This window comes from Vanellus vanellus, assembly GCF_965231255.1.
Source record: "Vanellus vanellus genome assembly, chromosome: 5".
NCBI lineage: Eukaryota > Metazoa > Chordata > Aves > Charadriiformes > Charadriidae > Vanellus > Vanellus vanellus.
The window spans coordinates 65,850,794-65,922,882 of record NC_138910.1 but is presented as its reverse complement, the minus strand read 5'-3'; the positions used below and the strand labels follow the sequence as shown (position 1 = coordinate 65,922,882).

Below are 72,089 nucleotides of genomic sequence, written 5' to 3'. Positions count from 1 at the left end.
CCTCAGAAAGCAAACTGAGCATCAGGGATCCAAGGTGATGCAACACAAAACGGATGCTGACTCCTCAGCAAAGGAACTACAGCCAAAACTTTTGAACAAGAGCGGCTCGGGGTGAGAGACAAGATGCCAACTAAACCACAGGCTAGCACTGTTTCACTCCTCCTCCCTAAACTTGTCTACAATGTTATGCTTTTGCACAGGCCCTGTTTTTTATTGCACCCTTGTCTGAGTCAGTTCAGCTCACTAATTCTATTTATTTTATTTTTTTGTTGGGCTAGTGTTCCAACAGCTTAGCAAGTGCACTGGCTCACAGAGGGTTCCACATATACTAAAGGCAGTACAAGACAATCCGGGGGAGGAGAGAGGGAAAAGAAAGAATGGGGAGAGGAATGGGACTTCCCAATTTTAGCGTCAATGAGGTGTTAGATCACTCATCCCTTTCATGGAGCTACACCTTCACGTTTCTGTCTCTGCAGCTTTATTTCTGGTTAAAGATGGTAGCATATATTCACCTCACTTAACTGTCTCCACGCTTGATACAATCACCATAGGCATCCAAATTTTCCTTTCCATTCTGGGAGGTGGGGACCAGGTAAGCTTTCATTGGATTTCCCCCAAAGACCTTTCAGAAGGATAAAATATTAAATAGCTACAATGCCTGCAGCAACTCAGGTTCATTTCCAAAATCTTTTGGACTGTTACCAGTTCAAGGGACTACTTTCATGAGGTAAGGAGCAGCACAGACAATGCTGTTTAATTCAACTGTGTTGAAGGATATCAGTGATGCAGATACTTCATGAAAATTGTTGATCTTAGTAGCTATAGCAACTCATGCTATGAAACAGTTGTTGTTCCTCCCACCCTGTCCTGTGCTACCCATACACACCATCGTCAGTGAATATGTGTAATATTTTGCATGTCTGCGTCAGTCTCCATCTGAAAAAGCTTCATAAAAACTTGTTCAACATCTCATGCTCGTGAAATATCACTATAGGCGGGGCTAAACGTCACTGAATCTCATGCATTGAACTGCTCTCCTTCATTCGGACAGCTGCTGAGATAGTTGGGCAAACATCATTACCAAACACTAAGGTGCTCAAAAGTGTGTGAAATTGTTGAAATGTGCTTGTGAAGGAAGAAGAGAAAACAGTAGCATCAGGGAAATCAAGAGAAGCTCCCACAGCTTGTGAAAAGCAGCAAAATAGCATTTCAGGGGAAAGCAGTGAATGAAGAGTGTTAGTGTGGTGTCCGCAGAAACAGTCTCTGGTTTATCTGACCTCTTCCCAGTCATGAAAACAAGACTTTTTTTATTCTCGGCAAATAAACATGTCTGTGGTGTTGTTCAGCACCCCAAAATAACACACAGAACCCCGAACTCTGAAGGGTTATCAGATAAAAAGCAGGAGTGGTGTTATAATTTTAAACACGTGGGGACTGAGGCACCAAAGTGTTAAGTGTGTTTTCAGGGAAGTCTATTCCACAACCAAGGGCTGTAATTTATTTTCTTAGCTCCAATTTCAGATCATTAGGACATTAAATTTTGATAGAAATACGCCCCTGACACTCTCACATGATTTTACCATTCATTTTGCACTCCTGTGGAGCAGCATGGGCCTTGGAGCTCCCAAGAGTGACGCTGCAAGTACAAATCTTCTCCTTCCATGAGAACATTTACTGCAGCATCATTTATTGACTGTAAAAAGAATTATACGCATGTCAGAAGAGAAAAATTAAAGCTTTCATGCAGTGCCACTATCAACCATACAGTGAAATATTTTGGAAAATAAAATTTCTAGAATCATATTTTACCACAGTACAGTCCTTTCGGTCTGAGGCCCACAAAATAACACTAAGCATCAGAAAAGCAACATAGCGTAATGATTTCAATCCTGCCTCTCTTTAGCTGGTCTGTGACGAGCCTGCAGAGCAATTAAACTACAGTTATCCACGGTGAACACAGCTGATACTCTGGTTTTTAAGCATCCTCAGCTGCAACTAGTTTCAAACAATGCCTCTCCCAAGAGAGGTTCTTCATGTCACGCCACTGGAGTACAGTCTGAGCTAGGGTGAGTTTACTGCTTAAAGACACTTAAATCGAAATCCTTTCTTTTTCATTTTAGGAGGCGCTCAGCAAAGGCATAAGGAAACAATTGTGTATGTGATTCTGTATCACGCCTCTGTCTGGCAAGCACTGATGCACGAATGCCTATGTACAACTTAAATTTCACGTGCAGAAGTACCATCACCCATTAGGAAAAAAAAAAGTAAATATCAAGACATTGACTGATTACCAGCTGAAAGGAAACTCTTTTGCAAACATGCAATATTCAACTTCATGTCTTAAAAAATAAAATCAAATACTTACTGTTTAAAATAAATTTTAAGGGCAACAATATGAAAGCAAGCAGCCCCTCTCAGCTCTGCCAAGACATGCTGTCTCTGCAGATAGCTGGCATGCCTCCTGCACACTGCACCTGCAACAGAAAGGCAAAGACAAAACCAAAAAAGAAGAAAATATTTTAAAATCTAAATGTTTAAAGATAACAAGGAAATCTTGGTACTGTGAGTTGTTTTCTCCTTAGTTCTTAATCTGAAACCTGCACAAAGAAACATCTCATTCACTCGCACGCACAGTTCAAACATGACAAATACAGCTAGCATAATAGCCCTCTGTCCAGAACTGGAAAGACGATGATGAGTAACTTGCTCTTACTGGTCTCGAGGGTAATAGTTTAAGAAAAGTTTTCTGCTATTTGAACAAATAAAGTGAGCTGCTTTAAAAACAGATTGAGGCCAACAAACGGATCTTTAAAAACATCCTTAAGTGAAATAATTTTTGTAAAATTGTTGTCAGGGTTGCAGTCCAGCAAACACCAGAACGTCCTACTCCATAAGCTTAGGTTATTTCTTTGAGTGTCTGTAGAAACAACATCTAACATTCTATGCTGCGGGCATGGTAACAACTGTGTTACACACCTTGTCAATCACTGTCTAGGCTGTGACATGTGCTACTAGGACACTTAGATTATTATCATATCAGGTCCCTTTTAAATGAAAACTGGTATTCTACATTGTACACCTGGATTTACAAGAAGTTAAAGAGGGTTCTTTTGAAATGAAGCCAAAGAAATCTTTTTAAAGAGGTGGGGTGGTGCATAAAAGGAACCCACAGTAAAAAAAAAAAAAAAAAACAACAACAACAAAAAAACCCCGACCTTTTTTCAAATAAATAATACCGGGAAGCATCGTGGAAAACGTTTGTTGTTCTATTGAAATCAGTTCAACTACTGAAAATTGCAAAAGAAAAAATGCAAGCCATGGTGAAGATTTGTTTTAGGTTCAATCATAAATTATACTGTCATTTTTGTCTCCACATCCACATAGATGACAGTCACCTTTCCCTGGTGACTAAAGTACACTTGCTGGATTTTGAGAGGCAATTACAAAATGAGGTTGGGGATCCCACAGCTAGATTAAAGCAATCATGATTTTAATTTCAGACATCCAATACTTTGTGTGTGTGTGAAATTGCCAATAGAAGGAATGTGTGTGTGTTTCGTAAGAAAAAAGCGCCTATGTTTCCCTTTTATACTATCTGTAGGAAAGGGAAAAATGTCTCTTTATTGCTAAAATTAGGTGCCTGTATGTAACATAATTACCTGATTTAATGCAAAGTTTTAGAGCAGAGGATTTAAGACATTACTACCTGCCGTTGCCTTCTTCACCTCTTGCTGGAGGTGACTGCCTCTAGGATATCAACTAGAGCAGCTAAGAAGGGAACATCTATTCCTTCCTGACAGCACCATTAGGAGAGTTGTCTCCTGGAAAGGAAAAAACCACGGCCCAGACAGCAAGAGATGGACAGTGTTGGTGTGGGGAGAGCCTGCTTGGGAGAATTCCTGCAGAAACGCTGGGAGCAGAGGGGCTCGCAAGCAGCATTGTTGCTCGTGCTTTCTATTACTCGAGCAGGGCTCGGTGCCAGCTCCAAACGAGAATTTAATCATGGAAAGCACCAGCGTGAAATAATACACAGATCCAGTGTCACGGGATGCAAGCGCGTGGAGGCTTTGGGTCAGTGCTTCACCCAGTGGCTTATCACAGAGGGGAAAGGCGAGCCCTTCGCTTTCAGGGGGTAAGGCTGCAGGGCCATGGTGCAACCCTGGGGACACCTCAGCACTGGACCGAGTCCTGAAAGCCGCGAGGTTTTCCTGTGGGCTTCGAGACATCGTAGATCTTGAGGAGCTGCACACACAGACCTAAGGACGGTGAGAAATACAGCAATCTGCGTCCTGTGATTCTGCAGAAAGAGGCAGAATTGGTCCGGTTTCAAATACCTCTATACCTTTCAAAATGTTAATAAAAAGTAAAAAGCTTTTAAAAGCAAGGTGACACAAAACCACTCATATAGAGAAAAAAAAAAATGCATTTTTTTAACATCGTTTTCTTCCAGTCTTATGGTCTCTCTGACATGCACCTCCAAGCTTACTGCTGAAAGAGGCTGTGAGCTCCACTGCAGCCTCTGTCAGCTGGGGACCACAGCACTGTGGGGCAGAGGGAGGATGAGCCACTCTTCCTGACTGGCTTCCTAGTTTGGGTCTCGGGTTTGTTGGGGACCAATATTAGATCATTCATCTCTTCCTCTTTTCCTGAATAATGCCTAAATATTCTGCATGACCAGAATATATATTTGAAATTGCTTCTCTGGAGTCAAAAGATGGGGGTAGCCTGCCAGGGCCTTTGAAGGGAGAGACTGGTGCAGTGATTCCTGTTGAGAAGGGGCTCTGAGCAAGGAAGAAAGTCAAATGTCTAAACGCAGTCAAACCCACTAATAATTTCGAAATTTAACCGCTTATTTTCTGCAGACAATTATGCATACCTGTGCTATTTAAAATCCTCCGTGCAGGGTAATAAACCAGTAGGAAGATGACAGCACTACACTTTATTTCAGTGGAACAATAGTGGCATCCAGTGGTCAGTCAGCAAAATTCAAAGTGCTCCTTCCCCAGGTTTTCACTGGGATACTATGGTCTGCTCGGGCACCTCATATTGTGTCCTTGATTGCTTTTTTTTTTGGGGGGGGGGTGGTGAGAAATAATACTTCTCCATGAAAATTGTGTCTATTTGCACCTCAGTGGAAAGAGTAAAATACATTTTCTAAAGTCCAATAGTTAAAAAGTTAATTCTCTGAGGCCCTATTGCAGTTGGCAAGTAACTAGGGAGGGCAGAGTTGGCCTTGGTGCAAACACATTTGATATAAAGGCCCTGTTCTTGTGATGAACGAGGTCAAACAAACTGTAATACATCATTGCAACTATGTTCTATTTGGTTCCTTTGATTGTCTAGCAGAAGATCTGTGTGTAGCTTTATAAATCACCGAAGTAATACTTCGGTTGCTATAAATTCTTGGAAACTTATTTTTGCCATGTCACTGAAGTGAGTTGCATCATGTCTCTGTTACTAGCCATCATTTATATTATGAAAATATCACTGCATTTTGTAGCTTTATACTATTTCTTCCTAGACTGAAAGCCTAGAGGAGAATGTGATTTGTCATATTTGGTTTTAGAGTCCCACCTTTAAATCGTGGATGGAGAGCTTCCATTCACACCAGGCTGATCATCTTAATGCCCATCGCCTCTCTTCCTGCACTGAAAAGAAAGGGGGTGTTTACTCCACCAGACCTTTGAGTCGCTCATTTACATCCATCTGCTATTCCATTTAGATTTCAGCTAAAGCAATGAACCTAACCCTGACTTGGTAATGACAAAAGTGTCTGCTGCAGTCTCATTTTTGCAGGAAAGAAAATGCTGTAAATGAGTGTGTTGGTTTCAGCTGGGATACAGTTAGGGTTTTTTTCTAGTAGCTGCTGCGTTTTGGATTTAGTATGAGATTAATGTTGATAACACATATTGTTTTAGTTGTTGCTAAGTAATGTTTACGTTAGTCAAGGACTTTTTCAGCTTCCCATTGAAGCTGAGAGGGAGCATAGGCACGACAAGCTGGCCAAAGGAATATTCCATACCATAGATGTCATGCTCTGTATATAAATGGGAGTTGGACGGGGGGCAGGAATATGTGATTACTGCTCAGGAACGGCTGGGCAACCGATCATCGGGTGGTGAGAGTGACTTGTGTTGTATCACTTTATATTGTATATTCTTTACTATTATTATTATCCTCTTCCATTTCTGTTCTATTAAATTGTCTTTATCTCAACCAACCAGTTTTTTTCCCCTTCCTTCTCTCCCTCTTCTCCCTGCCCTACCTGGGGGGGTAGCAGGGAGCGAGTGAGCAACTGCATGGTCCTAGCTGCCAGCTGGGGTTAAACTCCAACGATGAGATGCTCCAATACCTCAGGAAAAAAAAATACAATGAAATTACACTAAGATCTTCTAAAAAGCATGGTACTTTTCCCCCTCATATATACTCCTCACAACTTAATAATTTAAAGATTCATTCAGGACACTTGATTATGAGTTGTACATCTTCACAGTCATTATGTATTTGCACATCAACCAAGGAGAAAGCAAAATACTTGTAATCTGGATTCAGATCTCTGCAGTGTAGATATTGATACACCATCCATGATTCTCACAAGTAATTGTGAATGCTCCAAATAGTTTATCTTTCAATTTACACCTTAAAAACTAAATAAAGTTTTTACTTTCAATCAAAGTAACATCATTAAATATATATCAAAGCTTTCCATTTGCCTGTTTTGATAGCATTCATAAATGGCCTAAATATAAGTTAAATATAAGTTCTATAGGGTTTAGCCTGTTCCAGGTTTATACATTGTCTTAATGACAGCATTTGTGCTACTTGTCAAATACAGAAATACAATGAATTAAAATTATGTGTTGTGACATCTGACAAAGAGAAACTGAGTAAACTTCATTGAGAAGTTCAAGAAAGTTTACTACCGTTTAATTTAATTATATGGCTGTCACATGACAGAAGGGGCATTGTACGGAGGGGAGGGGGGGAATCTTGTTCTGTTGTGGTTAGTAGATGCTTTCTGCCTAACAAAAGTTGTCTGCTATCTCAAATGTTTTGTGCATTTTATGTAGACTTATGAAATTCCCAATTCTGATTTTGTACAGGTTTGTTGCCCATTCTTTTTCCCTCTCTTCAAATATGTAAGATCCCAACTCAGTCCCTGTTGAGGTAAATGTAAAGACTCCCACTGACTGCAGTGGGAATTGGATTAAATCTCTAAAACAACAATTACATGCCTAATTGCTTTTTACTGCTCACTTAAAAATGCATTCTTTGAAACACCACCAATATTTGCAGAGGCTGAGAGTTTAATGTGCCAAACTATTTAGGTTATTTGGAGACCTATTTTCCACCAGTGCCTGGGGATGTAAATAAATGCTATAGAAGAGTGTTATTTACATTCTACATTTGTAAGAGAAGTGTTTATATTACATTCTTATTCTTCATAGTGATTTTCTTCTAAATGCCAAAACTTTGCTGCTTTGAAGTCAGTGGGAGATCTGCCATTGGCTTCATTTGAACTGAAACTGGGAGTTAAGTGAGGAAAAGGGAATGCAGGGTTCAGATCATTCTGAGAGAGAGACAAGTCTTGTGAAAGACTCTTCCTACGGCTCTGTACTGACTGTCTCTTCTGAAGGTCACCATTACTCTGTCCACTCCGGTCCTCAATGTCTCCTGAGCATCAGAAGACTGAGTGTTAGTTTGGCAGTGCTTGCAAATAGTACCTAAAGTGACTATGCCGATTTGACACTGGCTTGGAGAACTTTAACCCTATTCTGCAAGTGGCAGTCTGCTCCAGCTCAGCTCTCTAAATTGCAATCATGACTCTAAAATGCAAGACCCATACAAAAGTGGGTGTGAGAAGATTCTGCAAAATTAGTTAACCATCAGAGATACTTTACTTGGCCTTCAAGATTAAAAAAAAAATAGTCACTGAAGGAAAACAGTGCAATCCTCTTCCTATAAAATCTACTTGAAAGGAACAATATAATTAAAATAACCCTGAGTCTCACAAGCATGGCCTGGGGGAAGACTATAAGATCTGAATTTGGCTGCATGCCTAATGACTTTTACTACAGAAGCGCTTCATTACCAGCATCCCCTCTGAACGTGCAAACCCAGTCTCTGCCACAGAGCTCCTTCTAACTATAACGTCCAAAGATTAAGCATTTTTTTTAACAAATATAGCAGGTACTCTCTACATAGGCTTAGAAATAATTCTAAGTAACGCTGTTAGGCACCAAAAGGAGGTAAGTCAGATTTTGGGAAATGGATTTAAATGTTTACAGGATTTTCTCTTTAACTTGATAGAGGACTGACAAAGGACATGTTGAAAGCAAATAGCCTCAAAACCCATTTATCTACCCACAAAGCAGTTGATGAGTAAATAAAAATAAGCACACCACAAGTATATAAATTAAGGTGGAGAGTACCTACATCCTGTTCATTTCAGCATTGTTTCAGTGTGAGATGTTTACAGATCCTTTAAGGGCCAGATTTTCCCAGGAACTAAAAGCATACATCTCATTTTGCTATAAAGTATTGATATACTCACTGCTCAGATTTAAAAGCATTTCAAGATCATATCTTAATATGCTGCAGTAATAAAAAAACCACAATAGTTTCCGGTGTACAATACTGTTTCTCAAGAGCTGATATTAGAGTAAAAAATTACTCTTCTGCTAGTTTGATGAAGCTAAATAATTTAAGAGCAACCTATTAAAATATCCCAAAGTCAAGATTAGCATACAAGAACTTTGTTTTCGCAGGACTCTTGGTAAGTGTAGAAGGTTTTTCCACAAAACCGTAGGCTGAGACGGTGGCTTCTAACTCTTATTTTCTTTGTTTGCAGCCCTGCATTTCACCCCGTGATGACAGGCACAGTTTTTCCCCCAAAGCTTTAATTTTTTTACAGTTTAAATTCTCATGGTCAACTTTACCTGCATAGCCTAGTTTTCATTGCCAGTATTGCTTGATTAGTAAGATGTTACTATGATGCTAGAGGCAAACATCTTCAGTGCAACTAAGAACCCTGTGAAACTAGGGCAGAGCTGGAGATTGCTGAACACAGCAAAATGAAAAGATGTTAATGTAGGATTAATTATATTTAACTTTATCATGTATTGTAATGGCAATGGATCAAGTAAACATTTCTGGACTAATGGAAAGTGGTTGTGCAACAGGACAGCCATGATGAAAGAAATGGTCCGTCGTGTCTGTATGCCTGGTTAGTTAAAGCAAACAATCCTCCTTCTGAAATCCATTTTCTTGGTGATGTTCTCCCTGTTGCTGGGACTGGGCAGTATCTAACCCCTGCAACGCTTTGGTCAGTAAGTGCAATACAAATGGGAGGGTTATATTCCACCAGATAATTCAAACACAAACAAGGACATAATGCGGCTATAAAATAAAACCCTCAAATACTACATTCCACAAGCTGAGACGTTATTATTCTCATTACTATTACTACCTAATGTCACCCCAGCATTTTTTCAATATAAGCAGTGATGATTTTAGAGCCCATTACCCAGCTTTCAGTGAGCTCAGGTCCATTTCCATAGCAACAGGAGATGCAGCCGTCCACAAAGTTGTCAGAAGGCTGTGAGCACGGCTGATGGCAATCCAACAGCGGCAATCCACACATTTTTAGGAACTAGTCTCCACTGCAGTGCTTTTAGCTAAATGAAACAGAGAAATAAATATCCTGTTAATGGGCTGTGGGGCTTTTTTGTTGTATAATTTCTCTTTTTAAAGATCTCATAAAACAAGTCTTTTTAAGGAATGTTTATTGACTAGGAAGTTCCAATGCCTGCATTTTAATTATAGCACAACCCTTTGCAGTCAGAGACTTCACCTGATTTTTTTTTTTTTTGATGAAGTGCTTTCTCCCTTTCTCCTTAGCTCTGACTTGCTCCTGGTCTTTGGCAGGGGGCAACAGCCCACGTAACACTGTGTGTACACAGTGCAAGGTGCAGTTTTTTGGCCACGTTTATGCACTGGGATGCGGTTTGACTGATGGTGGTTTGAATAGGCTGAGGATGTGATGGGTCAGATGGTCTAAGGAGGAATTTGTTCAATTTAATAAAATAAAAATACTCAAACCTCTGGAAGATTCGTAGTTATTCGACTAACGGAAGAGCCAGTACAGCCCTCTGACAGTACACACTGCACACACTGGTTACAGGCTGGACAGCAGCTGGATGTAGCTGCAGCCCTTGGAGTTGTGGCTGCTCCAGGGGCATGTCCTGTCCCTTCCCCAACAGCCGAACAGCTGCTGTAGCTCACAGTCCTGCATATTAACTCAAGTGGAAACCCTTCAAGGTCTAGGTTAACATGCCAGGCTGTAAAATGTGGTGGCCAGGGTGGAACCATACATCCCCTCCAGCCACATCTCCCACAGAGACCCTTGCCCATGGTGTGGGCAAGGTGGTCACCTGGGAGCTGTGGTTTCATCACCGCAGTAAAAACCCTCCTCTCAAGTGCAGCCACGAGCCCTAGCAGCACTGCTCTTTGCCAAAACACTTCTGGCACACCCGCACCTTCCCCAGCTGCCGTGGCACGGCAGTGATTGATGGCACCGAGCATGCAACAAGCAATCAGTGAGTTAGGCAGCTTTGTGCTCCTAACAGGATTTTCTGCTTGCACAAGTGCCAGAAACGCAGCACAGCCTGCCCCTACTTTGAGCATATTGAATTATAAGGAACTAACTAGAAAAGTACATGGGGAGGGTGGCATAATACTGTGCAGCATATGGATGTTCTGGTTTTCCATGCCCAAATTCTGTCTGGCATAAATAGGCTCATTTCCCACTGACATCAAGAGATGCTCTTATATTATTCCATACTGAAATCTAAAAGTGGATCATAATCATCTCACACATTATCAGACAAAAACTAGTTGTCCAAAGCCAGACAACATTCCCATAACAGCTCTAGCATATGCCATCAATCTTTCCCTGAAAAGCGATTTTCCTCTCATTGCACTGACTGTCTTCTGATTCAGCAGAAGGTTATTAGCAGGACAATGCAGAGAACGTGCCTCTTCCAAATTCATGCAGCAAGAAATAACTCAATCCTGGCTTGCAGCTTGGTCTGAACAATGCCAGAGCTGTCCCGTACCCTGACCAACTCCCCTCCAGGTGAGAGAGAAGAAAACTGATGTTTAAGGGAGGCTGAAACTTGCCTTTAAAAGAAGTCACTCCCAGGCACCTTGATCTCCAAGAGCAGCCTTGGTAAGATTTGGCTCATGGTAGACATCCACCACCTCCAGCAGTGTGTGATGCCACTGACCCACAAGCACGTTTTGAGGAAGGGGGATGTGTGTGCATGCTGGTCACCTTTGTGCAATCAGCAAGTGCCTCTGTTCCTCCAGTTATTCATGTTCTGTGTCCACATAAGGCACTGTGCTTGCTCCTCTGGCATGGATGGTTGCAGGGTTGAGCTCAAGGCGGCAGGGAGACATGAGAGCGTTTGGGCCTCAGGATGCTCTGCCGCACAGCCCGGCTGTAGCACAGAGCCTCACAGCTCTGCTTTACAGAGTTACTGCCCACCATCAGACCACGGCACCACATGAGCACCCATGTTTTTTCATGACAGAAGGAAGTTTCTCCAGGAAATGCCCCACTCTTAGGCATTCACGATTTTCTCATGCAGCTTTTCCTGTGGAGTAGGAGAGAAGCCACATTAGCTGTCAGTGAAACACCCTTTGGACTGATGTTTTTCAAGTGGCCTGCTGCATCAAATCCCTAGTTGCACTAATGGACCTAACGAACCAAGCCTCTCGGGGGAAGCAGGGAAAGCCACAGTAAGAGAGTTATTTAAAATTAAACCGAACAAAGTGCTTGGGAATATACTGCCGGGAACAGCTCTGCCTTGAAGGCGGCAGCGGTCGATAGGTCCTATTCACCCTCTGCCCATTTTAATCTCCAGAGAGCACTAATGTTCCCCTTGGTGAGCGAACCCAAACCCACCTCACCCTGGGCTGTGGAGAGTAGCAAAGAGACAGCTCCACACCACCAGAACCACAGTGCCCACGCTCTCCTGGGGTGCGGGAGGGTTTCCTGCACTAGCACTCCCTGCTTCCAGCATGTTTCTTGTGGTTTCATCCCATCCCAACCCACCTGTGAGGCCCTGGTGAAAGAGCAGGGCACTCCGGGCCTCACCACTCCCAGTCTTGGTTCTGAGGAGACAACCCTTGATAACTCCGGCTTTGCCTTTTCTGCAGGATTTGCTACTGGCAGTTGTGAATGTCTGCAGATTTCCCAGCACAGCCTTGTGCTAGCAGCACTGTCAGCCCCGAAGAGGACAGGCTTGTCATCTGTGTCGCTTCTTCGTGCCAAAAATCTGCAAATAGATAGGCAAACCTCTTTTTTTCATAATGTACCCAAGCCTAATGGTTATTAACCAGATGTCTGCTATTTTTAATATCTATTTTAAGCTGTTTTCTATAATGAGTTCTCTGCCTGAAATGGGAGTGCACAGCTTGCTTCATGGTCCTGAGGTGATTTTTAATTGATGAGTGGCCTAGCACTCGTCGGATGCTCAGAACCATCTTTTAGTAATAAAACAGATTATTTCTGTATCTCCCCTGCTGTAACTGCCTGGTGTTGATCTCCGTATCATTTTTTAATATTTTTATTTTTTTAATTGGGCAAGGAAAGAAGCAGGCCCCAGCTCCCGGAGACTTGTGCTTCGGCTAAAACACCAGCAGCCATCAAGACTCAGTGACCAACCTGTGTTTCAGTGCTGGTCAAAGTAACTGAGTAGAAGGGGAGGTGGGGTTTGTTGTGCTGTGGTTGCCGTAGAACTATTTAAAAGGCATTTCATCTCTCTAAAGCAGAGTTTAAAAGACAACAGAAAATCATGGGTCTTTCACATTTTTCTCCACTTACTGTTGCTCCTGTTTATGACTGCAAATATTTACATGTGAGCCAGGACAGTTTATTCCTGATGCCTTCTTTAGCCCCACTCACAGAGACCTCAGCCTGCTTCAGGAAAGACAGTTTAGCCATTAACCTTTTCAAGAAGGCCAGGAATTGTAAGTTTATTACCCGCAGATAACGCTGCTCAGGACTGGCAGCAGAACCAGAAGTGGAGTTTAGGAAGAGTGGTTGTGAGGGCTTGTGCTGTGGCTGCCCGCCTGTCTTCCTCTCACCTCATCCTGCAAAACAAGAAGGGTGAAAGCTTTACAGCCCCAACCGGGTATCTGCAACAACGCAGGAAAGCCCCAGAACATAGAGCACTGGAAGAAACCTAAGATTATTCTGTCTAAAGCGACATACCTAACCTTAGCTGGAGGCTCTCACATACACACTTTTCTCCTCTCTTTTTAAAACACTCAGTAATGGTGTTTATCCTCCCTAACGAGACAGGTCTAGCATTCAACTCTATTCCTTCAGCCTCTGCTCGGAGGTAATATTTACTACAACTGCCAGGTGTGTTGCTGTCATCTGGACACCTCCCAGTTTGTCCAGAAAGTTCAACCCAGCATCGCACTGTCAAGAAAAGTAAGATACCTGCCTCCCGTGCTGCTGGTGCGGTAGTCCCATTAACCAACCTCAGAACAAGACTTGCATTTCTCCTCTTTCCTTAAAACAGCCCAACACTAATGTTTTATATCCAGTTTGTGACCCAATATTTTTCACTGGTTTGGTTTTGTGATAGCCCTTTTTATTTTTACAATTGATTCTTCTTCCAAATGCAAGGCTTTCCTCATCTTTTCATTGTTCTTATGTAGCCCACATGTCCATGGTGGCTGAGCACAGGCAGGAATCTGAGGCAAGCGAGGAGAGGTGTGTGTTGGGGAGGGAAATGGCTACATGAAAATATGATGAAAAGAAAAAGTAAAGAGTCTGATGGAAATAAATCAGAAAGGGAAGAAGAAAACCTATAGAAAAGATGAAAAACATGTCATAGGAAAGAAAAGAAGAAAGAAAGAAATGCATAAAAGAGGTACAGAGAATGACACAGAAAATAACGTAGAAAAATTATGCAGGTCTTTATTATTATATGGGTCTTTGAGAGGCCAATACAGGCAAGAAGGGAAACATGAAGTCTTACAGAACAAGAACTTTGTCCAGTTTTAAGCTGTTAGCACTCAGCTCCTAACTGAATGAATGTTTATATCTCATAAACAACTGCTAGCTAGGTATGACCTACCCTGGGTAGTAGAATGAGTCCTAACAGTAAGATCTATTGAATGCTTTTCAAACCTGCATAACAGAGCTGTGAATCATAGCTCAGTATGCAATACTTTAATTCTTGCAAAGAGAGGATAGAAAATGGCCTGAAAATGTGCTTTACCATCAGCTTTGAAAAAAATAAACTTAGCCCCTCTTAGATCTCCACAAGCCACCAGAGAACACTGTTCTCCCAGATGAAAGCTCAGCTGGCCCTTGTTTCTCTTTATTAAAAGAACAAAATTTGGGGGGCTATTATCTCTAGAAAATGTAGCAAAATTACGGAGAGCAAAGGCTCAAAGATAAGACCTCTCTATATACAGTAAAATGTAAAGATATCTCTGGATTAGCAGGCACCTGTAGCCTTCAGGAGCAGGGATTTCCCAGGCAATGCAATATTTGGTAGCTAAGAAGAGTGCTGAAAGCTAACAAGGCAGACGGGGTGCTAAAAGGCTGGACGGATGCTACTCAGCATAAACATTGGAGAGGACAAGAATTTCTCAAAATTCTTTTTGTGGGGTTTTTTGGCTTTACTTTCACTGTAAACTGAAAGGCAACAGCACTCAATGTTCTCTATGGAAATCTGAAGAGGTCTGCAACAGCAGCAGTGCTTGGGAGCTGTGGCCATAATCTCATATAACAGGAGGAACCCCCAGGGGAGATAGGCTTGAGGTTTGAGGCTCGTGTGCATCACAGAGCACCTTAAATAAGCTTTCTTATGAGTTTTGTCTAATGTCAAATGCACTTTGATAGCCTGTGTACAGATGCTGTCCCCTCCCGTGCAGATTCACATGGTGGGGTGACCCCAAAGGAGCAGCTCTGTGAGGCTCTGCGTGCAGAGCAAAGGTGAACACTGTACCTTGTCCCCAGTAAACACCTTGTGGCTTTACCATTTTTTTTTTTTTTCCATGTTGAAGCTGTTCTTTAGCTCTGGACAGCCCCTCCATGCACTGCTTGGGCTTCCCCACTAAAGGATGATCTGGAGTCTCTCTTCATAGAAGGCGATTTGCCTGTCTGGGTAGTTTATGCAGCCTTTGAGGGGGCTAAGCGCTGGGTAGACTTGCTCTGGTGCTGTTGGTTGGTGTGCCTCTCGCTTCTCCTCCCAGGTGCAGACAAAGAAAGTGACAGATAAACACCAGCCTTTCCCAGGTCTGCTTTAATGCACTCCTTCCACCCTTGATTTGCAACTGCTGCTCCTTTAGGCAGCATTTTCTCCCCCACGCTTAGCAAACCTCTGCCTTGCCCACCATCCTGGACTTCACCTCTGCCCCAACATTACCAGTACTGAAGGTCTACGCAACATCACTTGTTGCTGTAAGGGACGGCTGGGGAAACACCTCTGCAAGCTTTGCAGCAAACGTGCATTAGAAGCAGCCGCACAGCCAGTGAGGGGTTCACAAAGGGTTGCTCAGCGAAATGAGAAAACTTTAGAAAACAAAAGAAAAGGATGAATTTTCCTAGGCCATCAATGCTGCGATTCTGAGAGGAGCCAGTAGATATTTAGACTCCAATGGGGAAGGGACTGAAAGACCTTCAGCAGTCAGAGGAAAGGAGCATTTAGCAAACACTGGTGGTTTCATTCCCTCCTGTTTTAGCTTCAGCCCATTGCTTATAGGATTCAGGTTTTGAGGTGCCACATCAATGGTACCAAAGCATTGCCCCTGTGGATTGAGGGCAATACACACACACACACCCTTAGCTCAAAACATACAGCAGCAGTCCCAAAGTCAACATTTGCACACTTACTAGCAGTATCCTTGGGATTTCCTATTCAGGCTGAGCCCTCTGCAGTAATTCGCACCACCTACTGTTTGTTTTTCAAGGACACGGTCACTTGTAGGCACACATGGTACCTCACAAGCACTAAAGGAGAGTGTAAAATTAGATAAGACAGTCCTGATAAGAGATATTTCTATATAAGCTACAATTTTCTAATTGGAAACCAGCCCTTTTATTTTTCCTCGCCCCTTCACTAACATAATAAAAAACTCCCTACTCCCGGCCGTTAGCTATTTTATTTTGGTTAAACTTATCTATTATTTTCAAACGCAAAACTAAAGTCGATTTAGACAGGTGGATTAGCCCATAAACCCCTCTAAAGCTCTGCCCCACGGCCTGGGCAGTGACGCAAGGCAGCAGCACAGCAGAGACGCGGGCTGGGCATGCCCCTTTTGAGCCAACGTTTGGTGTTTGCCCTTCCTGCCCATCTCCCTGAGGCAGGCACACGCGGTGGCTGGGACTTACCCCCACATCGCAGCTTTACAACCCTTCCGCTAATTCGGGTGGAGAGATGAGCAGCAGGACTTGGCATTCATGTTGCGCACCGATGTCCTCCGAAACGGGCCGGCGGGACGGGGCACAGCGAGGCCCCGGGGCGGACCCACTCTGGGGTGAAGGGTGCTGCTGGAGGAGGAGAGGTACCCGCTCACCAGACGTCAGCGCCGCGTTAACCATTGCCGGGGGGACGAAGGCAGCCCAAACCTGCAGCTGCCTGCCCTCGCCGAGAGAGCTTAATCATTTTTAAATTGGGAGAATGAATGCCATGACCTGCAATTATTCATCTTTTGTGTTGTTAGCTACAGCTCCCCGCCCGCGCTGTGCCAAATCACACGGTTTCAGACCGGTTTGGTGGTTGAAGCCTTATCAAAAGCCCCATCTTCCCGCCCCTCTGCCTGCCCTCCCCCTAAATCACCCCGTCACCCCCCTGACCAGCCCCTGGCGAGGGGCTTCGAGGGGCCAGGCCGGATCAGCGCTGCCTGGGAAAGCCCCCAGGGTGGTGAGGGAGGCCTCGGGGTGGCACGCAGCCAGCAGGCAACGAACAATGATGCCGCCAAGGCGCTGTCCCATCCCGGCGGGTCCCGGGCGCACCGTGTACCGTGCAGGGAACGTGCTGTGCCACCCCCCGGAGCGCTACTGGGGGGGTGGGGGGAACCCAAACCAAAAAAAACCCAAACAAATCACACTAAGAACATGCCTTACCTGACAACAGATTGCAGTTCTTGCCACCAGGAAGAGCCCAGGCCCAGTGCAACCCCCTCCCACCTCTGGTTTTAGCCCTAAAACATGCATTTCTCCAATGCTTTATTTACACGCCCTCAGCCTCGAGCAGGGATGTGCCCATGCAATGCCAGGAGAGACACCGGTGCTGCTGCCATGTCTTCCAGCTCTCATGGGACTGGGAGCTGCCGTGGAGCACCACTCGCCTCTGTGCCTCCTCATGGGGCAAGTCCAACCCCAAGAGCAGCTGGTGACCATCACAGCATCACCCCTGTCCCTGATGGGCTGTGCACTCCTCAGTAATTTTCCAAGCAGGTTGAAGGACCAGCAAGTGCTCAGCCCATGGGGACAGAGATGTAAGAGCAGACAGGACCAGGGAGGGGGTGCCCAAGCCTCCTGCAGACACGCAGCTTGTTTGTGTGCAGCACCATGGAGCCACAACATTGCAGAACCTCCTTGGTCGTTTCCTTGTGCTGGGCCGAGGCTGCAAGGCTCCCCAGGGAAATACAGTCCATTAAGCAATGCTTATTAATGGGACACTTGACTTCAAGAAGTCTTCAGAACTACTCAATTAATATAAACAATGCTCCATTTAATTTGTTGTCCCAATTATCACGCATATTTAAGTATACTATTCACTATGGAATTGCAATTTTCACTTCTAAGTGATGCACAGGACTTGGTTCAGGGCATTTTCTGCTTCATGTACTATGCTTATGACTTGACTTTTGATTTGTCATGAAGTCATTGGGGTTACAGAGAAGATGGGAGATGGTTTTGGCCCAAGTAATACTTTTTTTATCCTGTGTAAAGCAGCTTGGTCATAGGTGCTGTCTGCCATGGTCGGGGAACAACCACGCAGAATGCTGAGGCCAGATTTACATAGAGGGTTATATGTTTGTACATAGGTTATAAACAATAACACAAGTGGTTTTTTTTAAACTAGGAATAAGCAAATAATTGTACTTAAAATTATAGATGTGTACAACCTCCCTCCTATGCATGAGTAAAATTCCAGAGGTGCTATAAATAGTAACATTCCTGAAATCACATCCAAAGAAAGTTTTATTGTAACAAAACTTGGCTTATCTTTAACGGTATCAAGTTTTACTACTTTTTGAAGACGACTAAATAAGACCTTTGACAGCTGCTACTGTCAGACAGTGGTATTTTTGCTGCTGGAACCATGGCATTTAACAGATGGAAAAGCAGATAATGTAATAATATAGCATTCACAAGTAACATTTCAGAAGTGGTAGTCATGGTCTTTAAATAAAACTGGGTAAAGCAGAGCTGAGTCAACTTTGCTCCTGGATCAAAGAAAGCTCCAGTTGCTTCAACTTTAACAATGTCAAAAGTGTTCCTTAAAAACTAAATGGAAAAGAATTTAAAACCCATAATTGGAAAGATGCATTAGTGCCTGCGGGCTCTGCAGGGAGAGGGGTGGTGCAGAACCTGTGAAGACCCCACATGCAGGTGGACTCCAGCCACTGCCGGCTGACTGACCAGGACCACCAGGACTCCATCAGCAAGGCCACCCACCGGCTCTCCTCATCACTTCCAAAACGTGGCAGGAATTGTAAGGAGCTCCTAGCTGCGTTTGGTGGGCAGGCACTAAGTCCCAGTCACTGCAGTGCGTCAGGAAGCCCGAGGTCCTCATCCTCACAGCGACGGCTCCCACTTTAACCTATGCAGACGAGAGGTGCACAGAAACCAAGTCAGCAGGACACAGCAGTGCAACCTCCGCACAGAGAATGTTTTTAGTTTACTGTTCATAAAGATAACACATCGCAAGAGCATTGCTTGTCTCTCAGCCAAACATGGAGACCAAATAAAGCATTAGCGAAACACCACTTTTCTGGGCTGGGTGAGGCACCGGTTGTGTCATCTTTGGCGTGTTGATACAAATACATGCTGGATCCAGCTTGCCTGTTGAAATAATAGCTCACTCAATCTTCATTGGGGACTAAATGAATCAACAACCCTTCAGGGCAGCTCCTGATGGAGCCTGTTGCTACCATTTGTATCAGATCGGTGGATATCAGCCCACAGGAAATTACTGTAGCAAGTCAAAATATTCAGTGTGACGGCTGCAGGGGAGGACGAACTGCTCATACCAAATCCAAGTGTTATCTCATCCCTGGCTCCTCTTCTAATCAACGTTTGGCTTTACTGGCTGAAAGCTCTTTGCACTTCAACCCTGAAGCTCGCGCTGCTGCTGCCGAGGGCGGGAAGGGACAGAGGGCAAGAGAAGAGGGGACAGAGAGAAGTGAATTGTCATCCATCAGAGGGTCCTGTCAGGCAAGCCTCAGCAAGTCATTTAGGCTTAAATCCACTGAGATATTGAGGTGCCGCTGCCTCTTACTATTCCTTTAAGGTTCCTACCCTCATGTCTGGGCGCTGAATGCCGGTACCTGGTCCTGCTGCCCCTGAACGCAGCAGCTGAGGCTGTGAGCACCCACAGCACCACTGGGGTGGCCCATTGCCATTCAGACAAAGAGGGCTTGCAACCATAGCTGTTAGTTGAACAGCCCAATAAGGAGTCAATAACATCAGGTTTAGTTAATAAGAGGAGTAGCCCTCTGCGCTGGGAATCTCCCTTGACCACCTGCATCCCCTGAGGCTCCCTCAGGTCAATCAATCTGTGATCTCTGGCTCATTCGAAGTACTCCCACCAGACAAAAAAGTCTCAGGATTCACACACAGAAACAAATCCTCAAGCCATTTTGCAAAACCTCTGAAACTCAGCTATCACGAAGTGGACAGACAACGCACAAGCTGAGTGAGTACAGGAGCCTGATTTTCCTTCGTTTGTAAATGTGTGTTTACAGATGGACTCGCAGCTCTTTGCAAGTCATCCTGCTACCTTTTGGAGAACCACAAGCCATATTGATACTCCTGCAGAGAGAGGGGGTCAAAGCTACTTCTACTCAAGAATTCCTTAACAATTTTGCTGGCTACAAAATGGGATAAAGATGGCAGATTCTGGGATTTTCCTGGCACTGACTGGGTGAGAAGATGAGTAGAGGCACAGTAGTGGTGGGATATCAGGTTGCTGGGGGGTTGCTGTGAAGCAGCTTTGGGGATTGCCTTCATCCTCCCCCAGGGAGTCTTCACTTATGCAGAGGCAAGCATAAAATTGCATCCATGATATATAGTTTGAACCAGAAAACAGTTTTATCCTGGTTTCTGAGTGGAATGAGGCATAGGCAGCTGTATTGCTTTTCGCCTGACTAGTCCCTCATAATTTCCGAAATCATCAGTCACTTTCAATAAAACTTGGCTGAGAGGAAGAGATCTAAAGGTATCGCCTCACCAAGAGGTTTTGGGAAAATAGGCAGCTGCGTAGAGGAGAGTCTGCTCCTGCCTCCACAGAGGAAAGGATTGTGGTGCAACCTCAGCTGCTGCAGGGGAAAGGGTGCACAAGCACTTGCCAGAATGTCTCCAGCCAGAGCTCGAGCCGTGTTCAGCAGAAGTTCCTCCATCCTCAGGCTTGGTTTCATTCCTGTGAGTCAGCAAAGCTCCTGGTGCCCATGGGAACGGAAACGGAGGCTGGAGCATTGCTGGGGGAAGGCGCTCAGATCGCCCTCCTGCCTGGATCCCCTCGTGCCGGGAAGGAGCTGAATGCATGTGGCACCTTCGCTCCAGTTCAAAGAAGTCATCAAATCAAAAAACAGATTTCCTCAGTTCTGCTCTTCAGAAAACTAACCGGTTAACAGTCTAGGACTCCCAACTCACATTTTAACTGCAAAAGTCAGTCATAAGCTTAGGGTCTACTTTTCTTTGGCCAAAGTATTATTCTCCAATGTTTTTAACTAATATATGCAAACATAACTTTTTTTGTTATTGTTGGTACTCTGACCTTGCAAAAACCCAAGACTAAAAATCTCTGCTCAACCATATGTATTTCTTTTTGTGGCTCTGGTCTGTGAAATTGGAGGGTTGCTCTAGGACCCAATACTGCTGGAATTTATCTGTTTAGAGAGAAGTGTGGTTTAATCTATGCTTTGAAGAACAAAGCAGAACACACAAAAAATTACATGGACTGTGCAAAGAGATTATAAAGGAGAAAATAGGACAAAACAACATAGGTCAAATTTGGGATGTAATCCAACATTGTGAATTTGTGCTTATGGACCCAAACTTTTCCTCTTTAAAATCAACAGTTGTGTCTGTGAGGGACGGGTGGGCGAAGGAAGCCAGCCTGCTGCAGCTGCGCCTCCTGGGAAAGGGACAGTTTCCCATATAGCAGAAACTTACAGTCTAAACCGCAACATTACATGTCTTCATCTTACGAATGCCAACACACACGTGGGACTCCTTCCACAGAAAAGGGTCTACTGAAAGCAACACCACTGTGCAGAAAGTTAAAGTGAAGCACGTGGGAGAGCAATTGCAAATTCACAGCCTACAGGCTCTTTATTCCTATAGGCACAAACCCTTATGTTTCTAATTAAATTAACTCATTTACACCTGTGGGAAAATCCCAGCCCAGTATCACAGAGTCCACTGCAAAAACAAATACACTGACATTCATAACAACTGATGCGTTAACCGGGATTTGAATAGAATCATTTAAGCATTAGTAACATTTCCATCTCTGAAGGTCAAACCTTTTCTCTCCCATGCATTTTGACATCCATTAGTAACTGAACATATTCCTAATGGAAACCTAATGAAAGTCAACACACCAAGAATTTGTTTGCATAAATATAAACTGAAGCTGGAGCTAAAATTAACCCTACAGTACTGCGAGGGTCTAGCATATGCAAGAGAGTGTTAACATTCTCTTGTTAACATCATAGGGTCAAGACAGAAGATACATATTCTTAACTACTACACACAAAAAATGTAATACTGGGTGAGATCAACAACGATGCTCCCAGGCCAGTATCCTATCTCCTTCAACAGCAGCTTTAGGAGGAAAGCTAAAGAACCTCTCTAGATGAGAAACACATCCCCAGGAGATCGCCTACTGAAACCTCAAGCAATTACTTTTGCTCAGAAACACAACTTCCTTATTTTCATATGTATCAAAGCAAGTCAGGTAAACTAAAGGTCAGGGAAGACAAGTATGCCAACTTACTCCTGGCCTACAGATATGCTGAACCGTTTCTTCAGGCTTTGTGTTTGTTTTGTTGTGATTTTTAATGGGAAATTTTGTTTGCTTGTTTTGGGTTTTTTAGAGAAGTTAGACCATATCTATGGTTTCAATTAAGTTAACATTTAAGTTAAAATACAACTATTGATGAGAACATATTAATAAGTGATTTGTGCTTTTCTTATTCTTCATGTTGATTTTATTATAGGGCTGTACATCAGAGTCCTAAGTGCACAATTGGGATATTAGCAAAGGCTAGTTCAGAAAAAAAAAAAAAAAAAGTGTTCCTAGCACAGTTGTCTGTGGTAAACATAGCAGAGGTTAGTTTGAAAATTAATTTATTTCAACACACACAGAAGATGTATATACAAGACAATTGAAAATAGCATTCTATGGGCTGCAAAAATAGCACTTCTAAGTAGGTTGGAAGAAAACAGATGTTTCTGCCTGCCGAAGTCAAAAAAACCCCTCAATTTTATAAAAAGATGTATAAGAGAAGCCCAGGGACCAATTACTACTTGAAAGATAAGCAGGATGTTTTGAAGAATGGCTCAAAGCATAGAAGTGTCTAAATTCCTTATCTTCCAAAAGACCTTGGCAGGGGGAGGAAAGACTATCATGACCTAATTCCTTGTTTCCAGATGGATTTTTTCCTTTCCCCCTGATAGAAGCGTGCCTAGTCACTGCAAAGTGTAGCATTCAAGGAGGACTGTATTTTACAAAGATTTCTAGAAAACAAATCATCTGTGTGACTCCATATAACAAGCCAAGGAAATAATGCAGCTGCTAGCTCATGACAAGTGGAAAATCTTCTCTAGTTACTAGTATATCATCCAGGGTTACTTTTCAGACCCACTACAGTTCACCATAGGGTCTCACAAATGGCTGCACCGGCATAAGAAGGGAGTGGGTGCAAGGGGGAAAGCAGAATCACTTCTTTCAAATGATTTTAAACATTCATTAGAATTATAGGCTAAGATAAGTAACAGCATTTCCTTGCCACCTTCTTTTCAACATTTCCATATATTCTCACTTTTTGGCTCTAATCTTCAAGCAGGACTTGCTTTAGGCCAGACCAAAGGCTGACCCTGCACTGCACTGCATCTGCTAGGATAGTGGCCAATAGCCAGAACTATGGGGAAAGAAATATGACAAGTTTAAAATGACCCTTCCTACATCAGCTTCCAATAACAACTTAGAAATCTTCATGCAGAGTTCATTAAATCTGTGAAAGAATCATAGAAGAAGTATTGATCCTATCGCTAACTGCTACTTGGAAGAGAGTTTTAAGTTAAAAAAACCAAACCAAAAATATATAAGTGTATATAAAAATATAGATCTGATCAGGCACCATCATGTCACATAGCTGCAGTAATTATTGCAGTTCACGAAAACATGCACAAGCTGTCACATGCACGAGTACAGATGTATTTCACCAGTCTGCAGTAATTACTAAAAAAAAAAAACAAACCAAAACCCAAGCCAACAAAAAACTACACTGAGGGAAAAGTCATTGTAAAGCAGCCCCAAAGCAGTGGAGAAGCCAGGCTTCAGAGCCACTCAAGCTGTTCCAATTTGGCTTCTGTCCCAGAGGGACTCATCACCCACACCACCTAGGTCAAACTGACAGCACAGATACTAGAGAAACTTCTCTCCCACGCACACGGTTATTAAACAATGATCAGTCTAGCTGCTTATCCAGAAAGATTCAAAAGATCTACCGTGTAAAATAAAACCCCATTGTTCCCAGCTTTTAATAATAATTCTCTGAAAAGCATCTCTAATGATCATGACCACACAGGCTTTACGGGAGAGCTAACCGCGGAGGACAGACCATACATCTTTGCCCTGGGAAAAGCCGTGGAGCGTTTCTTCCTGGACCCACTGATCACCTGGAAGAGCAACTTTGGTTTGGGAGACAAGCAGCTGGAGAGGGGAAGAGGAGGAGATCACAAAGGCTTTCAAACCATAATTGCTATGAAGATGTTGTATTAGAAGTATCTGCTTGCTATTTATTGCAGTACAGCAGCTCAAGGGTCTCTCAGACACAGAAAGGCCTCCAGCATCACCAGGGACATACAAAACCTTATAATTATCCAACTTAATGCTAACTCTACCCTTGCTTTCCCCTGCCTCCTAAGAATTAATGTTCTCAGGTTTCTGTGGGTGTTCACCCTAAAGCTTTCCCCAAAAGAACAAACTTCATCTCAGAAATCAGTACACTGGCATACATAAATAGGACAGGCACATGCAAAAATCCACAGATACTGGTATCTCTTATTCTGGGATATTAGTGAAAAAGGCAACAGGGAAATCCTGTAGAACTTGATTTCACCAACTGCCCTTTGCTGTTTTCTTTTTTTGTTGGTGGTTGTTTTTGGGTTGTTTTTTTTTGTTGTTTTTGTTTTTTTTTTTTTTTACTCAAGTACAAATAATGCTTTAATGTTTTCCTTGAGACAAACTACTCTGATAAATGTTTATCTAGTTAAAAAGAAATTCCCTGCTACTTAAGTACCTGGCTGTTTAGACAGTTCGATATAGGAAACATTATACTGTCTCTGCTGTCGCAGTTTGTAGGAAAGTTTGATGCAAGATCAGTTTCCTGTTCCAGTCGTGTCACATCGTAATTTATAATAGCAGACAATGAGGTAGCAGCTCTGAGGGAAGCATCATGCCAAAATAGAGGGCATGACACTGCAAATAATACCATTCACAGAGGACCAGATTGCAAGCATTTGGGGGCTGGTTTGTTTGCTTTTGGGATTTGTTTTGTTGGCCTTTTTTTTTTTAATGAGACAACAGAAAGAATAAGAGTGCAGACCTCAAATCCTCCCACTTATTTGTAGCAGAATGATTAATAATACTTCTCAGATCTTAATCCATACCAGGAGTCCACTGTATGAGGTGCTCTACAAACAATGCAGTCCTTTACCTTTACAGGAGTCACCTTTTCCTTCTTGCCTCCAAAAATCATCCACATGTGGTTATTTTGCAGCCCGAATCCCAAGCTCTGCAGGAGGGACTTAGTGCTTTCTCCACTGCTGCAGATGTTCCAGATCTTCACCCAAGCTCTCTCCAGGGCCTGATTCATCCAAGTATTACACTGCCTAGTATTGCTAGTAAACATGAACATTTTATTCAAACACCCCACACCCCCCTCCCTGCGGTAATATAAAACAAAGTTCCCCCATCTTCATTTTTTATCTGCAGTTTGACCAGTTTTAGGTTGGATGGATCTGTGGAAACAAGGAAGAGTGACAGCAGCCATTTCCTGCTGATTGTAGTGCCAGGTAATGCTCAATCAGCACCCAAACAGGAAACAAGACAAGTATTTTATTTTGGAGTAGCATTTTATTTTCTGTTAGCTTTGTATACGGAGCTTCAGCCTAGTAAACACAAACTGCACTGCAGGTAGCTGTAGGGACAGGAATGCTCGCATGCTATGCCTTTGCAATGCCGCCGGCTCTAGAAAGCACCGCTTTACATACTTTTCAAAACACCAAACAAATGAAGTAGTATTTGCACAAGAATATTGCATTATAATGGCAAAAAAACCATGTGTAAACGTTTCCAGCATTACTCATAAATACAGCATTTACCTTGCAACGTTAGGCCATATCCCTACAAGGTAACTTGTGTTACCGGAGAGCTCTCTGAAGAAGGGCTCGCTGTGTTCATAAGCTCAGGCCTTCAGTGAAACCCCCCAGTGCCTTCTACAAAACTCCAACTCGGCCTTTGAGCCACGTGCTGGTTCTGCTTCAACCAACGCAGTCCAGATATCCACACGCAAGTTGCGCCAAAGGAAGAATTTGCCCAAGCCACAGCTGATCTTTCAGCCTTGTACAATATCCTCTTGGCGCTGTTCTCTGACAATTCCAAGTGCTCAAAACTTCCCAAAGTGACCTCCGGTCGTGGTCACCTGTTTTAATACCAGGGATCAGACTTTCTCTAGGACACAACACAGATAATTCCCCTTGAAATGAAGACGGGTAGCAGGGAGCTCACTGCTGTCGAAACCAGAGAGCAGGAGCCAGGTTTTTAGAGCACTGAGAAATCTATGTTCCAATTTTTAATATAACATTTTAAATTTAAAAACTTCACCTGAGCGCTCTGAATTGCTGGATCCTCCATTTATGCACACTCCGTAAGTCAAAACTTCAGCTTTTTGGGCTCTGGCTGCGTCGACACTAGATTTGATTAGTGACAATGCTGGAAGCCCTTCATTGCTTGCTGTTTCATGGCCTCTTCTTCAAGTACCTTCCAGTAAGACCTGCTTGCAAGTCAGAGGTTAAATGTGGTCCAGACAAGGTCAGACAATCAATGCATATGGTACTCTTGTATGGGTTTAGGTTGATTTCAGGCATTTTTCCTGTAAATTAATTTCTATTTTAAATAGCTTGATAGAACCTGTGTATATATATATATATGTATTTAAACTTCCCTTAAATTTTGCCCTCTCAGAACAGAGTTTTGGATTTCATTTCTCTCAGGGACATAGTAGTTAAAGAGGGGTGAGCACACCTCTGATGTTATCTGGGGAAGTAAGAAATAAGCATAATGAACACAGCCACACTGCTTTTCTGTTAATCCACCCTCAACGTCTGCCTACAGCAGCAAAGAGTGCAACATACCTCCTTGCAGCATTCAACCCCCTGTGGAAGTAATAATGGCTTTTGTGCTTTTTGTACACACAGATCCTGACAATCCACGGTCAGACACACTCACGCACACCAGTATCTGGTCTGGGCTTCCCATCACAGCCCGGTTTCTGGCATAGCTTTAATAAACCATCAAACTACCTATTTTGAAAGCAAGATAAGGAGAAGAGAGAAGGTTTCACGAATGAACTATTTCGTGAACATCGTAAACCAAGAAAACAGGTCACAATTCTGTCCAACCAAGACCACGATCCTCCTCAAGACACACAGAAACTGTTCAAAGCATAAATACTCAATGAATGCCAAGCCTGCACAGTAAGGCAGGTTTCTTCTCTCTGTAGGAGCTTAAGAAGGGTCTCACCACATTGCCTACATTTTGTTTTCATGCACAAAGAGTCTCTGAGATGTATTTATTCCACTCATACGAAAAAACAATTTCATGTACTTAAAAGAAAAAAAGGAGAAAGACGGCAGTACAGAAGGTTTTCTTCATTACAAAGTGTTTTTCCATCAGGCAATTATTTATAAGAACTTTTGTTAACACTGGAGTTTAGGCTCTGGAACAAAGTGGATACATTGTTTACTAGCTTTGCCAGTCAATCTTCTCTTGCAAAACCTCTCCCTTCCCCCTCTCCGTTTCCAGCCAAGTCAGTCCCTTGAATAGCTCAGGAGTTTCCTTTGTCACCAAGATCTCCTTTTCCACAAATAGTCCCTTGAATAATGCCATCTTCAATGTAGTGCCCTGAGGTATCCGTGCTCCTGCAGAGAACTGTCGAGGGGACCCGCGATGAACGTCTGTCCTGGCTCTTATCCTCAGAGGAGCAGCAAATCATCCTTTTCATGGTACTCCACATCTCATCATCTTTGTATGAATAAATTACTGGATTCATTACAGAGTTCAGCAGGGCCAGGAGAAGAAACCACCTTTTCACATTCTGAATCCCACAGTAGGTGCAGTTCAGACCATCGAGCAGTAAGACGACCAGGCCAGGGGTCCAGCAGACAACAAAGGCACCTAGAAATAAAGGAGACAAAAAGACTTCAAACTGCTAAGGGGTTGGGGTTTTTGGTTGTTTTTTTTTGTTTGGTTTGTTTTTTTTTTTTTTTTTTTTTCATCTTACAAGACTACTGGGTTCATCAAAAAGCTACACAAAATAGCAGGAAACAACAAAATTTTATCTACTACAGCTTCTCTGCCAAGATGCAGGCATGAGGTAGGACAGGTCTCAGAAGTCTGCAGGGAGCAAGAATCCAGCTGCTGACAGCATCAGCTCAAACATGAGTGGGGAAAGGTCATCACAACAGTGATTTGTACACACTGATAAATAAACAAGAGTTCTGGAGCATTAACAAGCAGAGAACTGGTGCTTTGAACACAGACTTCCTCTCTTCATCTCTCTCTTGTACACTGGAGAAGATGCCAGGTGGTCCACTTCCACCACTGCCGCAAGATGATTCAAAGAAAAGATGTGTCTGCTGTCACACTACAGCTGAGTCTGCAAAGCTAAGGGCATACTGCTCAGTACATAAAACAAGAGTCACATAATTTAAACACGTCGTGGCTGGAAACCCCACAGCTACTGTAGGATGCACTCTGCTATCTGTGACACGCCAGCACTGCTCCCCGGCCGGAGCAGCAGCCCAGCTCTCTCCTCTGATCCCTCCTGGGCTGTGCGTGCTGGGTACTTGAGACCCAACAGCTCAGATCCGGCAAAGAAATTCAGTTGTAAATGAAAAGAGAGAAAGAAACAAATAGGTAAGTTAGCAAAGATGAACCAGAAATGTAGCAGCCAGGGCAAAAAAAAACAAAGCAAAGAACAGAATAAAAAGAAAAAACAAAAACCCCAAAAGGATCAGGAAGTATGAGAGCAGTGATGGGGGAACAAGAAAACTCTGCAAGAGAGGCATTTCCCCAAAAGATAGCAAGAAACCACCAGACAAGCCCAGGAGCAGCAGGGTTCTCCTCCTGTTTCAGCTGGGAGGCAGGAATGACAACTGCCCCTGTGAAGAAGTGAGACACAAGGTGATAATAAAAGCTGAAAGAGGCAAAGTAGGACAACACATTCCTCTCCCACCAGCTCCTCAAAAAAAGAAAAAAAAAAAAAGGGGGGGGGGGGCGTAAAGGAGAAGATATATTGGAGAGAGTGACGACAATGTGAAGAAAGCACAGAAATCACAGCTTAGAAGGAAGTTCAACATTGTGTTTGCACCTCTCCACGTAATTGCACATCCCCACCATAAAGGCAGGGGCGTGGGCAGGACTGGTGGGGAGGTGGAATATCACGACTAAACGCAGCCCTTGGCCAAGAGCTTGGGATGGGCACTGAACTGCCCCATCTGCCCTCCTGCCTCCCCCCCGGCACCACAGTCCGTCATCCCTCGTCTTGAGCCCAGAGAAGGAGTAGCCCTGTGCATGATAATACTAACTTAGCACAAGCCACAATTGCTGTCTGACATACAGAAATAGAAAATTACAACTCTGCACAACAGTCACAGTTTGAACAAAGTACTGAGGAAATTCCAATCATTTATAACAGAGTTTCCCCCTTTTCAGGCTTAGGAAAAGAAAAAACCGAAAACAATCAAACAAATAAGAATGATAATAGCTACACGCTAAAGAGCTCTCCCTGGGGGTGTTGGTATCTGTTCAACAGTTTTGGTAGGGAAAGCAAGTCCAGCTTACTTTTTTAAAGCCGCTGGTTTTCCCATAGTGAGCTGTGCAAGCAAGCAGGGGGAGCACAGCCGGGCTCACGGCAGGACACAGGCAGCGCCGGAGCCAGCACTTGGCAGCACCTCAGGCATCCCATCGGCTGTGCTGTGCACCCGGGCTGGCTTCAGCAGCGCTGGACACTTTGCCCCATCGAGGATTTTAATGGACACTGTGCCTATCTGATGAGCAGGCCATAATGGTATATAAAGTGAATTCATAATGGTATATAAAGTGAATTCATGTCATGTATTGAGCATTAGGATTGCTGAGAAATGTATCCAGGACCATGGATCTTGCTGCAAATCTATGCTCCTGGAGTCCAGACAAAATTCAACCAACAGATTTACTATGTTTCGGGCAATATTGTACAGAACAAAGACAAGAGAACACCTCCTTCAGGAACTGCATTTTCTACTCTGCTGTACCAAGATTTTTGTCATGCTAAGTACTAATTTCATGGTGTTAGTTTTGAGATACTGGTTAACATCAGTAACATTCCTCCATTGCCCACTGGCATCAGGAGCTGCAAGCTGCTACCACAACACTTGTTTTCTCTGGTCAGTCTCTATAGTACACACTGGTTTGGCTCCAGCGTGCTGAGTAAGCACTTGCGACACCAGCTCTCTCTTACTACAGTCTACAACGGGGAAAACACTGTACTGATTTATTGCCCTGGGGTTCACCAGCAAATGCCATCCGTTTTACCAAGCACTAGAACCAGAAAACGCTACTGTCTCTAGTTGAGTGTCTCTGTAAGTATTTGGACAGAGAGCTTTTGCTAGCCACCAAGGGTCACTGGCACAGTCGCCAACACACCAGCTCCATGCAGAAACTAAGATGGTAACAAACCCTCCTTAGAACAAGGACTGCGAGTGTTTTGACCACTGGTACCACAAAGCATGCAAGGTCCACCCCTGCTTTCATGGAAGTCAGCAGGAAAGGAAACAGATCCCAAAGCCACATTTAACAAAAGACACATAAATTTCTCCATCAAACAAAACCCCAAGATTGCAGCCAGGATTAGTCCGTGAACTCCCAGGGTACATCTCTGTCTACCTACACAGGCAAAACCCTAAAAGGCTTCAGTGGCAGAAGTAAGGGAAGATAAAAGACACCTGCAGACACCTCTCCGCACATTTTCCCCACCTCACAACTGGAGACAAGAGCATGGGGCAATGCAATGACAGTGTCGGAGTTACTGGCCAATACTTTCATGGGACCGTTGATTTGACTCCATCAAAAATACATTTTTCTGTGTGTGGAGACAACACAAGCTATTCACACCCTGCTCCTGGCACCGCAGAGATGAAAGCGAGGCATGGCTCAGACTCCCAGCCTTGCTCGCATTTTGCTATTTTTAATCACAGGGCTTTCAGAGGGAACAGTGGGTAAGCATAAATGTATACCTTTGTCTTGGCCCTTTGGCGATTTTCTTGTTTGCAGACTTTTCATCTGGTAGGCGCTCCTCTCCATGAGAAAGTGCCACACTCCAAAAAGAATTTAATTTCTGGGACTGTCTAAAATTTGCAGAAGTGACGTGAAACATAGCCTGGGTGCAGCATGGACCAGAAGAACAGCTCTGCGTCTTCCCACCAGCTTATGGGGGATCAGGTGTCACAGTGCCTCAAGGTTAATTTGAGGATTTCCCATTAGATTTAAACATGGATTTTCCTGTAGATTACATCATCTCTGCTTGAAAATGAATTCCTGTGTACCTGGAAGCACTACTGATGCTTCGGCAGCATCATGTCATAAAACTCTGCACATCAAAGCTGCCCCTGAGCATGCCAATGCTGAGAAAAAAAAAAAAAAAAAAAAGAGTGCAGTAGCTTCCAGTTGCCTCTGCCACATGTGCGCCCGAGTTAAAACAGCAAGTTACCAATTAAACTATAAATTCACTGAAACTGAAAATCATCTGCCTCAAAGCTGCTATTTTAGCAGGAATCTCACTGCCAAGTTCAGATGAGCTACCACACACGCACCACCTGAAAATCACACACCCGCACACCTGCAGCCACCCTTCTTCAAAGCTACAGTCACAGGCTCAGCTAGGATCATGCCACAAGGTCAGCCAAAGAGGATCTTCGCCCCTTTTGCTAGGTTTCACATCTTCCAGTTTCAACCAGATATCTCCCTAGGGTTTGGCATGCCAAAGGCAAAGCCTTGCTCCTATCCTGTGATGGACCATTTTAGGAGTTAAAGCAGAAAAAGGTAGACAACAGGGACCTGATTCCCAGCCTCTGGAAGGGGTCATCCAAGCCCAAGGGTGGTGTAAAAAGCCACCTGCACCTTCCACCACCATGAATCCATGAAGTCATACTGAAACCCAACCCTTAACTGTACGAGCACAGAAGAACACCCAGAGAGCACAGCGATGTTTTGCTGGATGGACGGCCAGCCACAGCCCAGCCTCCCCAAGGAGGGAGGTGGAGGCAGGCAGGAGGAGCAGCACACCAGCAGCACATGCAGCCTCCTTCCACACAGGAGCCGGGCAGCAGGATTTTGTCCTCAACCTCCCATGAAACCAGCAGAGCACATTAACGAGAACTCTGGTTCTCTTCGTGCTTCATCCAGCAACAGAGCATCTTAGAATCTCTTTCAGTTAAGGCCACATCAGGTGTGTACTCCAAAGCATTTTCAGATGTTTTGGAACAAGCCATTAAAAATGACTTTGCCTTGGGCAAAATCCATGCGCTGCATATAGCTATAGGTTGTTGCATCAGTGGGTGTAAGTAGACATTTGAAGAATCACTTGGGTCACTTGGTGACTCCTTTGGTAACTGGAAAGCCCAGAAAACACGCTATTCAGTTTCTAATACATTTTGCACAGTGCACTTGAACGACTTGCCCGGGAATGAACATTTCAAACTGTTTTAAAATACAAAATTCTCATTCCTAGAAGTAAACATTTATGAAATGCCTCTTAGACTCTGAATTTGGAGAGCTGATATGAAGGAACATGCCAAAATAGATTTCTTCTGATACGGGAGTTTTGGGGTCAATCTTGCACCCAGCAACACATGCTGGGTTGCATTCAACTTCTTTGGAAGCAAAGCTTCTGTTTTGGTTTTGTTTCTGACTGGCAAAGTAAATATACAAAATTATGATCTCTAAAGTAGCACTCAGGCTTTCTAAGTTAAATTTTCCTGGCCTAGCACACAATATCATTTAGCACACAATATAAACACTTTACCCAAATTATAGTTTAATCTGGTGGCTGAAAAGCCATATTCTGCGAATAAGAGAAAACTAATGTTGATCTTTAAATCAACCCGTATTCCTAAGGCCCCTCTCCCTAGTAAAAGAAAAAATAAGTTGAAAATGAAGTTTAGAGTGGGGTTTATTTCCACACAGCAGCACAGCTGTGGTGAGCACTGAAGACCTGCCACAGGCTAGAGGACCACAAGGGATTAACAAATGGCAGCCACCATCACTGTCCTTCCAAGTCTCACATCAGCCAACCGGGTGTCCTCTCCCCAGCACACAGACCACCTCTCTGCTCTGACCTGCACCCAAGGCACGGGTGGCAACTGAGAACTAAAAGTGTAATTCCAACGCTCACTCAGCACCCTCCAACTTTGGTTTATACAAAAATAAAGTAATATTAACTACGTAAGTAGATGTACTTATCTTACATAGCTAGACAAGGTGATGTTGATTTATTTCCACATGATTTCCTAGAAAGCAGGCTGCAGCTCTGCCTCGCATAGGAATGCTTAGAGAACTAATTTTTAAAAGTGTTTTTCGTTTTGTTTCTTTCCAATGCAGCAGTTAAGTACAACCCACATGATGCTTACGCTTTAGGGAAGGATCATGTTTGGAGCAGGGATTTTCTCCTTTCAGGTGGATGGTTTAAGTTTCACTGCTTCAGTGGGAGCAAAAGATTGAATCTTCCCTCTGCAATTTGAAGGGACACAGGAACAACAGCCATATTGTCTCTCTATAGGTGCCATAAAAGCAAAGGGAAAAAAGGAAGGACAACTGGGGAGGGATTTAGAAGGGAAAGGCTCTGGCAGTGGACAAGCCAACTTCAGGAGACACAGCAGAAAAAGTGAGAACCTTGTACTTGCTTGAACCATTAGTCCACTTTCTTTTCCAAGGTCACGTGCTGTAAAGTTAAAATGCTTTAGAAGCTGGGGTCAGTTAAAGGCATTGTTTGGTAGATGACATACTACAGCACTCCTATTTTGGGGAGGAAAAAAAAAAAAAAAAAAAAAGAAGAAAGAGAACCAGATACCAGACTGTGGAAACAGCATCCATAGACTGCCAGGGGAAGAAAACACCCTCAGCCTGAACTTCCTACCCTGGCAACTCCTACCTCCATGAAAAATGACACTTTTCTCCCAGAGCTTTCTAGTACTACCATGCTGCGGTATGACACAAATACGTCCCAAGTATACATGGACACCAGCTTTCCCAAAAGCTCCAGCCTTCTTGTGCTGGCTCACACAACATCAGAACAGTCATCAGGGCAATAAAGCCATATTTGTGGGTTTAGACCCCAACCACCAGAGCCCAACTTCACGAGTGTCCCAGTGTGTCGTCCCCCCCCCCCCCAGTTCCACTTGCAGCGAGCTGCACGAGCCATGCTCATGTGATGCTGGGCTTCCACAAAACATCTTGCTGGGATTCAAGTCCTCCTGGGGAAAATTGACTGCTACAGCTAGTATTTTGTGCCAGTGATCAATCATCCACTTCGTGCATCTCTAATTTAATAAGCAGCTACATCACACCTAGCTGATGAAGTGATCTGAGCTGCCCAAATATCAACAGTGTCTCTGGGGCAGAACCCACGTCAAATCTCATGTTATGATCTCGAGATCCAAGGCCACACTGTATCATCATCTGAAAGTATTTTGCACTGTGCAGTCTTCGCAGAATGAAGCTGAATTCTCCCCTTGCACAGCAAATCTCTGTCAAAGTCCTAGACCCACCAGGCATCCTCTCCTTTCCCCAGGGAAGGTGCATTTCCAGGGGGAAGAAGTTAGTATGTTTAGGAAACAGCCAAGAAGAAGAAGTGTAAAGAAGACTATCCACATCCAGCCATTGGATTCATGGCCTTGTGCAGTTATTAGAGAGCATTCTTTTAAAAGTGTTCTACTAGGTAGCTGTGAATCTTGACAAACCTTCCCCCAAAGTGATTTTGTATACCCCTCCCTGCCCTGTGCAACAAACTGTAGATAATTTGTGGTTTGTAAAAGCTGCCTGTCAAATAGAGACACTTTTCTTCTTCACATTGACCAGTCTTCTACTTTGCATTTCTGATTGATGCAACACTTTTACTTCATCATCTAAAGCAGACAGAAGACTAAATGATTCCAGCACTTATAAGTTTGATGAGGGGTTTTTTGTTTTGTTTTGTCCTTGGGAGGGGGGGTGGCTTTTTTTTTTTTTTTTTCATTTATTTAAAAAACAAAAACCCCAAACCACACAAACCCATTGACTGGCACTGCCAGCCTTGCACGCCATGGTTTGTAGTCTCTTACCTAAGAGAGTCATGACAGTCTTCATAAGCTTCACAGGGGTCTTCCTACGGCTAATGGATCCACTGGTATGTGACGACAAAACATTCGTTTTCCTCTGGACATACATGTAGATTCTTATGTAAACCACCACCATAATGAAGAAGACAACCAGGTTTAAGACACTCCAGAACACCAGGTAACTTCTGCTGTAAATGGGCGCCAGGGATGAGCAGGCGGTAATGTCACAGAGGCAGTTCCAACCCAGGGTAGGAACAGCACCCATGAAAATAGCAATCGCCCAAATTGATATAATTAAAAAGGTGACTCTCTTCTTCGTAAGATTACTGTGGATCTTCATCCGCATTATCGACATGTGCCGCTCAACAGCTATGACGAGGAGATTCACCAGGGAAGCTGTCAGGCTGGTGTCCAGAAGACCCTGACGCAAAAACCAGCGGTTAACAGTTAATGTCTTAGACACTGGGCCAGTGTTGAACATCAAGAAGACATAGGCAATTCCAGCAAAAAAGTCTGCAGCAGCTAAGTTGGCGAGGAGATAGTAAAAGGGAAAATGAAACCTCTTGTTCTTGACCACAGCTGCTATGACCAACGAATTTGAAATGAAAATGAAGAGGCAGAAAAATGTCCCAAAACACAGAACAACAATAAGCTTTGGCCCTGTCCACTCATCTACTGTGTCAGTGTTTGTCTTGTTATAAAAAAAGTCCATGCGCTTATCATAGTAGCATTCGTTCATCCTGGATTAAAGCCCCTGCATCCTAGGAAGGGTGGAAGGGAAAAAAAGAAAGAAGGATTAAAAACAACGATTGGCCCTTGCTTCAATGACCAAAACTCATACCTCTTGTGTTTTTTTTGGGGGGGGAGGGGGGGGGGGGGGGGGGAGTGGCATGGGATAGGCACATGAGAGGGTATATATTTGGAGGCCTCAAGTACAAATTTATATTATACAAAGTTAATGCAGAAGGAGACATTCTGTCTACTGGAGGACTGCAGTGCACGGTGCTTTGATGAATCAAGAATTTTCAAAAGACTGACTTACTCACAAAACTCCAGCACAGTCCCTTGGCGCTAGCAGTCGTACCATACAGGCAACAAAGTGGAAGTTAACAGGTTAAAAGTGACTTTCTGGAGGTCACAAAGAAAATCTGAACAAAAGCCAAGCCATTCTTGCTCTGAAATCCCACGTTCGAGCCACAGCCCCATCATTATTTCCATTTCTCAATGTATCCAGTCAGGACAGTGAAGCATAAATCATAACTCTTCCATTTTACTGACTAAGCAATAAAAGGCCGATCACTGGAAAAATATTTTTTGGCTTTTCAATTATATATTAATAAAGGTAAAAATATACGTATATAAGACGTTACAGGCATACATATTCTGAGCACATGCCTGTTATTTACTGCTACAGGATTTAAGTAAATGTGCTGAAAAGGGAAAAACATATTCTACTTATTCAAGTAATGTAAAGCCAAGGATTATTTTATTGGACTGTCAACCCGGAGCCCTGTGAGCACCACACAGCCCAATTATCTTCAAATCCAAAACACAGCTTCCTAGCCAACCACAGGATAAAGCGAGCCCTGCAACAGCATTAAGTAGTGGTGGTTTTTTTTTTTTTCCCCCTTATACCCACTCAGCACTATTTTGGACACAGGGCTATTAACCACGATGGAAGGGGGAATCTGCGTTCCAGATTACATCACACTTTAGCTGCTCCGGTGAGGTCAATGTCAGCTGCCTTGGCAATTTTACTGCCTTTATTACGAACCAAACAGAACTCCAATTAATTTACGCAATTGCTCTGACAGCAATTACTTGTGGTGACCAGACCCCACGCAGGGTCTCACAGCCTCGGGGGAAGAGTTTGTGTCTGATCATCACTGCCCTCACATTCACTGTCAGTAGCTGAATAAGGGTTTTAACAATCATTTCATTAATAGATACTGTATAGTTTTAGCAAAACCTAGGAACCCAACCACAGCACAAAATCCTAATCATGTTAGGTATTATACAGAGTGGCAAACCTGTGCCTGACTCTAAGGACGGCGAGGAGGAAGTATCGGGATGCAAAGCTGCAGGAGAGGCAGCAACACTAATAGCTTTTGTAAACCTCCTCGTGAGCCTCCGGCTGTCACGAATGCCTGAGCAGTAGACTGAATGGGGCTGGAAAGAGGAAAAAAAAAAAAAAAAAACAACAAAAAACCCACCACAACCTACAAGTGGTTGCAGGCAGAAAGATTCAAGAAAGCATAAGCCTTTCACTTCTGCAGCTAAAATTGATCACAGATAAAGATCAGGTTCACTTAGTCTATTATTACCTTGTGGTTACTTAACAGCTACATCTCACCTCTCCAGAGACTAGGAAGCAAATTAAGCAATCCCCAGCAGGCTGGCTAACAAGACACATCTATATTAATTGTTCCTTCTGAGTTTTAAGACAAAAAGGTTAAATCTTCTGTCATTCAAGTTATGCTACTGGTGTTATTTCTCTCATGCAATATTTGCGTTATCTAATTTTAAATCAACTTGTGCTATTCCATGATTAATATTTTCAAAGTGTTTTGTTTTGTTTTGTTTTTTTTTAAATACTTCATTTTTATGAACTAGCTGCTTAGCCTTTTTTTCTTGGTTCCTACCCTACACCTAGTAGTCAACATGAAAGCAGGCCACTTGATGTTGTTGTCCATTTTATTACGCTCAAGAGCCTAGGCAGCCACTTCTTATATAAAAGAATACATCATTTAAAGCATCAAATTCAAGTACACAGTCAGAACTAAGAACAATTACTTAAGGACAAGAAGTGGAAGAAACAAGTAAATCATCCCTTGTACTGAAATACTGCAGAGCATCTCTTCATCTAAAAATAAAAAAGCCTCAGCAACTCAGATCCTCCGTAATGAGTCAACCAGAATTCAATGCCTACCGCTCCCTATTCAGGGCAATACGGTAGAGTTGGGCAGTCAGTACATCCCCCATTCTCACCTAGGAAGTACTCAAAAGTCAAATTAAGTCTGTAAGTGACCAGAAGTCCCTGAGAAGCTGCAGACAAGAGCTACTCAAGCAGCTGAGTGCTGGGAACCCTGCCAGCGAGATGGCTCTGCTCTTACCCACCAAGGCAGTAAAGGACTTGCTGAGCTTGACAGACCAGCCCAAATGCCTGCAAATAGAAGCAGCATTTTGGGCAAGAATGGCAGGGGAAAAAAAAAAAAAAAAAAAAGAAGAAAAAAAATCTGTGAAAATTATAGGCAAGGTTTTCTGAACATGTTGTATCTTACTGCATAATCATCTCAACAGATGACTCTCTTTCACTTGTAGTGACAGGAGAATAAAGAGATCCACAGATACTTTTTGCATCTCATCTGGAGAACAAGCTTAAAGAAATCCAAAATATCAACTACGAACTTATTCTAAATGCTTCAGCCTATTGATATTCCATCCTCATTTGAAGTAGTACCTGAAAAAATAATAAATAAATCACATCCGTAATTCTCCACCAAAATAGTCACACTACAAACACTCACTGTCACACAGCAGAGCTCAAGTGACAAATGATTTTGAAAGAGAAGTCTTGAGGTGTTGAGACAAGGCAGGAGGGAGTAGAGAAGCATCCAGCTGAGGTCTCGGGGTCACAGGGCAGACTCTGGAGATGTCCAAATGGAAGCTGCATCAAAGCGGTAGCTGAGCTGGACTTGGTTTGCATCCCAGTCCTTCAGAGCAGCGACGCCGCACTTGGCTGTCTGTACCAGCCCATGTACAAACAGCACTTGTCACACCAGGGTCCTTCAAGACAGTGGTTTATTTCACAACTCCATTTTATTTTAAGTCCTCCCAGCAGAACTAGCCTGGCCTCAGGGGAGCCGTCCAGCTGTGACACAGCTGTGCAGCTGGATCCTCGGCGGTCCTGCCCCCGTCCACACCAGGCACAAGAGATGTATGATAGGATAGCCCATATTTCCTGGCGCATCACAGTTTAACACATTGCAGGACTTTATTCTCCAAGTCTTCTCTTCTGCGGCCAAATTGGAGGTGATTATTGTAATCAGGGCAGGTTTACACTTAAAAAGAAAAAAAAAAAAAACACAGCAAAACCTTAAAATATTACATATTTCAGACTTGTTTATTAAGTAGACACAAATTTGAAGATTCAGGCAAAACATTTTAAAAATAATAGAAACTGAAATAGTAGAAAAACAGCTGAACTGGTCAGTGCAGCCTTACAAAGACAACAGAGAGTCTTCTAGAGTCTGCGGAGCAGAGAGCTCCCCAGTTCTACTACTCACTTCATGAAGAATTGCCTTCTTTTGCTTTGAAAGTGTCTCTCATGAGATTGATGATTCTCTTTTTTTTTTTTTTTATGGGAAAGTACAGCAAACAATCTCCACTCACCTCTTCTATGCCTCTTGGTATTTCGTAGCCCTCCATGTAGACCTGCAAAAGCTTGATAGCAGTAACCACGAATTGCATATTCTACAGATGGGTTGAGCTACTCACTTGCCACAAGTCACTTGCAAGCAAATACCTCAAAACTTTGCAAGTGCCAAAAGCATATCCTTGTCAAAAAGGCTCTTTTCCTTATTTCAATCTATTTAATTACTTCAGTTCAACCAACAGTGGCTACAAAGATCAGAAACTGATGGACTGTGAAGTGTGTTTTCCTTCGCCACTCTGTGTAAACATAAGCTTTGAGTGGGAGAAATCATCTGTTCCAAAAATCTCAAAGGATTTGGTGCAGTTAAACTACTTTCAAACACAAAAGCACGCATTAAGAATTCTTCCCAATCCAGCACATCTTGAGCTCTGTTTGTCTTAAAGACAGCTTGTATATTTGAATAGATTTGAAATTCCTCTACATAAGTGCAACTTGTATCAAGTCAGAATATGTTCCTCACCATTCTTAAAATAAAAGTCAAGAATTTGCATGAGTACATAGGAATATATTATACTAGCTACCTAAATAAAGTTAATGAAATAAAACATCACCTAGATAACGTTTTCAGACAAAAGCTTCACCTAATTACAAGCTAACACGCTTTAATAGTTCTTATTCAATTAGAATCTAGTTTGCTTCAAGAAAGGCACTAAAAATCTGTATATTTATAATGAAATTTAATATCAGTTATTTAAATGGAGGATTTTTCTGGTTCAAACTGTGATTAAAAATCACCTTTTAAGTCACTTTGATTCAAAATTAAATTTGGCCTGTAAATCAGCTCTGAGTTACTCATTATTAACGCAGACATTTCTGAAGGAAAACTCAAATAGCATTTTAACGAGAAGGTCATTACAAAATTTAGCCTGCAAGCCATAATGTGATTCATGGCACAGCCCGCTGGTTTTCTGCTGCCTCTTTCCTGTCCATTAAAAACCAAGTTGTTTCAATACATTGGCCACGGCCTTATCGAAGAGTTGGCGTCAGTTTGGGGAACTTTGACGGCTTCTGCCTTGCTCCTGTGTAAACGCGACAGGGAGGGAGGGAGGGCGCAAGCAGGGGTTGGCACGATGAGCTACTGTCAGAGGATCCAAGCCGAGTTTTTAGCTGGACTGAGAAGTGCGCAGAGCGGGACTGAACCTATAGGAGGACTATAGTAGCGAAGCCCTATGGCAGGACCGAAAGTCATCTTGGGGGAGAGGTGAGGGAAGTTGGCCCAGGCGGAACCCCTGCCCGGTTTTACCGCTGGTTTTCCTGAGCTGGCACAGGGATTTCCGTGTGGAAATTCAGGGCAGTTCAGCACCCAAAAGTGATACACCCCGGAACAGAAGGAGAGAAAGGGCGGCCCGGGCAGGTCGGGGGGACAGCCCGGGGGGGTGAGCAGCGCCCGGGCCAAGGCTGCAGGGCGGGCAGGCTGCCAGCCCGCGCCCGAGCACCTCGCCTCCTCCCTGCCGCCCCTTGGCCATTAGCAAAGAGCAGGTATTAAATCAAGATCTCTGTAAGGTATTTTGAAGCTCGTTACAAAAGTCGCTCTTCAGAAAGCGGAGTTTATCGCGCTGACTGATCGCCGGCACTGGTGGCGGAGCAAGGAGGAGAGTCACTTGAAAAACTCTTGTTGCATTCAAACTGTTACTGCAGAGAAATATTAGGCAGCAGCAATTGCCTAGCTGCACGTAGTGCTTTGGCTTTTTAAACTTATCCTACAAGCAGCAGACGGCCCTTGATACAGTACCGCGCGAGGAGCATCTGGAGGCTTCCAGACTACGCAGCCCTCAGCAAGGGCTCCCCGCAGCAGCGCTCGTGCTTGCCTGCGCCCTGCGCCACAGGCAGATGCGGACACCCTCCATCCCTTCCTCTTCTTCTGGATAAGCAACTGGCGCCGCTTTTATTCTTCTAGTTATTGAAAATCTCTTTCTCACCTCACTCCCGGAGGAAGGCGCAGGCAGCAGAGGGGCTGCTCAGCGCCCCAGCTCCCAGCTATACATACAAGTAGTACCAGTTCAGACAGGGAATTGGTTCCTTGTTCCCCTCCACACCCTGCGCACATGTATGGCCGCGGAGGAAAACACAGCCACATGATTGCACAGTAACCCAAGAAACCCATTCAGGTTACCTCGGCTTAGAAAGAAATACCAGCACAGAGAAGGGTGTGTAACACAGCAGAGGCCAAAAATGTTAATATGTAACTGTAAGAAGGAGTTCTGTGAGGCAAGTACTTTGGTTGGCTTTTAATTGTCTGTAGTAGTTAATTGATATTATAACAAAAAGCAATTTAGAGAAAAACTGAAAGGAAGCACATAAAGAACACAAATTTATGCCTGAATATCTCAATCTAAACTAAAACTTTTTATCTGGTACTATTAGAGGATGCAATGGAAGCCACCATTTGTTTAACAGGTTTTACAGAGGCAAATTATCTCAGAAGCAACTGTTTCACATTTTGTATATTAAGGAAATTCTGTGGGCTTTGCCTGTACTTAGAACATGGACCACGTTTTTAAAGCCATTTTTTAATACAGCTCTACAAGTTGGAGAAAAACTTATTATTAAAAAAATATACATCTCAATGAGTAAGTTTTTAATCCAGAAAACTTCTTCATTACCAATGGAATCTACTTCTGGCTGTGTTTGCCTACTTTTTTTTTTTCTTTGTAACTTAAGTATTCCCAATATCAGATAATTAGCTGAACTAAAATCAAGCATGCGGCAAGCAGCATTATCCCATTATCTTGGTCTTCAACCCCTTTTAGAATAAGGAGAGTGGAGTGCCACATCCATTTCCACTCCAAGCCTGCTTCATCTACATAATGTTAACTTGATGGAAAGTACAGCAAAGCTCAGACTTCCACCACAGTTCTGGTCATTTCCAGTAATAGTCCAATTTAATGGCATCGTGGTTTAGACTGAAAAGGGAAGGGAATCAAGGGTGAAGGGAATCAAGATGACTCTATATGCATGTGACATTTACGAAGCATAAATCATTTGTCCTTGAACCACCTCTACCTTTGACAACTCTTACATATTGGTGGTGGAAACATCTAAGGTTTTATTATTTATCACATAGCCTTGGTATTGTACGCAGGATATAGGGTACAAACAAAGAGTCTTAAGAAAAGTATTAAAACTACCAAAAATGTTGAACCTCAGGACTAAATATTTAAAGTTGCAGAGAGAGGAAGTAGTACCGCCAGCCATGGACCACAGCGCTCTGTACACAGAACGATAAGAGGCTGTCAGGGCACAGAAGTGTCACCCACCCCATGCATGGTCACCCCATGCACGCGTGCTGCAGACTGGTGCGGGTGGTTGAGCTGGGAAGCAGAGGTACAGGGAGGCCCACACCAAGGTGGTACGAGTCTCAGGCTCCAGATCCTGGAATTTCTTTAGTACAGAGCTACTCTGCTGTATGAAATTGCTTTTTAAAGCTCTGATCCACTACAAAAAGTTGTTGGGGACGGATACTAAGTAACTCACTAGTTACCACAAGTTTAGACTTCAGACTTTGGTAATTTAAGACTTTCTGAAATTATGGTTTACTAAATCTATATATGGAGTTCAAACTAAAAACTTCACTGCAAAGCTTTCATTTAGTTTCCTTTAAGTGTGGTTCTGGAAGGAGCTGGCAGGTCATCCTATAATGCGGAAACAGACACAGCATTTAAAGTCTTTAAAAGCCATTCAAACAGCCAGTACATTGTGAAACATGCCTAGAAGAAAATACCTGTTCTGCTTCTAAACTAAGTTTTCCATTTCTGCAGAACTTCCAGGTCCGCTCATTGATCACTATCAGCTCCATTTTACAGTTCAATAAGTCAGCTTTCTTTCACAAAACCTACAGAATGTGAATACAGACTATTTCAGCGCAGTCACAACCAAGTGAACTTTAACTGTTTATTTTCAGCACAGAGCTGATGAGGACCTGAATCACGCCACTACTCATTAAAACAAGCCACCTGACTGTATCTGATCCGTTAACAGATTCAGAGCCCTGGTTTGCAAGCAAACACTTCGGTGGAACTGGTAGAAATGGTGGGCTCTAAGAAATATTTGCTAGAGGCACAGAAATGGACCTAACATCTTAGAAGTAGAAGCCAGGTATGTAAAACTTTAATACCCAAGAGGAATACATTCTCTACGATGTCAAAGCCTTATACTTAAGAGGTTTTATTTCATTATCTGATAGCATAAAGACTATGCTGGAGGATGTTCCAACGTAGTTAATGCTCACAGTAGCACAGAAGGATAAGGATACAGTTAATCCAATTTGCCCGAAACTATCACCTGGCATTCTGCAAAAAAGCCAAATACATCTTTCAGCTTTACTTGCTGATAAGACCTGCTGCACTTTTACTGATTGTGCAAATTTGTTTGGGTTTGTTTGGTTTTTTTGTTGTTCGGGTTTTGTGGGGTTTTTTGTTTGTTTGTTTGTTCGTTTTCCTCCTTAAGTTCACTTCATTTTCAATACACAGATAAACTTTGAAATCAGATTTTTCACCATATAACTGGATTTGAGTTGTGCTTCCTGGGAACACCTCTTAGAAGACCATAAGAACACGCAAGAACCCACATATTCTGCACAGTTTAAAGGACAAAGCTAAAGCAATGCACCTTACCAATCTGTAACAAGAAATGTCTTTCTAGATTCATATTCCAGATGGGAGAACAGATCTACCTACATGACCCCTGGAAACACAAAGGTACAAAACTGTACTTTTTTTTTTTCCTTAAGAAAAAACAACCTAATCAAAAGATATGATGCAAAACAGCATCATTGGATTTTTTCAGTGTATTGCATAGATTAAGATGATGCCTTATAAAAAAACTTCATAAAAGAATCTGTGCCCCCTTCCCCCCCCCATGTGGTGTATAGTTATTACCAGCGTCTCAGCGGGGCATGATACACGCCTAAATCCAGAGATGTGCAAGCCGAGTTTCAAACATACAGAAACTCCCGTGCGTACACGTAGGAAGCAGCTATCTCTTTTAGGTACGCGTTATATCTATCTATACACAGCGATGCGCAGGTGTTGGGGAGCCGCAGCACCGCCGTCAAACGGGGCTGTGCCCCGGGGCGGGCTGCCGGGGGGCAACCCCCGGGGGGGCCGAGCGTCACCCCACTTTCTGCTCCGCCACGCGGGGCAGAAACTCGCGAGGGGGCTCCGGCACGCGCGAAAAGACTCTCACAAATCTGCTGAAAGTTTTGTCCAGCCCGACTACGAGGAAAAAAAAAAAAAAATTGTTAATAAACCACCGAGTTCCTTCAGCTCCGCGATAAAGGTGTTCCCCCCCACCGACGACCGCCCCGGCCCCGCTGCGGCTGTCGGGGGGCTCTGCCCCGTCCCCCGCGGTCCCACTCACCGGCAGCCTCCGGAGCTCCGCGCCGCCGCCGCCGCCCCGAGCGGGCCCGCCCGCCCCGCCTGCTGCCCGCCCCGCCTCAACCCGCCCGGCCCCGCCGCCGCCCGGGACACGGCCCCGCCGCTCCGCGCCTGCCCCCCGCCTCGCAGCCGGCGCTAGAGCCAACAGAAAAGGGGTTGGTTGGTTGGGTTTTGTTTTTGTTCCCCCCCCCCCCCCCCCCACGCGTTTGTTGCCTCCCCGGTGCGAAGGTTTGGCTCTTCTGAGACATGGGCAGAGATGAGGCTCGCAAGCGAGACCTTCCAGCAACCCAGAGCGGTGGAAGTCTAAAGGGTCTTGCTGCCCAAAAAGCCCATCAGATGGGATGATGATGATGATCATCCATATTTTGGGAAACAAAAGCCAACGTCAGATAAAACAGCAATAATTTCCATGAGCAGATCAGGACAGTACAGTATACCTGCCACTGCCTTCCAGCATCACATGGAGCTGTTCTTTTAAACATGGTATGAAAAGCAAACAAGAACCACCTCACACCCAACACAGTAATACAGAAACCTTGAGGTTTGTGCCAGCTCCAAAGGGCAAGACTGAGCACACGCCTTTGCCAGGAAGGACAAGCCAAACCCAAACGTAGAAGGTGCTACAAGATAAATTTAATCTGAGGATCATGATCACCTGGATCTGTCCCACTGCTACCTACCGCAATCATTTACTGAGACCAGGCATCTCCATGGTGTACAGAGCTACCCATGGGTTTGCTCAGAGCTGGAGAGATGACAAAAGAAAACATCAGCAGAAAGTCTCTACTGCACTTCTCAGAAATCCTGGTAATGACCACAGCATGAAACCTAGACAGAGTGTTAAGAGCTAGGTGGAGCCTTGCACGTGAACATAATATATGAAATGCCAAACGGCCTCTGCTCCAACAGCTTTTTCCTGTTTTATCCATCAATGGAAAGCCCCAAAATAAGAGCCCAAAGTCTTATCCACCCTGTCCCCCTCGCTTGAATGCTCACCTTGAAGATAGCTCAGGAAGCTTTCTTCTCTTCCTTCCTGCTTGTTTCTTTCTAATGCAACCTTCTCAGTGCCTTTCCATCTATTTCTCTCCTCCTTTTAAGTCCTATAAGCAATTACCAAAAGCTTCTTATTCCCAGGAAACAAGACAACCAAAAGTAACGGCTTATTTTGAGAACACTTCGCAAAAGCTTATGCTCCAGCTTGACTTCCATTACTGCGCATTGCCTCCTTAGCAGTTGGAGTGGTACCACCTATCAGTCAGCAACTGTATTCAAATCTGTATTAATGCACAGAATTAGGAGTCAACATATGCCAGATTTCCTGTTAAGTCTAACCTCTGTGGAATAGAGAACTAATGAGAAGCTCCAGCAACTGGCTCTCATATTTTTTCCAAGATAAAAAAAAAAAAAAAAACAAAAAAAAAAACAAAACAACAAAAACCACCAAACAGATGGTGGAGACACAAATTGGTTTCTACAATACATTAGTGACCTGGCTCCAATACGGTAGGGCTGAAGCAGTAGTCTAGCTAGCAAGCAGCTCATATAATTAAAAATAATAATAATTTAAAGAAAATCAATACTGGACAAGCTTTGGTTCCATTATAGAAATTAACTTGGAAAAATCAGTAAGAATTAGAAGTATTTTCTGCATTCCTTCGGTTGATAATACTTCCCCTCGTACCCTGAGGATTTTCTCACAAGCAAATGTTTATTTGAGCAATGGCTTTGGCAGGTCACACTCCATGTCCTACTAAATTAGAAAGAAGCAGTTTGAGTCTGAGCTTTGGGATGCACTGTGCCTCACAGTGCCAAGGGTATGGGATGTACCTCACCTGCTTAAGGGAGAGGAGGCACTACACCTCAGAAGGTCATGAACCTGTCACACTGTTCATAAAACGGAAAGTACTTCCACAACATGCTATCCTACCTCAGGCAGCACTGCAAAATTAAATTAAAAAATTAAAGAGAGAAAATTAAAAAAAAAAAGTCAAAGTCCAAGGACTTGCCCTGCTTCAGTGTGGTGTTTGCAGCTCATAGCCATGGGCAGTAACATCTCACAATCACAAGAGATGCAGAGCTCGCACACTCAAGCGAGAGTCCTTGGAAGGGCAACACGTATTAGAACACATTATACGACTGATTATCCACTAACATAGCATTCATTATCTGCTTTTTCTAGGTTCAAGTCTCTAACCTAAGACTTCCATAAGTACTGGCAGAAGGTAGGTCAGTAAGGAAGATACAATTCATTTTCAGATGTGCTGGATTTTGGTCCTGTTTACTAGGGAACTGTTGGATTCTTAGACATTCCAGAAAGCTACCAGTAAAATGGCAGTAAATATGAAAAACACCAGCATCTTACACATAAAAAATTGAAAATTGCACACTGTATGGGCCAAGAAACTCTGCTCGCAATCAGTTAGTGCTGTTCACTTATGCAGTCTGCAGAAGAACACTTGGATTATCCAAGGCCCCAAAGCAGATGCTAAAAAGATATTGGCCCCAAGAAGTTCTATACATGAAAAATTGACTCTTCTGTCCTGAGTGCAAGACAGTAATCCTCTGTTCTAGATCACGCAATTAGCATCTGTGTGATGAAGAGACAATTATGGAAAAATCTTTGCTAACAGTGTGAAGTCTTGGTGATTGGTAGCAATTTAATTTTTTATCCAGAAGCTACAGTGACAGCGGAGGCCACAGCAAGGCATCGCTCAGACTGGGATGGGGAGAAGATTCTCTGTCCCAAAGGTGTTTCAGCAAGAGAAGCATTAAAATTTGCAGAGCCTGGACGCGTGGAAATACTGATGTGGAAACCACCTCCTCCAGACATCTAGCTGCAGCCTAAGCAAGACAAAATGCATTAACTTCCAACAAACAAAGCATTCATTGTCAGGAAGACAAATACTATGGGGGAAAGATTTGAATGACAGCGTATCTTTCCAGACCTCAGTCACCACTGTTCTTACCTGATGGCCAGAAATGCTGCAGAGAAGCTGTGGTTAACCTCTCTTCTTTAAACATCCCAGAGAACAGGCAGAAAATGAAGACAGATCTATTAAAAAATAAATAAAAAAAATGTTCTTCAACCTACCAAAAAAGGTGTGAATCCAGCACTGATTTTGCCCATATATCCACTCTCCATTTTCCCAGAAGGTGGGAGTAGTGGGGAGGGGGGCTGCGAGGGGTGGGATCTGGTTTATTTATCTGCTGTCCCTTGGGGAAGCATTTATTCACATTAAATTCAAGAATCAATTATTTTCTCTCCTTCATATCAAGTTCAGGCTAGTCCACACTGGAATCAACTGTTCCACCTTCACAGTTTAGGGACTATTACTGCTGAGAATGCTACAGCTGCGTTGGATTCTTCTAACATCTGCCCACTGCAGGCTTCATGGGAACACTACTGAAGGTCTCAGTGAAATGGTACTGTGGACTTTAATTTTTTTTGCTCAAGGACAGTACATCAGGCTTTATATGTAGGGCTGCAGGTAAACCTGTAGTTCCATTAACAAGAACACACACCTTGGACAACACTGTTTGCAACACCCCACCCCCCCCTCCCTTTTTTTTTTTTTTTTTTTAAAAAAAAGTTGCGGTTTTGTTCTCCAGACCGCCTGGCAGCATCAGAGCATGATTTTTCCAAGTTCCAGTTAGATTCTGACCACTGTGTTCCTATATCATGGTCACCTGGTGTCAAAGACTCCTGGTCCCCTCTGATACTTTTCTTCATGCCAAAATTCAAGGGGATGTAACACAGTTACACAGTACACATCAAATATTGTGGGTATAATAGAAAAGACTATCGGCCAAAAAAAGGATAACAAACTACTTTTGTTTTTAGTAAAGCTGTTAAAGATTGTGATCTATAGATCGTGTGTGTTAAAGTGATAGAGGGAGAACAGAAATTACTTTGCACTTTTGTGCAGCTTTGTAGTTTTACATAAATTTATTTCAAGGAAATTAATTATGCCAAGTAGAAATTACAGGCTAAATGCATCACTAAGTGAAAAACTCCTCTCTTCTCCCTGACTACCTTTTATTTAATACTTTTTAACATGGAATTCTTTTTAAAAAAATATTTTCATATAATTCCTTTTCGTATTAAGACGAACAGTTGGTTCGGGGTTGCTTTACTTCCTCCTAGAAGTGATTAGCAAACAGAGCTCCCATGGACACTGCTCAAGGATCAGCCTTCTTTAATGTGACAGAATTTGGGGCAAGAATACAAAGTTCTTCACAGCTCTCCTGCAGACGTAGCTTCTGGGCTCTCCTCTGGGTCAGCCAGCCGATGTTACATTAGAAGCTTTTTTTCCCCCAACACCTTAATTAAGTAGGATTAGCCTGTTCACAATAAGGCAGATCCAGATAGTGGGTTCCACTGCAATGTGGAGGATTATTCTTCTCCATACAACTATGCTTTCTTTGCATGCTTTAGTGGTGAATTTCAATGTGTAATAATCAATTAATGAGTATCAGGTTGTCATCACTCTGTTGTCTGCAAAAGGAAAAAAAAAAAGAATAATCAATCACAATTTTTCATTCAGTAAGAATGCTTCAATTGGAAGCATTTACCTATACAAAACCAAGTTGAGTTTTGATCCTTCTCTTTTGTGCTCTCCCGTTTTAGCATATAGTTCCCAGCACCCACACTGGGACAATCAAACAGAAAGTGCGAGAGTAGCAAAAAGCTCCAGATTTGCACTCCAGCTATCAGGCTTCTGCTCACAGTACACTCCGCAGCACATTACAGTAAAGCACATTCATTATGCTTAGGCAGACTAGCGTCTCTTACCCTGCACAGTGACTTGGATGTGAAACCTGAAGCTGTACCTGGCTGGAGCTCTCATGCACTACTCGGCTTCCCAGTGCCCACAGCAACTGCTGGGATACCTGCCCATCATCATCTGACTTGCTCCTTTTTGCCTACAAGGCTTCCCTCTACCAGAGCACATCAAAAGTATAAAGCTGCATTTCACAAAAGCCTCAGTCAGTAGAGAAGTCTTCTACAGCTAAAAGAGGATTTGGTACACTGGCATTCACATTCAGCTCTATTCCTTCTCCCACAGCCTGGCTGCCTTGCACGGTGCCCATGACCGTGCTGTGGGCAAGCACGAATTCCTCCAGACTGTCTAGGGACAGTGACAAGATCCCTCCTCTCTCAATCCGGGATTCAGAGGTGTGTTAGGTTTCCTCAGAAACAGTATTCAAATAATAAGCTTCCAGACCAGCAAGCACCAGGCGAGATGTTCATCTCTCACCAACACCAGCTTAAAAAGGACCACTACTAGGATCTTCAAAGGCTTGAGTTTGGTCACACCCAGACATTTACAAGTGCGTTTCAATATTCTGACAGATGGCATTGAACCAGTTTGCCTCACAGACACAGCATAGCTTTGGATTAAGTACTGGCCCTTGGCTGAATCACGTTCTCTTGCCTTATGCTACTACTCCCAGCCTAGTGGAAAAGCTGTTTAGAAAAAGACGACCTGCAAAACCCTAAGCAGCAGAGATGTAATTTGCTCCTGACTCCTTGGCAGTTCCGCATTATACTCTGCGGTCATCCCATCAACTTCCACCAGTTTCTGCATGGTAGTTTTCATATGAGCAAAAAACTTAAAACATGCATTTAAGCTCAGAATTGCTGCCCCTGCACCATCAGCAAACTAAAGATCTAATATCAAGTAAAGCACAAGAGGAACAGAGTCCAAATATTCCACAGCCTGAATTCTGGATGTTCCAGCGTCTGTGAAACAGCAGTTTGCAGTGAGAAGCTAACTGGTGCACTTCTGAGAAAAACCCTCATTAAAAACATCCTACTGACCTCCTACAGCAGCAGATGAATGGCATGGAAGTCTGTTCTTTTCTGTAACCAACACTGCTGTGGTCTTTTAGAAATTCATGTAGATCTGTTACCGGAAATCCACTTTGTTGGTATTTCTGAAAAAAAGCAAGCATTTTATTTACAACACATGAGAAGTTACTGGGCATGAAGTGTTCTAAAATTTCCTCTGGACTGTGATAGCCAAAACTATTTGGTATATTTATTCAGTATATTGTGGTAGGAAGGGAAAAAAAAAAAAAAAAAAAAAAAAAAAAAGAAAGCACACCATCCTAGAAACACCACATACGTAGCTAGAGCAAGATAGAAGTGACATAAAACTAATGTTGTTCATAGAGCCTTTTACATTTTGTTTGCTGCCCGTAAGACCAAACAAGTGATGTCAAATCACACTGGCATTTATTCTCCTTTGTTCGCATTAGCTGCTGTGTTCCCCGAGTGCTCTGGGCTCATTTTCCCTAGGAGCCCCGATGCTGGATTTGAAGCGCCCTAGTGTGGATATTCAGCGAAACACCAGTTCAGCACACTGAAACAGCTCCCCATCGATCCACATGGGGTGCTCGGAGAGAAGAGTAACAGTAAAACACTATTTCACAGGTCAGACCATCAATAAACTCAGAAGCACAGACAGTGAAGTTTTATTTCGAGATGCAAGTGGAGCTCTTGCTCAGTCTGGAAGCTGTGGTTCACGTCAGACTGGCCTTATTCTGCTGGCCCGTTTATCTGACACCAAGACAAGAAGGGGACAAGAACCCTTCCCACTGGTTACTGCAGCAACCAGAAGCACGAAGGGGAGACAGCACTGAAGGACAGGAACAAAAGATAGTTACTGAAAACTGTGTTTCACTTTCAGCCAGTTTATACTGGAAGCACACAGCACAATTTTAACTTAAACGAGAAGTACTGGGTCTTTTGGAACACATCTCCTATTAACCACACATTTCCAAGCAGTGCATTAAGCAAGCCCGGACACCTTAATGAGTTTAGAGTTATCCACTTAGCCCTTGCCACGCTCCTGCCAAGGGAATATTCTCTGGGATGCCAGCAAACCCTTCCTGACCTCAGCTTCTGGTGCCACGGGAAGAAGAGTTCACTCCAAATAAGACTTACAAAACGGGAACATACTCTTAGGATGATTTTTCAAACCAATTATTGCTTAGTCACTTGGATGACTACCCAGTCATCCTCCCAATTTTGCCACAGACTAAGCAAAAAGATTTTCATAGTCTCAGTCATCATCGTAATTAATGCTAGATAGTATGGCGTTGAGTGATTAACAAGAATGAATACAAAACTCATTAGATGTGTAATAGAAAATGAATGTTTTACCTTTATGGTGTCATAGGAGTCGGTAATGAGTGCAATAAAAAGGCTGAGGATCATGTATATAAACAGACTGATGAAGGAGTACAGATACAACCGACTGAACACCCACACCAGCGTGCTCTTCTGCTGGATTTGAGCAAAAGTTGCAAACATATCATCACCGTTGACCAAAGAAAACAGACACTCAGCCACCGTGTTCAGATCTTCAAACTAGAAAACAGCAAGTACAAATTCTTAATAGAACATGAAGATCAGTCATCCACATTAAAGGGAAAGTGAAAAATGTTATTAAAAAACAAAAGTAGGGGTTTGGGTCTTTTCCGTTTGTATTTTTGTTGGTTTTAAAAAACAAACAAACAAACAAACTTTTACTTGTAGCAGAAGGAAAAAAGCCAACCCAGGCAATCAAGTGCTACCACACTTTCTTTCCTGTACATTCAGGCCAACACATACATGTCAGTAACAGAACCATGTAGAAATATAATCTTGGCTAAGGATCATACATTGATATCAGAAATAAGATTTATTCTCAAGAGATAAACTTGTGATGCTCAGTAGGCAAAACAGGTAGTAACTGACCACCACAGAAAGTTTAAGTTACTGAGTTTTCAGCTATTTTAGACCTGCAGGAAAATATCATTCTGTTTTGCACATAGATAAAGTCATTTTACAGAATCTAGACAGCAAATCCAGTGGCGGTATGCTGGGAACAGAATCCACATCCTCTGGTTTCCCAGCTCTGCACCATTACTGCAGTATAGGTAATTAATCAATATTTTATTAATAAGTTAGAGATAGCATATAGCCTTCGGAGCTCAAACAGTCTAAACTAGACTTGTCTTGCAATAACATCATCTATCTGTCATTCAGAAAACCCTCTCTGAGCTGTAGGTACAAGCTGTAGCTGTACTGTGAAGCTACTACGCTCCCTGGACAAAATCGTGGTTTCATTTCGAGGACATTTTCTTGAATTCTTAACTCCGTTTCCCCAAGCTAGAACATGCCCTTAGGCTGAATTCCATTCAACAGGCAAGTAAACACACTTTCCCTCCTCCCTCTGCCCCTCTAAATAACTGGATTTGTTAACTAACCCTTATTGGACTATATGAATTAATGTGCAATGTTTTAATGAAGATATTCTCAATGAAGTAACATGACTACACTCACTTGAATTGCGATCCTCTAACAAAACCAAGGTGTCAAGAGGCATATGCTTGTAAGGAGAACATACTGTTGCACAGGAACAGCAGCTCTGGTCTTACAATAATAATAACAATAAGCCATAGGTTATTTTCATCTATGTTTAAAGCTGGATAACCCAGTGAAGCCAGCGCTGGGCTCCGCCTGCTCTGCGCGGTGCGACACTGCCTTCCAGTGGGGTACTGGGGAAACTGTCAGGAACCCCACACACAACTGTAGTTGCTTTCCTTGGCAACATGTGCGATCTTTAGCAAGAGGTAACATTTTCATAGATGAGCATATGATTGACTACACTTCTTTTTGCTCAGATAATTAACATACTAGCTGCAGGGAAGTTACAACAGTATTTATGCTGTGCCTGTCACAAACAATTGAGTCTCTGGTATGACTAAGAATCCCACAGCATCCAGCATCCCATGGAGAAACGTATTGTCATCAACTTAAAATATGTGCAGACTGAATACCTACATTTCTCAAAGGAGAGAATTACATTATTTTAGAGGAAACTGAGCTCTGGGGGGTGCAAGGAGCTGAAGCAAGCACTGCAGCATGTGTCTCTGTCACTATATATATATATAAAATATACTATATATATATATATATATATAAAATCACACACAGATATATACATATACATACATACACACAGTGTGTAACCAGAAATCAAGGAGTCATACATTTGTTACTGATAAATTCTAGATGTCCATTAATCACAATAGCAATCTGCCTTTTTTTTTTTTTTAAATAAAAACAAAACCTGTCACATAGAGCATCTGCCAAGAAAAAAACAAAACAAGTTTTAATATTGTTTTTGCTTGTGTTTTGGAATACTGCTACACCCAGGTTTCAGACGAGATGACATACCAGGCACACACTTCATTATCAAGCTTAAAAACAAAAAAAAAAAACACACACAACAACCCCAAACCCACAAAAACACACACAAAAAAGCCACACACCAACAAACAAACCAACAACCCACGAACAAAATGAAAAAAACACCCCCACACGGGAAGCAAAGTAAATCCGCCCATTTATGAGTCAAGATTTAGGAGCCAAAGTTACACGGCACAGGAAAGATTTGGAAAAACAAAGTCAGAGTCAAGGAGATTCCCAGAAATGGTGACAGTGAACTAGTGCCTCTAACCCCAATGAACAGGGATTGCCAGAAGAGGGCAAAAGAGATAATAGACCAGTTTACCTCTAGTCCTCAACCAGACCAGACATTGCGTGGACAAACCAGCCACTCGTCACAAGCACAGCCTTGTGTTTGAGAGTACACAGAGTTCAAGCACACAGTGAAAGCAAGAATACAGTGATTTTGTTAAACGGAACAGGCAGCAGGACGTACACATGGAAGGAGAAACACTCCACTGTTCTTCGTGCTACAGCTTTTAAACAAAAACACGCATGTAAGGCCTATTTCTGTTGTTACAGCTAAGAACTATCCACACACAGATATTCACACATCATCAGACCAGAAAAGAAATACATACCTTTTCGTGATAAGGTCCCAGGACGATCCAACCACAGAAAGTATAGCCAAGATAAATCATCCCAGCACAACAACAAAACCTTAGCACTTTGGGCAATGACGCCTGCATAGTTAAAATGAGCACCTACATGTCAGGGTAGAAGAAAGGAGAAGGGGAAAAAGCCACAAGTTAGGGAGACCTGAGTAAGAGTGACAAATACACGCTTTAATTGTTGAATATTTGATTCCTGCCTTACGTTGTAGGTTTGAAAATATCCCAGGTATCTGATGACTCCAACCCAGACAAACAAGGTTGATGTTCCAAGTAAAATGCTGCAGACGTCGTAACTCGTGAGGTTCTGAGGGATCCAAACAGACCAGGTGGTCAAGTTACAAAGTAATAGGCATGTCAGCTTGACAGCTATTCAAGTTCCAGCAGTTCAAACAAACAAAGCAGGGTAGTCCAATACTGGAAGGGTGTTGCTACATCACAAAAATCAGACCAAAGTGGACTGCAGTTATTTAGTGAGATCATCCTGTGAGAAGAACCTTATGAAATTCAACAAGGGCAAGCGTAAGGTACTGCATCTGGGGAGGAATAATGCCATGCATCAGTACAGGTTGGGGGCTGACCTCCTGGAGAGCAGCTCTGTGGAAAGGGACCTGGGAGTCCTGGTGGACAACAGGATGACCATGAGTCAGCAATGTGCCCTGGTGGCCAAGAAGGCCAATGGCATCCTGGGGTGCATCAAGAAAAGTGTGGCCAGCAGATCGAGGGAGGTCATCCTGCCCCTCTAGTCTGCCCTGGTGAGGCCACATCTGGAGTACTGTGTCCAGTTCTGGGCTCCCCAGTTCAAGACAGAGAGGGATCTGCTGGAGAGGGTCCAGCAAAGGGCTATGAAGATGATTGGACCATCTCTCTTATGAGGAAACACTGAGGGACCTGGGTCTTCTTAATCTAGAGAAAAGAAAATTGAGGGGGGATCTTATTAATGCTTATAAATACCTAAAGGGAGGGTGCCAGGGGGATGGGAACAGTCTTTTTTCAGTGGTGCCCAGTGATAGGACAAGAGGGAATGGGCACAAACTTGAACATAGGGAGTTCCATCTTAACATGAGGAGGAACTTCTTTACTTTGAGGGTGGCAGAGCAGTGGAACAGGCTGCCCAGAGAGGTGGTGGAGTCTCCCACTCTGTAGACAGTCAAAACCTGCCTGGATGCCATCCTGTGCAACCTGCTGTAGCTGACCCTGCTCTGGGGGGGGGGGGCGCGAGCTAGATGATCTCCAGAGGTCCCTTCCAACCCTGACCATTCTGTGATCCACATGCAATAGTGCTGCAAGTACAAGCACATCTACGCTGATATTCCTATAGTTTTACATGAAGAACTAAAGCCTTTACCTTGGTTATAACATGTTTTTAAAATTAGATCAAATACCTCTGAATTTTTGTTTAAAAAATGGTTAATATATGCTACTGTTAGTCAAACAAGCTCTCATTTGCTATTTAGTAAAACATGAGCCATCATTTAAGTGAAAAGCAAGCCTTGGGACTACGGTCCTTCCCATGCCTACGTGCATTTACAGCTTTGAACAGGTTGCCAGCTGTTTGGAGCCTGAACTTAATTTTTACCACCGGTGAAGTTTATAACTGATTCCACTTGCATTTTACTTTAGAAGGCTAGAATTGGTTGCAATAAGCACAGATACCCATCTAGCTCAAGATTTCCTACCCTCATCCCCCCACCTCAGCATACAGCTGGAGGTTCTCAAGTGCTTCCTCTGACGGCCACTCTGGGCATCTGCCCTTTGAGCCTCAGTACACATGAAGCAGGAGCAGCACACTACCTACCCCGTTTTTCCCAGAATACAAAGTTTTGTGAACACATGAATTGTTGTCATATAGCTCTATTGAAGAAAAAAAAAAAAAAAAAGCCAAACAAAAAAAACCCCACACAACACATCAATGCCAAACCAACCAACTAAAACAAACAAAAAAAAAACAAACCACACCAACCCTGAAGAGCTGCCAGCTGGACAAAACATTGATTTCAGCAAGCCCAGACTGGGAGGTCAAGGACTAGCAGGTGACACTGTCTGTACCTGTAGTATGGACAGGCCAGGAGAGCGAGCTGTAGCAGCCATTTTTCCAGTCCCACAAGTCATGGAGACCCCTGTTTTATCCAAGGGGATGTCTCTTGGTTTCCCTGTACAATATGTGCTACTACTTCCTACAGAAATAACACAACTCAAGTTGGTTTTGGTTTTTTGTTTGTTTGTGGTTTTTGTTTGGTTTGTTGTTGTTGTTAGGAACCATCTACCCACGTGTCCTATACAAGGGATTAGGTGACTTAGCACTGTGGAAATAAGATGTTTAAATAGCTTGCATGGTCTTACTGAAAGACTTTGGGGAAAAGGGACTGAAACTAGTTATCAGTCAAACTAGCACTAGGAAATGAAGAAATAAGAACTAGCAGAAGTAAGGAAGATGACTAGTAACTATGTTAACTCGCTTTCATTTGTCCCCAAGTTAAAACACATTACACATGGTTGTAACAAGACTAGTATTTTATCTGAAGTATTAAACTCTCACCTTGGCTTTTATTTCCATTTTTAGGATTGACCCAATGATTGTCATCACATCACTGATAATTACCAGGACATACCATCCATTTATGAACTCCAGGCGATCAGCGTGACAGACGTGACGCTTATATTTCTCCAAGAAGTAGTTCACAAATCTCTATTGACAAGCATTTAGATGTTTAGTTACAGGTCACCTTAGATGAAAAATATGTGCAGATGCATGAGTAGTATAGCAGTGCTCAAGTTTCACATGCCCCCTTTTCCTATAGCATTTGCTGGAATAAGAGCTTAAAACTCATTCTCAGTAGCAACAGAAATAAATAGGAAAAAAAAATAAGATTGGTTTTAGCCAGTGAAAACCAGCTTTCCACAGAACAGCTGATTTCATAACCAATCCCCACGAGTCTAACCATAGCTTATTATCCCCTTTTTAGCCCCCTTCACAAAAGTTTCTATCCACTTCCAACAGAGCAAGGCCACCCAACTATGGTAGTTGTATTTGAGTTATTCATTTTCTTTTTCACTCCAAGACTAGAGCTCTCATCTCCAATAGAGCCAACAATGTCACTCCCCACACCCAACACTGCTTTCACTTGCTCTTTTCGCTCATGAATAAATGCTGACGTCCCTATTCCTGGCAGCAGTTTGAGAACACCTTTGCTGAAATGTGTCCTCTTTACAAGCTACAAAAAGGATATACAAGTATCTGTGTTTTCACATCCTACCTATCCTTTTTCCAACTCCCATAGCCCACGTGCCTGCAAAGTCTGTATCACTTAATGGTCATAAGCTGGCACATCTCAGGCCCCAGCTTGTGTTTCTGCATCAGCATTTGGACCAGAAGAGCTGAGTCTGCTTACATGAGGCTCTGCAAGCAGCTTGAGATGACGTTAGACAGGGTCAGTCTCAGCCTGCAACAGAGGGTGAGCGGGGAAGAAGGTGACAGCAGATGGTGATCAGGGATTGTGGAAGGAGAAGAAGGAAAGAAGAAATGAAAAAGGGCAGTTCCAGCCCCAGAAAGACAAAAACACCCAGCCAGAGTTAGACTATTATGCTATGCTTTACATTTTCTCCAGTTAGAGCTGGCTTTGAGGGATGTTTGTTAAAGCATTAACTTATGACAATACCTCTGTGGGAATCCTACTCTAAAGCTAGGGAAGGAAGAATTCACGTTTTGAAGGTGCGTGATGTGTTGGCTGTTAGAAGCACAGAGACTCAGAAGTTGGGTTTTTTTTTTGTGCAAAATCCTGGACAAAAATTAAAAAAAGTCTCCTTCTTTTACCATCAAGCGATATAAAAAAATAGTTCATATTACAGCACTACACAAGCAGAAGTAAAAGCCCATTCAGGTAGAAACCACTCAGACACCTACACATCCTTTCTAGAGACGCAGTAAGACAGCAACAGCCTGCAAAGGATACGCTAGTCAATATTTCAAACCATATCACTTGACAAGACTAGCAACAAACAAGACAGAGACAAAATAAGCACTGAGATTATGAACACTGTACTTACTTTCTGTAGTCTCAAGGCAAGAACAATGGATCGTGTGCAGAGGATGAGAGAAGCAAAGCAACTTAAAATCACAAATCCATCAAAGACCAGAATATACTGAGTGTTTTTCTGGAGAACTGTAAAGAGGAAGTAGAGTTAGTCTTTTCACATCTCTGAGCACAAATTGTTAGAAAATGTCACATATTTTGCATTTAAACATTCTCACCCCATGAATAGATGCGTTATAAGAAATATTCTTTCTGCAAGTATGTCTTGAGCACAACTCACCAGAGAATTACATCAAGACAACTATGGAGATTGGGCCACAAGAGTGAAAAGCATGCTCAAGTTCTTCAAAATAAAACCAAAAATAGGTATATTAATACAAATGTCCCCTTCTTGCACTAAGTGTCCATCTGTACTCCAACAGTATTACAACTACACGAGGTAGAAGAAATGCAGACTTTGGCCTATATCAATATCACTAAACTAAAACTTGACAAAGCATCCCACCTCATTTCATGACCAGCAATCAGAAACTTGTTTGACTTTCTGTATTGTATTCTTTTCATCCACAAGTTTATGAGCCACCACGTGAACCCACACCAGGTGTTTTCCTTGGCTTACTCATATCAATTGATGAACAGGACGGGGGATGTCTTGCTAGACAGACTGTTACAGAGCAGGGGAAGTGATGGGAGATGATGTGTAACACTGCTATCACGTAAGTACACATGCGCCATACTTACCAGAGCCAAATATGTGCCAGTCTTTGCATTCTTGAATATCAGTGTCACTATCAAAATAGATTTTGATTTTTCCACTGTGGGCTCTATTATTGAAAGTTATCTGGAAACATAAGAGTATAATCAGAAACAAAACTAACAAAACTTCATTCCATAAAAAAAATTTGGTAAGTGCTTTGACATGATAACCATTCATATTTGTTGGTCAGGTAAGCTTTAAGAAAGCTGTCACCATAAGTGTTGATGTAGACATAATTTGAAAACATGTCACATATAGCATAAAAAGCGGTATTCCAAGAAGCCAAAAATCAAGTTTAACCTTTAGAAGAATAGCAATTACTACCTCCTTCTCAGGTCATGAAGTCACCAGCTAGAACACGATATAAAATAATATTGTCCCATGGCAACACCATCTCAGAAACCTTTGGGAAGGAGGACTAAAGGCCGTGACATGCTCAACTGCTTTTCCCTTTGCAGTTCCCATACAAGGACTATGGCTATCCCTCAGCTTAAGCTCTTGTTTGTATATACAGTGTTGGAAGTGCCATACCCCATACTCACTTACAGTGTTTTGAAATGCATAGCAGTCAGGCAATTCACGGGCATGGATTGTCTGTAGAGCAATGCCTTTCAGCTTGAAGGAGATTTCAACCTGTATAAGCCTGGATGTTTTAAGAAAACGTATAAATATATAAATACACACAAAAATACACACATATACAAAGCAAGGAAACCGCACAACTCAGAATCTACAACGTTCATAAGGATAAGTTCAAGGATAAGTTAAAAATAAAGAAATCCCCACCACCACTTTACCTGTAAAATTCAAGATTGAAAAAAGAGGAGTTCAGCTTCAGGTCAGCCTTCTTACCCGCTAGCTCCTGTGGCTTAAAAAAGATACATTCTGGGAGGAGAAGAGAAAAAGCTGTAGTCTTAAAAACTTCACATAGAAAGCAGCATAAAACTGAGATAATCAGGTTGAATGGCGAGTCCTAATTCAGCAAAATGTTAATTTTGAGCAAATCTATCCACAGAGAGCCCCAGCTAGTGGGATCAGAAGCAGGTTCACATAGTAAAATCTTGAGAGGCTAACAGCAAGGACTCAGCTCTGAGGGGTGGTAAGGACACCCATCTACTGCAGGCACAGAGTGACCAGAAGCCAGAATTCTGTACTTGAGCCTTCTGCATGGAGGGGGGACCCCCCCCCAAAAAAAAAAAACACACCAAACAACAAAACACACACACCACCAACAACCCAAACCAAAACAAGAACACAAAACCCACCCAGAACCCGCTAATGACAGCAGCTGAAGAGAGCTTCTTATAGTCTCACAGTTGTCATTTCTAAGCAGGTACTACAAACCGAGAGGGAAACAGGCCAAGTGATTGCCATGCAAAAAGCTATTGGTTTTAAACTTTACTGATTTACCATTAGCATATATGTTCTCCACAGCAAGACATTTTTAGTACAACAGTACCATACCTGTTTCAGTAGAAACATCTATGTTCAGCGTATCGTTGGAAGAAAGCATTGTGCCTTTCCTGTACTGTTGTTTACAGATTTTTAAACCTGATCCTTCATGTTCATAACCGAGCGTCCCCAGGGATATGTTCTTTAATTGCTTGTACTGGTTTAAAAACAAAACAGAGACAGTTGTCTTTTTTGCATTAGATAGCAACTTGCAATCCCAAAGTCAAGATATCAATATAGCTTTTTACATTAAAAAAAAAAAAAGCCCACCCAAAAAATCTTTACTTTCACATAAAGTCTGTAAATTTGAGAGCGGATAAAGGGCTGCTGGCCACTAATTAGTAGTGATTGGCACCCTGATAACATGGTGACCGAGAGCCCCATACCTCCCGGGCTGCCTGCAAGCGATTCCCATGTGCCAGACAACAAGCCAGCAGACAGCTGTTAATTAGATGCCTGGCAGTGACTTCAATGCAGTATTGCTACTAACCACACACGTACTCCCGGGAAATCTTATGTATTTATCTCATGAAGGTGTTAGTTTTCACACCACTCGAAACTTGACTGCTTTACGTACAATCCAAGTCACAGTTCTTATCAAATCCACCCCAAGAGCAAACCCAAAGCTGCTCCCAGGGCGACTATAGAAGAGGGAAGCCACATGTGTGCTCTATCACCAGCAACCAAGGAACGGACACAGAGCTTGGGCAGCCTCCAAAAGTAATTTAACCTGCCTGCTTTACACAAGCACAGAAGCAACTGAAAACATGCCTGTGAGGAAGGTACTTTCTTTTTTCCACTTAGTCTAAATACAGCACATATCACCTTCTTCATATGTAAGATACAATTGAAAACAAGGGCGAGAAGTGGAAGTGAATAAAGCCGCGTCAAGCCAAGCATTGTCCACGCATGGATCAGCCCTGAGCACCACCCAAGAACTCCATTCAAGGCCAGTCCTCTCCTGACTGGCCTACCACACATCCTCGGTGTGTGCTGGAAGCAAGATATATCCTCTGATGCCCGGAACCAGACCTTCAGTCCTGCACAAGTGAGGCAAAGCCCTGGGGGCAGCTCTCCCCGTGGTTCTTGGCTCCCCAACAACTGAGGAGATCAATGACTAACCGTAAAGGCAGCTGCCTGCCAGCTCAGCTTAGTACCATCTAACAGGCTCCAAGAGAAGCTAGACAGAGCCATTGCTCTTTGAGGAAGAAGGCATAAACATCTAGTAATTCGTTAGCTTTTACCATTACCTCACCTGGCGTAAGAGCTGGGGGATGCATGTAGCACTGGTCTGCTCTGAAGGAAGCACTTAGCTTCCCATGTTTATCTACTTCAGTGCACATGGGAAGTCAGACAAGGCTTCCCATTCCTTAAAAAAAAACCTGTTCAGATGGCTTTGATACAGATTTAGACCTTTCTCTCCTTAAACATGGATTTTGTTATTATGCTTCATTCAGTGTCCTCTTATTTCCTCCCTCCTATGGGCATTATGGCCACTAGCTCGTCTTGTGGGGTACAAAATCCCATAGGTCACTAACAACCACACACTCCACGGCCAAAAGGAACTGCAACAGGAACTACCATATTTCCATCTAAAGCTCTGTGCCTCGTGGTGCCACCTCGAGTCCTCGCGGCTGAGCTTGCAACAAGTTTAGACAGCCCACGAGAAAAGCACAGCCTCCGCACCCCATCAGAACGTTATCTAAACTCCGAGCAAACTAAGGAAGCCAAGTCTGACTAAGGCAGGTCAAGTGAGTGGAAAAAGTTGTTAGTCACAACTCTGCATCCCTCTGAGGACATCTCCAGATCACTGCATCTAACAGCCGGTGCTCTGCCCATGTGGGCTTTCAGGCTCTGCCCTCCTGACAGCGTAGCAGGTGGCTCTGGGTTACTCGCATGCCACTTTCAAACAACACTATGAAACAGTAAAAGCAAAATTCCCGTTAACACTGTTCTAAGCAGCCTCAGACAGAGCAGCCAGCAGAACATCCTGGTCCTACAGACTCTGCCACAGGGCAGGGTATGAGTGTAACAACCCCACACGGCTTCTTCCAAATTGGACCCGGGAGAGAAGTAAGGAAAAGCTGTGTACTCTTCCAAGTGGAAAAGTATGTTTGGGGTTTTTTTTTTTTTTCTCCAAAGTGTAAAAATATCCCAGTGGTACATTACACGAAGCCTAAAACTCAATTTTTACAACTGCAGTTTTGCTGTGCGCTGTCACCACCTTCTGTAGTATCATATCCTTCTGCTTGCTCCACACCTGCAACCCGCCCCCACACCGACCACATGTTTCAAATTAAAACTCAAAACAGAACACCAAGGCCTATGGCATCTAGCTGCCCACCTCAAAATAAAAAAAGCCTTGCTTTTTAGCTTAGGAGTCACCTGGCTTGGCTCTTCCTAGAGGGCATCCTTTAAAAAACCACCAACCAACCCAAAAAAACACCACCAGTCATAAAGTTCACCTGGAAGCACACTTTTTTTGAAGTCTCATAGGTGACAAAAAAGCCTCAGGAACTACATGCGACACTAAAGAATCCAAATTACACAGGTTTAATCTCCTTAGAGGATATGTCTACATTTATACAACTTAGACGTTTTATGAAGAGACCTTTTTCTGATGCCTGTATCACACATTGGCTCATTCTTGATGATACAAAGCTATTAGTTCTCTACTGTCTTCTATCTGGACTTCACCTCAGCCTTAGCGCCTACAAAAGAAGGAAAGTGAGACAAAGCAAGCGAGGAAGGAAAAAAAAAAAGCACAGTTTATAGCAGAAATGGTAGCAATATTGAGAGTTCAAAGGAAGACTGAGAAAACTACTTAACACTCATTTAACATAGCAGGAGTCGGAGTCTTTGCCTCATCCAGCACAGCAGAGACAGCACTTCTGATCTGTTGATGGCTCTGCTGTAGCTTAGAGGAGATGGCCGAGGAGCAGCAAGCCCCCACGTGAGTATATGTTTAAGAAGGAGGTACAGCCTTCGCCCCACTGTGACTCCCAGATGCCTGCTGGGCATAACTGGTGGCAGGCAAAGCTGCTTCACACCAAGCATCAAAGCTGATGCCCCGAGGTCAGGGAAAGTGAAGGGTGGTTTAAAGTCACTTTCCGTTCATCCCTTCAGAACCACTTCTGGGCTTATCGTCATCCCCAAACAGAACAGACATTTTATTTTACACACACACATTCTCTTTCATCCCATTACTTCTGAATGTATTAATACTAAATACAAAAATATTTACTGAATTGTCACCCTAGATTTGTCCACTTTCCTCCCATGATTGTAAATTGACCGTTCTTTAAAATACCATCCCTAACCAGAGCGAGCGCCCCTACATTCCTGGAAGTACCATATTGCCCATTTTGAGGCCTCTGGCACTCACTACAAAGCTGCAATTCAGCATAGCTGTAAGCACAAATTTTTTGAATACCATGCATAGGTATATTCAGACCCATAGCTCTTCAAAGTAAGTCCTAAACAAAGCTTCCAGTTCATGCAAGATGACTCATTTTTCAAACTTTCTGGATTTCAGTTCTACACTCCGAGTAAAATTTTCATTTAAATTTGCCTCCAAGAGACAAAAACCAAACATCTACCCACAACATTCAGGACACGCCACCTAAGCTGATTCGCTGAAATATCAAAAGTGAAATCCAAGAATGGAGACAGAAAAACAAAACCTCAAAACCTTAGCAGAAGTTTACAGCTATAGCTTCAGCTTTAACAGTGTTCATTATAAACAAACACACTTACCTGATTAATAACATAAAAAATGCTGTCATAAGCATCCTGTTGTGTGTATATACTGCAGCTGTAGTCATCTTCATCAACTCCAGAATAGCCTTTCAGGAATAGGTGTTTAAAAGCAATAGTGTTTTCTTCTTTGAATGAAACCACCAACTGGTTACTCAAACCAAAAAAGATAAGCTGACAAGAGGGAAAAAAAAAAAAAAAAAAAAAAATCAAATTTTCAACAGTGGTCAAGTTAGCAGCGTTCTGGAAACAGCTTTGAATTATAATAAATACAAAGCAGAAAGGTGTCTGTTGCTGTAACCCTGCTACACTAGGAGCAAAGAATCTCTTAACTTACGTAATAAGACTACTGAAGTCAAGGTGACCATGTACAGCATAAGAGAAACAGAAATCAGTGTCTTCTACTGATTCTAAAACTTAGAGTGCAGCAACTAAACAGACAGCTAGATCACAGCCACCTTTCACACATCCTGGACCAACAACTCTAAACAGAATCTGCCAAAACTTTTGTTAAGGATGCAAATGGCAGAAGAGCTAACTTAACACCACAGCCTGCTACCCCAGGGATGCCCTGCTTTGCCACGGGAACAATTCCAGCAGCTTCTTCCTACCACTGGCACAGCACAGGATCAGAGCAAACCTATGTGGGATCCTGCAGCAACAAGAGGCACCACCTGTCTGAGCCAGGTGCTGGTTAAGGAGGCTATAATAAGCAGCCAGCAGCATTATTCCTCAGGATTTGTGTTGCCCTACCACATGGATTCTTCCATTCCCACCACCACAGAGCCTGGAAGACGAAACCAACAAGAGTTTCTTCACAAACATGGTAGCAGGAGGATGCCCCAGGACCCAAACAGCTAACTCTTCATCCTAGTTTTAAGCTGCTTACTAACAGCAAATGTGAAACTGTCTCATAACTGCATGGAGTTTCCAAGCCCCACAAGAAACTGGGAGCAGCAGGGAAGAAGCACGAGCGAGACACTGCAAGCAAAAGAACTGTGAACTTAGAAATCCCCCAAAGCAAACAGACAGGCTCCACTGACATTCAAACTCCTTCATTCAAAACAATGACAACTGGAAAGCACACCTATTCCGCCCCCCTCCCCCCTGGTCTTCAGTGGAATATTTCATTTTACGTACTAGACAGTAATTGCTTAGGTCTGGGCCAGGCTAAAAGAATACATGCAGCAGGGCTATTTAGTGCAAAGCTGTTTGGCTGTGCTGTTTGCAAAGTCACAGCCAGGACAGAGAAATGGGGATGTCAGCTCTGCCTGGTACATACAGTCTTCAGATTAAGTACTCAATCTTCATGCTTTTAGCCAAGTTTTAAATCAACTATGTATACCTTCAGTTGACTGCAAAAAAAAAGACTAACCGAGTGCTACAAATAAATCTGCAGCACTCCAGTATCTCCAAGAAGTCAGGGATCTTCCAGCTGCAAATACAGAGAAATAAGACACACTCATCGGGCTTTCCTTGGGGGACTCCCTAGGGGATTTCTGCACAGCGTCGGAGCAAAACTTATTCCCCACAGTGGGACAGAAGCCTCTTCTGCTTTTCAGCCAGACACAGTGGCTGCTGCGCCACACCGAAGAAGCTGCAAAAAGCGTCACAACTCACAGGCTGGCCTCAGGCAGAAGCAGCTAGAAGGCAGCTTAGCTTACTCCTAGATTGTCCTCCAAGGCTCCTGCCCTCACTCTGAAATAGAGACGCTTCTTGAACCTGTCTGTTTACTATCAGCTCACCTTCAAGACCTCCCTGCAGAGCAGCAACACGTTTTCCTTCAGCACCCCTAGCTGCCCGGCATCTGAGCAAGACCCAGGGCTGACAAGAACAATCTTAAGCAGGAATACAGAAAATCTTGTGGCCTTTGGAAGCCGTGCAGCAGAGCACCCCTTCTGCTGACAAAGGCTAGCGGGAGACTGGGACAGCAGACAAAAGAAATCACTTGCAGTGATTCCCCCAAGAATTTAAGTCAGCAGGTTAGGAGAGACTGAAAGTACCTTTTTAGAGCCATGTGAAACTGTGTTTTGCCTTATTACTGACACACAAAGGTTACTGCCCTGTCTTTGAAGGGAGGGCAATAACCCACATCTGAGGTGCAGCTGCCAGGACAGAGAGATGGGGCAACCCTCTCCTCTCCGCTTACACTGAGCTCACACTGCCCACCCCCTCACCCTCCTCCCCCACCTTAACATGCTCCTTGTTCTCAGCAGCTCTGTCACCATGGGTCACAATTGTGCCAGAACTAGCATAAATAGCTTATTTTAGCTAGCCTTGCCTAGACAACACCAACCGTCACATCCCACTCCGACCTGCGGGCAGACCCCCGTCAGGGACTCCAGCATGGTGGCACCAGAGGCCAGACCCTCGGCCAGCAGGGCCAGAGCCAGTCCCGTCCTGCCAGCGGGGAGATGAAGAGCCAGAGCGGTCAATAAAACACAGGGCACATAAGCCGGGGTTACGCTTCATTCTAGCGGGCAAGTCCAACACAAACCTGGAATCCTGCAACTCAGCATGTTTTTAGGAGTTGTATATTTAGTTGTTCTTGCAAAGCGTCAGACGTCAAAGGTCCAGAAAAGTCATTTCTACTTATACACGTGTCCCATTTTGCTTCCCTCAACCTCCAGTCACCATTTCTTAGTGGACTATAAAATAACCAACTGCACTGTGGTATTGATGAGGTTTAAAAACCCCCTCCTCTTTGCCTCTACCTATCCAGGTACGCGACTGAAGTGCAAGGGGCACGTCTGACGCTTGCAGCCCGGGCATCCCCATCATCACCAGAAACCATAGCATTTTCACACTGAGCGAATACATTTCAAGTTACCGACTAGATTTCAAGAAATATCACTTTTGAAAGAGTCCAGTGAAACTATAATCTATGAAGCAGAACACAAAGCGGAACTGTGACAGCAAGCCCCAAAGACAGTGTCGGATTTAGTGGCAAGAGCAATTTGCTTCAAAGCGTTATCTTAAAATACCTGGTCAAATACTGCCCCAAAATCTCCAGGAGGCTTTTGTAATTTAGTTTACGTTATCCTTCCCTCTGGACACACCTTTCATAGTATTTTTTTCTTGATGGACTGAAGCAGGAAGTTCAAGTCAGTAACAAATATCCGGGGATGGCAAAGGCCCAGAACCACAGAGCTGCTTCTGCACATCATTGCTACGCTAAGAGTAAAAACAGAGGAAGGATTACCTGTGTAGTAACCATAAGTATCTTCAAAATCTGCAAAGCCAGTTTCCACGGTATTTGACGTCTTGCTCTGTATTTTTCACATGGGTTCATGAAGTAAAACTTCAAATCCTCTTTCAGAGCCGTCTCTTTTAGATCTAAATCTGACTGAGCCATCATATTTCTGCCATAAATAATATGATAATTAGAAACCAACAGAACGTTTCGGCAATTTCCTCATATTGCAGTTTCACCTCAGATTACCACGTGACATAAAAGGTCTGTAACAGTTTTCTGTTTGTTTTACAGCAAAACTCAAGAAGTATTTCCCTTTGATCACATCATTAAAAACCATTCAATCATATTAGATCATCAAAACATAACATTTATACAACTATTTCTCAGGAAATAGGCATTAAATAAGAGGATCTGTAATAGTAATAACAAGTCTACACTTATCTCTTTCTTAAAGCCAAGTATTTGAAATAAAGAGAGCCCACTGTTAACACATTTCTCTGAATAACTCACATTCTACCACCCAAAAAAGGTGTCTTAAAGACTAAACAACCAGAGCAGGCTTCACAGCACGCTTCTGTTATGAACATGCAGCTTTAAGGGCTAAACTCATAGGCATTTATTTATTTAAATATCTGGGCATGTAGAAGTCGGAGGAACAAGCACAGAGGACTGTTGTTGTGTCTTAAATCACTCTTAAGTTTCTCCCTCTCAACTAAGCGGAACGTTGAAAACTTTCCCCTTCTCCTAATCTTTTTAACCTTGTTTTCCAGTACCGTAATTGTCAGAACTTTTCTACTTCACACAGAGATCAGAACCAAACTGGGAATTTTTTTTCCTCCCTCCATGTGTTAAGATGGAATGATCATATCTGCAACTGGCTACATAAGCCAATTATCAGTCCCAACTACCATCCAGAAAATGACTCCCCATGTCCTGAATTTTATAAAGGATAACATTTTCTCTCAAGGTCAAAACCAAAAGCATTGATTCCAAGTTTTCAGATACATTCTTACTTCTTTTGTCCTCACCCGCCTGAAGCCTACAGGTATTTAAGCACAAACTGTGGACTGCAAAGCCCATTTGATTTGCTAGAACCAGCTTTCTCACAAGAAGAGAAAATAGAGTTAAAAAAAACACAGTAAAGTCAACACTGTGGTGTTTCCTAATAGGAGGAAGTGAAAAAACCAAACCATCTATTTTAACATTAGAAGCTCAAAGGTTATCTTTATTACACAGCCTTAAATCAATCATTCATGAATATGATGGGAGGTAGGCTGATTTTGGTTTTGAGACAGGGAAGTTTTTAAGAAGAAGAAACTGTGGACTACGTCCCCATTTAAATTTAGAATAAAAACATACTGCACTAGTTTTAATAATGCTTAAGGTACAAAAACTTTGAAAAATTTAAACACATCTGACAGAAAAGCATATGATAATTACTGGTGTGAGTATTGTCTCAAGAAACAGATGCATACATACTTCAGTCCTGCACTGATGCCCAAAGACATGGCTACTCCTGTACCAGCTTCTCTTGAACGGGCAGCAGCATTTGTGTGGGTACACAACAAACAAGCCTTAACCCCGAGTAAAAGTCTTGGGAGTAGGTGGGAAAGAAAGAGGAAACAGAGGAGGTTTAAGCTGGATCTGGTTAAGGTTTAAAGCATGAAGGTATGATTAATAAGAACCACCCCAAGACCTCAGCAAAATCCTCCCCCAAGCTTCCAGTAAAAGCGTATCAGAAGTCTGATATCAACAGACCTTAAAAATGAAACAGAAAACTTTATAACACTATTTCCTTTGATATTCAAGTACATACCATGGAAGACGCAGTGTTTTTTCCCAAAGTTGTCCTTCAAGCCCTTACAGCTATTCTAAAAACTTGATGTTGACTAACATCAATACTTTCACTTTTACACAACCCTCACGTAACTCCACTGGCTAGAGATTATTTTCACTGATGCCTTTAGCTTCCTTTATTAATTAGCTGTAGAAATTGTGAACATAAATTCAGCCAAGGAAAGAAACGTACTTTTTCAGCTTAAGAGGAAAAGATTGAGATTCAAGCCTACATCACCGCTGGGCTTTGTCTTCCAATAAAGAAGATGTATTCTGTGATATAGTATTTAAGAAATAATTCATCTGGCAATAGGCAAAATATGGCAATTGTTTTTTAATCCATTCATTAAGACAGATTCAAAATAACATCCAAATAAACTGCATTAAATCTGCAGAAACAGAACTTTCAAATGAAGCATTAAAAAAGTTTAAAAGCTCCGAGTGATTAACAGTGACCTACTATATTTAAAACAATCCACCTAGTTCTACCAAATGTTTAGCCTAATAATCTAAAAATAATCCAAACAAAGCACCTGGCTCAAGACAGAGTAAAGGAGCAATTCAATTCAGACACGGTAGTGTAATTAACACTGCTCAATAGGTTTCCATAATATGTTTTGTAAAGCACTGACACAAGTTTCGTGAATGAAGACTAACTCTGCTATGCATGTTTAAATGCACATCTAAGTATCATTAAGTGTTGCATGTCACAAATAATAACTGTTACTAATTCAACTCTAAAAGCTGCATTACTATAGCCACCATTGCAATGCTGTATCTGGTAGGACAATCTGTTGTTCAGATAATGTTTTGTAGTGAGGCACTTTAAAGCTCAGTATTCTACTCAAGAAAGAGTTTTCAAGACTAATGACTACCATTTACAGTTACCTACTTATAAAATATGCTTTTAATACGTAGCTCTTCACCTAGCAAAAAAAGCACCATTCAATCAAGTGGCTAAAAAGCCATAGAGCACAGATTCACTTTGGGGGGAAAAAAAAAAAAAAAAAAAAGGTAATTCAGTACAAGAGCAACACTAACGGTGTCCATCAGAGCTCCATCTCAGGAGCATTCACCCACTTGAGCTCTACATCTTAAAGAGGTATTAACGAGATCGATGTGATTGATGTTGGCGGGGAAATGACCGCGTTGAGCTCTGCACATCAGACTGGGCAACCCCAGCTTCACCTTCATCATCTTTTACTAAATTCACAACTCGCCCAGAGGAGGGCATCGCCCCCCACATCTCAGGAAGGTGAGCTCTAAGAAATTGAGACGTTAAAAAAAAAAAAAAAAAAAAACAAAACCACACACAACAAACAACAACAAACCAACAACCACCACCACCGAAAAAATCCTTTTACAGAGCTGCCAACGTTACCCATCGCTAAGCTGCTGCAAGGGGGGGGGAAGACTTCACAGCTGCCGAAGAGCGGGACAGCCCAAGCCCCGGGCGGCAGAGCGGAGAGGACCCACCTTGTGCGGCGAACTTAAACCCCGGGTTCAGAGCGACAGGTCCGCCTGTGTGCTGAGCCCTCTGCCCGGGCGCCGCCGCAGCGCTCCTCTCCGGGGAGGGGCGGGAGGGCACAACCCCTTATCGCGGTGCCACACGGCCGCCGTGCCCCGACCGGCGCCCCCGGGGCGCTTCGCCCCCTCCCGCAGCCGTTGGCCAAGAAGCGCCCTTCTCTCCCCCGCCCCCCGTACGCGGCCCCTTCCCGTCCCGCTCACCCGCTGGCGGCGGCCCGTCCGCCGGGCAGGTACTTGAGGGAGATCTCCATGGGGCCGCGGGGCTCGGCCGCTGCCCGGGGCAGGGCGGTGCGGGGCTGCGGCAGCCCACAGCGGCGGGGGGGAGAGGTGGCAGCGTGGCGCGACCCGAGCGGCCCCGGGCCGCGCAGCCCCGTCCCGCCAGCGCGCCCCGCGTCCTGCCCTGCCCCGCCGCCCGCGCCGCCTTTATCGGGGCCCCGGCGGAGGAGGGCGCCCCGCCGGCCACGTGCCCTGCGGCCGCCCGGGCGGGACCGCAGCGCACGGGGCTGCCGCTGCTGCTCTTCCCCCCCATCCCCCCCCCCGGCTCGGGCTCCGGGCTGGCGGTTGCGAGGAGGCAGCGTGTAGGGGAGGCTGGCAGGTTGGAGTAGGTACTACGGAGCTGGTCTGTTTGCAGGCGAAAAGGTACTTAGTTCCTCCGAGGATGTGGTTTCACGTGGTTGCTCCGAACGAGGGTGTTCAAAACAGAAT

The 72,089-nt window shown here is 43.4% G+C and overlaps 2 protein-coding genes across 3 annotated transcripts; both read right to left on the bottom strand.

Moving 5' to 3' along the window:
* Positions 1 to 27,591: 27,591 nt before the first annotated feature.
* Positions 27,592 to 35,864, bottom strand: LPAR3 (lysophosphatidic acid receptor 3; the record flags this gene model as incomplete). The annotated part of the gene is made up of 2 exons (XM_082483696.1): positions 27,592 to 27,947; positions 35,129 to 35,864. 2 exons carry the CDS (start codon positions 35,862 to 35,864, stop codon positions 27,598 to 27,600), a joined length of 1,086 nt encoding a protein of 361 aa, XP_082339822.1. The 3' UTR covers positions 27,592 to 27,597.
* A 12,965-nt stretch (positions 35,865 to 48,829) lies between these two features.
* Positions 48,830 to 71,635, bottom strand: MCOLN2 (mucolipin TRP cation channel 2; the record flags this gene model as incomplete). Of its 2 annotated transcripts, XM_082483522.1 has the most annotated exons (14): positions 48,830 to 49,430; positions 50,757 to 50,872; positions 52,104 to 52,310; positions 54,797 to 54,919; positions 55,032 to 55,133; positions 57,366 to 57,515; positions 58,874 to 58,989; positions 59,602 to 59,701; positions 60,164 to 60,260; positions 60,415 to 60,502; positions 61,082 to 61,226; positions 64,826 to 64,999; positions 68,028 to 68,187; positions 71,586 to 71,635. In XM_082483522.1, the coding sequence occupies 14 exons, from the start codon at positions 71,633 to 71,635 to the stop codon at positions 49,394 to 49,396; spliced, it is 1,665 nt and encodes a 554-aa protein (XP_082339648.1). In that variant the 3' UTR covers positions 48,830 to 49,393. The 2 variants fall into 2 exon arrangements, with proteins under 2 accessions (XP_082339648.1, XP_082339649.1); XM_082483523.1 differs by lacking the exon at positions 71,586 to 71,635 and having other exon boundaries at positions 48,830 to 49,423; positions 50,753 to 50,872; positions 68,028 to 68,183.
* Between the last annotated feature and the right edge of the window lie 454 nt (positions 71,636 to 72,089).